Source organism: Cryptomeria japonica, chromosome 5, assembly GCF_030272615.1.
Source record: "Cryptomeria japonica chromosome 5, Sugi_1.0, whole genome shotgun sequence".
NCBI classification, from domain to species: domain Eukaryota; kingdom Viridiplantae; phylum Streptophyta; class Pinopsida; order Cupressales; family Cupressaceae; genus Cryptomeria; species Cryptomeria japonica.
In genome coordinates, this window is record NC_081409.1 from 399,463,111 (window position 1) to 399,535,199 (window position 72,089).

The window sequence follows — 72,089 nt, forward strand, 5'->3', positions numbered from 1 at the left end:
GATATCTAAAAAGAATTGGTATATTTTCTCAAAAGATCTAATGTGTGAATTGCTTATTACATGGTTTAAATTTAATAAAAAAATTTATATATATGCATCTCTAGTATTAATCTATGTTCTTAAAATATTGTTTTCTTACAAGAAGTGGAATGGTGTTACTAGGATTATGATTGGATTGATTTAAATTTAAATTTTGAACCTAGAGGCTATATCACTATATTATCCAACTATGTGGCCTATGCTTATAGATCTCCTTTGGAGAGTGTATGTTTTGCATGGTCCTTATCTTCTACATAAGTTGTGTCTACACTTCTAATCTTGAAATCTTTGTGTCCTCAAGGTGAGTTATCATGAGAGTTGTAAGAATTGTCTTGTTGTATAGAACTCTTGGGAGATCATATAAGTCTGGTAGAGATAAACAATTGATGAAGCATGCATATTGGTTCTTACTTTTATCATTATTGTACAATGGACATTGGTATATGGGTTATGGATGGTCCATTTGCTTTAGCTAGATCATCACCTTTGTTTCACCTAAGTGGGTGGCAATCAACGAGAGAATGTCTGGGGATTGGACCCTAGAAAGGGTTGCATACCCACTCTCATACCATCATCTTAGATGGGTTTTAAATTGTTTTATGAACTACAAAGTCTCCATGCCTTCACGTAGGGAAGACCATCTATGATGAGCCCCCGAGACATTAGGTCTGGCCCTTAGGTCTTGCTCTTTGAGTTTGAATGATCTTGCCACACCTTCTTATTAATATGCATGCCTTATTCGTCTTTATAAGATCAATAGTCATCTATTGTATGATTGATTTAGCTAAAGTAATGATATGATTTATTATGATGATCATGTATCTAATAATCCTTGACCATGTGTTGAACATCTAGACAAGTAGACAACTTGCAGGTGCAAGTTTGAGAAGAAAGGCAAATACATAACAATGGAATTGTAAGAGCAACTTGAGTATAGAGAAGGTACATTTAGTCGTATCCAAAAGAAGCTTTATGTTATTGTTTAACATTTAACATTGCTTGGAAAGGTTACATGCCATATTCTACTACTGCTTGTAGTTTTACAAATGCATTATGTTGAGCTTTATAAAAAAACATTATTCCAAAATTCAGGAGTTTGGAGTGTTGTAATTAGGTTGTGTAATATCAGTTCACTGGCCATATGAAAGGATATTACACAAAATGGGGGCCTGCACATGTAGGAAGGCACACTGCTCATCACAAAAGAGTCTCACTGATTACAAGCTTCTGTTGAAATGAAACAGTAATAATGAACTCACAAAATGCATCTGCTATGCCAAAAAGAGTTCCAATTATAGTTCTGCTCTGTATCGATTCATAAAACCTGAACACTTCTACCGGTATCTCTTCTCCTCCAAGAATGATTTCCAAACTATCTACAGATCATTGCATGATATAACATTCACATACAAATGATCTACATACATATACTTCACATCATACGGTTATGCTATAATTCTCCTATGTTACTCTATTCAAAATGACCTAGCAGACTGACCTATATACCCTTACAAATAATAAGCCTTATGTCAGCTTACAATGTATTACAAAAGATATACAATGTCGACTTTATACAATAATTATAAAATGATTTTACAAATAAAACTTCCTTCGGGTCCAAGCCTGATGTCAACTTCACTGAAGTGCTGGATGTCAGTGCCGGTGTAACCCTGGATACTCCAATGTCGGTGTCTACCGGTGAATGCCTCCTAGTGCCGGTGTATGCCGGTGTAAGCTTCCTTATGAATTTTGTTGCCAAGTAACCATGTTGCCATCAATGACAACATATGAATCCAATGAGTGTCAATTGCCAACAATCTCCCCCTTTGGCATTGATGGCAACACTCATGTGAAAAATGGATTCCCTGTTAGTTCAACCTGAAGTATGCTCCCCTTGAGCAATACACTCCTTCCTGATATCCTTCCCATATTTTTGTCTGATATTTTTTACATTATATACACTCCCCCTTTGGCATCAATACCAAAGGTCAGTGAAAGAATTGAAAGAATGAATAAATACAAATTTCTTTATCGGGGCTTGACCAGTTTCAAAATTTCCGGGTAAGCCTTGTCCAACAACTGTAAATATGTATCCCAACCGGTTCTGAAGGTTTCAGATATGGATACAAGTCCACTAAGTAAGTGTGCAAATGTTTCCTTCTCTTTGACTTCTGTCAGTGTGGGCTTAACAATGATATGAATACATTCCCTCTTATGTACACCAAGTGAATCCAATCTAGGACTCACCAATCCTCTAAGACTCCTTGCTCTCTGAATGATCTTGTCTCTTTCCTTTTCAAAAAAAAAAAATTGGTTCTCTTAAGACAAAATTTGTCCATCAACAGATGCTGTTAGTGAGGTTAATCCATCAAAAGAATTTGCAATATTTGCAACCTTATCATGTAACTCCTTTAATCTTCTATCTACATTTGTTGTAAGAGTTTCTATGTTACAACAAACCTTGTAGATATGTATACACTGTTTTAAACAATTCTCAATAAGAATCAATTTTCCTTCAATTTTCTTCTCTCTGTTTCAATAATTTGATCAAAAGCGGCTCTCTTAGCCATAGTAAATATCTCAAGTGTCTTCTTGTCTAAAATTTGCTGCAAAGATTGAAAGTTGTTAGATATATGCTTAGTTAATGCATTAAGCTTGCCAGAAGGGATTGCTTCATTTTCAATCTGACAATCAGGAATTAATCTGTGCAAAAATGTGATTGAGTGATCTATTATTCCTTTATCTATCGATCCCTCTTTTATTAGTTTCTGAGTAGCCATCATCATTAACTCAGTGGGACTCATCTTAGTGATTGATTTCTTCTCAACTTGAGAAGTGTCAATTGCCAAAACCTTTGTCGGGGAATCAATATTAATTGCCGGTATAGTCTCAGTTCCCTTTGCCTTATCCTCCTTAGCATTGGTGGCTTTGCCACTTGGTGCAGTATCTATTATTGTTGGTGGAGTATTATCCATAATATTGTCAGTAACCTATATATTGCCTTGTTCAAAAGTTGTCTCTGCAGGTATTGAGTGTACACTCTCCTTTACTATCAGTGGTGTCTGAATACTTATAATTACTGCCGGTTTATTCAAAATTGGAGCTGAACCATCCAAAATACCTTTCCCTTTAGATCTGTTCGGGATGGTGGAAGTTATTGCTTTTACAAATTCTTCTTGGGAGGTGAGAAAATCAGGATTCTTTTGGAAGAATTTGGTCCAACCATCTTTGGTCTCATTTACTACCTCATTTACCCTTCCCATCATTAGGCTTATTTGTCGGGGTTTGCTACTAAAAACTGTTCTATTTGCAACATCAATGCATCGTTTCATTTCCTCATTGTTTATTGAACCACACATACCCAAAAGTTCTACTTCCTTAATTTCTCTATCCCTCTTGACTGCATCAAGTCTTCTAGCATCTAATTTATTGTACAGTGATAGAGGAATTTCCTTCAAAATTTCTACTAAGGCTTTCTTATATATATCTATATGTAACAAAATTGCCTCTTCAATCTCATTCTGCTCATTATCCTCTAAGGTGCAGTGAATATATGCCCTTACATCTTCAATATACATCACTTCATCGGGAACCCTAGAGAATGCGCCTGCAAAGTCTTCTTTCTTAGCTATCTGGGGAGCTTCCTTGAAACGGGTCTCAGCTTATCCTTAACTTCAACAATGGTGGGATTTGCAATGAAAGTAGGAGCAGATGATCCAGATGCCATTTTGAAGAAATACCTGAAAATGATCGCTGGTGTGAAGATTTGATTGTTTCTCTGATGATTGCTGGAAATCCTCTCAGAATGCCTTTTCTCGCTCTTAATTGCTTGTAATTTGCCTTTGCTTCGCTCTGGATTGCTTGAATGCTGGGTGAGTGAAAACGAATTCACTTTCTCCTTTTATCAGCAAGTAAACCATAATCCTTCACTGTCATAAATGCTTCGCGATGTACCCTACCGGATGTCGGTTTCACAGTCTTATGACAGGTAAACCTTCATCAATGATTAAGACAACTCTCCAGATCTCTTTCGGATCTCCTCTAGGGAATATGCAAGATTTGCAATAGATTTGCCAACCCCTAAGGCGTATGCCTTAGTTACTATTGGAATTTCCTACTGGTGCAAGAATGCTCTACTCTATCAGTGGAGTTACCGGTGTAGATCCATCTTCACTTGGTTCTTCAGACTTTCTAACCCATCTCTTGGTGTGATATTGTTGTATTTCATCTACCTTATGCTTTCCTTTCTCATTTGCTTTATCATTGCTAATCGGTTGAGTCTTGCTTCTGTAGTACTTAGCAATATGACCTATTTTGTTGCATGCAGAACATGTAACATTGTTCTTTTGAATTGCTTTAACATATCCGGTGTCATTCCTTGACCTACATTTATTAGCCAAATGACCAAACTTTCCACATGCATGCCATTTGACATTCATTATGCAATCTTCTGATCTATGGCCATATTTCTTGCAATTTGTGCATTGACCGGGAACAGAATTGTAGTTTTGATTTGCTCTATTTCTACATTGTTTATCCATATGCCCAAATTTATTACAAACAAAGCATCAACCATTGAATTTATAAGCATTATATTGCCTTACCAGTTTCCTCTGGTCTGATGAGTTCTGCATACTGGTTGTCTGATCTTTATTTGCAGTACCAGAGCTTTTACCTTGTACAAATCCAAGTCCTCTAGTATCATCATTTTGCCTTTGTCTTTTCAATAAGCCATCCAACTGTGCAACACTAATCCTAAATTTTTCTTTATACTCACTTGCAGTAGTCAGATCATCTCTCAGAGTAGTTATTTGTCTTTCAAGCTCTTGTTAATTGTTCCAGGAGTGTGCCAAATCAATTCTTAACAGATTATTCTCATGAGTCAATCTGCCACATTCATCAAATTTGTTCTTCAGAGATATAACAAGATTATACTCCTTCTTCTTTATGTCCTCAATATCTTTTTATAACCTCGTAGTCAAGTCTTGCATTTCATTCTTCATGAGCATGTTTGCTTGACTCACTTTTTGACATTGTTCCTTAAGTGCATTTTTCTCCTCATCATCCGGGTTTTGCAAAAGTTCCTTTCTCTTGGCTTGGGCTGATGATAACCTTTCTTGCAAGACAAGAATGAATTCATTAGCAGAATTCAATTCATCTTGCAATTTTAAATTCTTCATCCTTTCAGCATCATAATCCTCAAGAGCCATCTCAAGTTGCTTCTCCATAGCCATGTTCAATGATTCCGGTTTCAGGATCTTCCTCAAGTTGTTAAACCTTTTTCCGAAGAACTAGGCTCTGATACCAATTGTTGGGATCCAAGAACACTGAGAGGGGGGGGGGGGGGGGTGAATCAATGTTTAGCTGGTAAGATATGATTTTACCCTTTTATAACATGCACATATAAACTGGTAAATGAAGAAACATATAAGTTGAAGCAAATAAACCATCCACATAAATGAACACCATAACACACAAAATTTATATGTGGAAAACCTCAAAGAGGAAAAACCACGGTGGGATTTGTGACCCACAATATCAGTTCACTAGCCATATGAAAGGATATTACATAAAATGGGGGCCTACACATGCAGGAAGACATATTGCTCATCACAAAAGAGTCTCATTGACTACAAGCTTCTACTGAAATGAAACAGTAATAATGAACTCACAAAATGCATCTGCTATGCCAACAAGAGTTTTGGTTATAGTTCTGCACTGTACCGGTTCATAAACCCTGAACACTTCTATCGATATCTCTTCTCCTCCAAGAATGCTTTCCAAACTATCTACAGATCATTGCATGATATAACATTCACATACAAATGATCTACATACATATACTTCGCATCATACGGTTATGCTATAATTCTCCTATGTTACTCTATTAAAAATGACCTAGCAGACTAACCTATATACCCTTACAAACAATAAGCCTTATGTCGGCTTACAATGTATTACAAAAGATATACAATGTCGGCTTTATACAATAATTACAAAATAATTTTACAAATAAAACTTCCTTCGGGTCCAAGCCTGATGTCAGCTTCACTGAAGTGTTGGATGCCAGTGTCGGTGCCAGTGCCGATGTAACCCTAGATACTCCAATGCCGGTGTCTACTGGTGAATGCCTCCTAGTGTCGGTGTAAGCTTTCTTATGAATCTTGTTGCCAAGTAACCATGTTGCCATGTTGCCATCAATGACAACATATGAATCTGATGAGTGTCAATTGCAAACAAACATAAGGCATTCATGTTTATGTTTGGGAATGGTATTTAAGTCAGTTCAGTTAGGTTATTTTGGATATACATACAGAGAGAAGGAATATATAGTGGTGTGATATTGTGCGAGTAATATTGATCGACTAAATGCGAATATAATATTTTTTAGTCGGTCTTGGTTATTGGTTTAGAGGTTTGGGATGCGAAGTAAGTTACCGATAAAGGAGGACACAGTGAAAAATGGTACAAACAGTGCTTGAACCAAAACTCATCCAGCATAGAAGATGCATTCTTCGAGTTTATAATTTTGTTTGTAAACCAATATTTGGTGTTTGTAGTCAGCGAGGCTCCTTTTATGATGAGTAGTGTGCTCTAGGTTGTTGGCCTTCCTGCATGTGCATGCCCCTATTGTAATATGTAATGCCTCGCCAGGAAACCCCAAAGGGATAAGCTAAAACACAAGAATAGAGTGCAATAATGTTTTTTTTTTAAAGATAAACACAACATTAGGATACAACGAGATATCAAAATTCATCTCGTTCAGATTACATAGCGGAAGACATCATCTAACACCTAAAGAGTTTCCCAACGTGATTACTTAATTAGACATTTAACTTAACTCACACTATTAATCCAATAAGCTGATTATCTTAAAAACGAGATAATTCTTAAACAAGGATAATTTCTTTCAGAAGATGAAAATATAAATCACATGCTAATGTTTATCCATTATGATTCGTTCATACCTTACATTCAATCTTTTCACTAAAATATAAGCCATGCATCTAATATTCTAACACACAAGAATTTCATCACAAACTTATGAGATCTTTCCATGCATACTTAATTTCCTTAATAACAACGGAATATATTTCATTACTCTAAGCTACATTCTTTCATGATACAATTTACCGCATTCAAGAGAGGACTACATACATGCATTTAAGATTAATTTCTTCTAACCCACTTATACATTCTATCAAAATGCCATTCATACATGCTAAAACTGAAAAGGGAATCATAGGAGCAAAAGCATCACATAACACCAAGATGATCTCGGAGTTCACCCCTAAAGGGCTACATCTCTGGGTCTGCTCAACTATAAGACCCCTCTAATAATTAATAAAGTTAAGAATACATGAGGTTCTCATAATTTACCATCGTGCCATCAAGGCGAAACATAACCAATATACAAATGACCACATTGGTCAATAAATACATAAACGATCCTTGAAAAGGAAAGGATCCAGCTGAACATAATCGAGCAAATACAAAGGTCCACTGGAGCATCAACAAAACTAAGTCATCACCACCCAAGTCTAACATGAAACTGGTACTCACAAGGGCATAAACAATAGGACGACCCACAAACGTGCTCCTATCAAGACAATACAACCACACACTAGCGAACGTAGGGACAAGTGTCATCACACAACCTGGTATGGCTACCATGGCAGGTCTTCATAGGTTTCGGCCCCATACACTGGGTTACCCTGGCAACCTAATCCGAACCTCTGACCCATCCAAGCCTCATGTGGACCCACACATCTTTTCGTGAAGACAAGGATGATGGTTTGCCATTTCAGGCCTTCTCAAAGCATGTCGAGTCTGTGTTAGCACTCGTCCCATGTGTGAGGCACAATTATCTTACTTAGAGATCAACATTCTAATCTACAGTTAGGTTATCACTTATTAGACTCACTTTCGATGGGTTACCCAACAGCCACTTTGGGCGCGACCCCCAATTGAAAGCCACTTTCCCATACGACACTAGACTATACTCAAGCGACCTCAGAAACCAAGGAACACACATGGTCAAGCAAACGGAGTTCAAAAAGGAGGGAACATCCATCTGGTCAAACACGACTCAAAAGAGGTACACTTACTGATAGTACTCTAACTAGAGACTTGACCAACTATGGCCAACCACAAATCATCATTCGACACCCACATAAAGGATATGACCAATACAACACCACAACAAAATAACAGTCAACTTGAGACCAAGGATAGAAACAGGTACCCAAATCAACCATACAACAGGGTCCAATCAAACAAAGCAAGGCTTGCCATTACTTAAGCAAAAGCGAATACAAAAATTAAACTCGCATAGGCAATAACCAGAAAAGGCAATCTTCTTTCCTATTGATTTAATCAATAAAAGTCGATCAAGTTTTCTAAATGATCTAAGTTTCCAAAATAATAATATTTGAACAAAATCACCATTACATAGTAATTTCAATGCCAAAAATTGCCTTTATAAGACCGTGTCTCTATTCCAATACATAAAAACAAAACATTAATAAATGCATTTCCTCATCTAATATCCACATTTCATTAAGAGAGGCTGTCGTGAAATTTCAACTATATCTATCAATCTTCCAATTCCCAAATCGACATATTATTTTAATCTCACAAATTTTCTACTAACATATGGGTTAATTTCCAAGAATTAACAATTAATATAATATTTGATTTTATTCTTTTTCAATTTCCAAATACTATATTATTTCCTTGCAAAAATGCAAATTAACCAATAATATATATATATAAATTACTCATTAATTAATTATATACATTAATTAATAATTTAATAAATAAAATTTAACATTAAAACTTTATTAAACATTATCATTTAAATAATATTAATTTAATAAATTTTTTTTGACATATAAATTTTTTTTTTTAAAAAAACAATTAAAAAAAGGGGCGGCGAGGGCAGCCGGGCCCACCTCCCTCACGCGGGGGTTGGGCGGTCATGCCCTAGCCGCGGAGCGGTGCCACCGCAGTGGATGCAGGTCTTGCTGTGCCCACGCAGCCACCGCGGGGGTTGCAGCTAGCTGCGGCTGCCGCTGGTCGTATACCCGCGCAGGGGGAGGAGGCAGCTGGTTGAGCCTCCACTCGTCGCTCCTCCAATCCCCAAAATAATATATATCTTTTTTTTCCAAACAAATATAAAATTTTGATTTTGAAATAAAAATCGATTTTGTTAGGAAATTTATTTTTGTTTTGCATTTTTCTTTCTTAAAAGAAAAACCCCCATTTAAAAAAAAAAACAGTCTCATAATGAGACTTAAAAATAAAAATTTCCAGCATGATAGAGGTTTTCAAAATTGGAAGAATTTGTTGAATAACCATCCAAATAAATTATCTTTTTGGGCATAAGAAAGCTCATTTTTCATGCAAGGATTCAAACAATAAGCCAATATTAACTAATTTCCACAATAATTCATAACCTTGAGGGCAATCAATGGAGAAATTAGAACCAAAACAACATGAAGCACATCAAAGCCCAATTTTTTTTTTAATTTTTTTTAATTTATTTATTTAAACAATTAACCAAATTGATAAACAAAATTCCTACCTCAATAAGCATTCCTAGAAAAGATCTGATGGAGAGCCCCAACCTGTAGCTCAAGAAATCCTTCTCCTTCTAAAACCCCCAAATTTTCCATCCAAAAATATTTTCCAAAAAAAATCAATCTCTATATTTTTCCAAAAGTCTAGGTTAAATGGGAGAAGTTTGACCAAAAATTTATTTTTGGAATTAAAAATATTTTATTTAAAATAAATCTCAAAAATCATTCTTTTAAACTATATCAATAAATTAAATTTGCTTTTCAATCTAAAAATTGATTTTCTCAAATAACTAAAATTTAACCTTTCTATTTCAAAAAGCCAACAAGATTAAATTGATTCTATTTCAATCAAACTTAAATCTTTCTTTTCCAACAACGTAAACATAATAAATTTAACATTAAAATTAACCATTTTATTGAACTTGCTACCAAACTGAATCGAGCAATTCAATTAATGATAAAAGGGAGCCTATTTAATTTAGTCCCCAAAATACTAATTCGAAAAACACACATTATATCAAATTTAAAGATTAAAGATTAATTACTCAATTTAACCATACACAAAAAACACGCAACCCAAGAAGCCAAACAGACAGATGACCCGCATACCCAACCAAAGGGAATACTGACGACGCTCACTTCAGTACGACTATGGTCAAACGAGGGTATCACAATCACCTAATCCAACTCTAAGGATTAAAGAGGTACACTCAAACCTGCAAAATCAGGTGGAGACGAACCTCGCACCCATGCAGTACTGTACCTGAAATCTCCTGCAACCAAGAGTTATACATGCATACATATATAAATTTAATGAAAGTGTTAGCCCGAGATTAATAACGCGAAAAAGGAGAAATAATAACTTGCATACAAATTGGTGTGAAAACCACATTAACAGGTATGCACTAAAATCAAAACACCTGACTATAATCATTATATTATGATAAACCAAGGTCAATCCGAGATTAGAAATTGATTAGGACAGGGGTACTACATTCTTCCCCCTAGGTTCCGACTTACTCCTGGAAGTCGTAAGGCTAGATGGAGAACATGTCGCACGCATAAGCCCTGAAACTCATTCAACAAATATTAAATTGCACATAGGAATCTTTCCATAAATAAATGAAACATTATTGCTAAATCCTCTACGAATGCCATTACCCATTGGCAAGATACATCTAAAACCATACATTCCTTAAAATATTCTAGGAATTATCAATAATCATAGTATAGACACAAGAACTTTCTTTCTTTCATTACACCCAATGAAATCATTAAAAGAGGTAAGAAACAATTACCATACTCATCTACCAAAGATGACAAGAAGACATGCCATCATGATCAATTTCCTTTTACCAATCCATCTTTTTCACAAAATTTTATCACATAGAACAACTAGCTTCAAAATTCAATTTCTACAACCAAGTTAACTTCCAAGAAATAAGAGCAACATAGATAACTCAATTGTTTACACTTTCTAGGCACACAAAAACCTTTCCAAAGACTATGTCCCATAACATAGTGACATGTTAACACAATTTACTCCATGATACACATAATAACCATCCACATAACTGGAATGTACAACTCAAAAGGCCACATGTGAGCATGTCTAATGCTTGGTCAAAGATAACATGCACGATCAACATCTCTATGTCTGATTTCAGAACAATAATATGATCATAAATATCCAATATCTCACTCAAGGCTCGATGGTGCTAGGCACACCATAGCGGTGCTACCTTCTATACAAGGCCTTCGTGAACATCCCTTGTTGAGTAAGGTGGTTAGCCTCCAAGAGATAGTCACCACACATAGGTAGGTAGTGGATCCTAGCTGCATCATAGCCTCACATACCCCCATCCTCAAGGTTCCTTACGTCTACTTCCTCGTACACACTCTACCAAGACCGTCTCATACGTCCTTGGAGAGGAATTTCACATTTCAACACAAGACCAACATATGAAAACAATAAGGATAAACCAGTTTAGCCACCAAAGTACAGATGAATAAAGATAATAAATTATCAATTTCAACAGTAAGGCAAGAAAATAATCTGGAATTTGCAACACTAAATCAAGAATGCAAAAGATCACAAGATCATGGCTAAACCTTCAAAGTCAAAGTAAAATAAATTGCTGGTCCCCAAAGAAATATAAAGAATATCACAACTGCACATAACATCACTATGTGACTAGCATCTAGCCACCAACGAGGAAGGAAGGAACAATCGTCTAGCTATCATAGTAGCTCATCATGTGGTGCGACATAGTCACACTACCCACATGGCATGGCGGTGTGCACCTCAACATCACCCCGCATCACGTCGTCACGCGGCATGGCAATACCCCAAGCGGAGAAGACACGCAATGGACGTATCCTGCATGGTAGTGTGCCTCGTGGAAACAAGCACGCGCAGGTCATGTCCCACATAGCGACGTATGTACAAGGATACTCGCCGTAAGCCAGAGGTATACATGGATAAGGTCCACCCACATGCCCACCAACACATACTAACTGGAAGCTCATGTGGATAAACCTACCTTTCATGAAGACAAGGCAAAGGATCCTCCAAAATACACCAACACTATGCTCAAGAAATGCCATCAAAATGCTCAAATAAAGGAAAGGAATAGGCTGCCACACATAAACCTATAAATAGATTCATCAAAAGGGAAAGTATTGAGTACACCTTTGATATAGTTTTATAGTATACCTATATCATTCCTTGAAATAGAGAAGCTAAAGTTGCTTCGCGCTGACATTACTCGTACACCGATCCATACTATTCAAGGAATGGTGACTTCAAATACTACCCCTTAACATACTGAATTACCTACAACCCGAGGTTTTGGTACTTAGTAGGGAAACAAATCAGCAACATCACATGAACAGTATGGTTTCTCATACTCATAAGCAACATATCCTCCATGGTTGATTACTTCACCAATCCATGGGCACATACAATAAGTACTAGTTTCTTACAATACACATGAATACACCAGTACGGGTTTAGTCACATTGACGGGGAGTACTTTCAGTACACTATCATCTACTCAAGGAAGATTTTAATTATGCTTCCCACATGAATAACCGAATTGAGTTTACTCTAGATACAAGTACTGAAATCATTAACACTTCACAATTACATAAGGAATAAAATCATTCCTATATCTTTCTCGAATTTCACTAAGCACTCGTAGCTAAATTACTAACTATGCAAATTTATTTATGAAGCTTAAGACTTTCATCTTTCCATAAGAAGTCCAAAAGCAAACATACAATTTCATATGTGTTATAAACATTCTATTTAAATCAATGCATTCTTCGTAGCATCTCTAAAAATCTTATGGTTAAGGCAAAAAGAAGGGAAAGAGAGTTTGATAATCAAACTATTTCCTACAAAGACACAAGATCAACAAGATCACACTATAATATAAAATTTCTCACTATAAGCCATCATTTTAAATGCATGGTTTTCATTTCACTACCGTTTTAGAAGAATGCCAATTGGACTACATGACATCTCCAATTATTATGGTTGCAACAGAATGTTCTAGTTTTTTTTCAAACAACAGAGATCAAAACAGGCAATCTTTTCGATAATACAAGACCTCTTGAGAACACTCACTATTTTAATACACTACAGACACATGTCACAATTTGCAACCTATCATTGAAAATCAAATTACAATAAGAAGGTAAGTGAGGATCTATCAACAAAATAACACATATTAATGCATACACATCAAACAAGCTTTTCATTTGCACTTTCTAAACCTAATAATGTAATTACATATATCCAAAAGCAAGTTCAGTGGAGCATTGCTAAAATAGATCCTCAATCAAATTGGTTTATTTTAACACCTAAAACAATCTTTCACGGAACACATTAATACACTCTCGAAGCTACTATAACATGTTCCCTTTAATACTTCTTTTGCAAACAAAGTAGTTTCACATAACAACTATTCGCATACTGATGCATCTTACTTAAGATATAATTTAATTATGTTACTTCTACGAAACACATGGAGAATTCTCAATTTAAAACATACAGTTTTCTCCCAATAGCCAATATTAAATTTCAAACCCAAAGCCCATTTATTATCTAAAACCACATAAGCGTCATAAGGCTCACACAAGGGTTCAAGAAGTCACACCCTTTTCTCTCGCAAAGAGAAAACTCAAGTCAGAGATAATTACACATATCCCAAACATTTTAATTTCCAGAAAGAGAGAGAGAGGAGGAAGGGTTATAACCATTCAATTTGCTACAAAATAAGCATTCAACATTTACCATACTAGTCCTTCAAGTTGACAACATTAAGATAGATCATAATCTTAAACAAGCACAATTCGCACCTTCAGATTCAAGACAAGCACAGACCAACCCAAATGGATTAGTCCAAAGAGTACAACACTCAATAAGGAAGGTACATACGATTCTCCTTCATAATATGAGTAATCGTAGACCAAGATATCAATAAGCAACAAAGAACATATAATCACTCAAAAGCACCAACATCAAGAAGGTGAAAACAAGGCGTGAGCACACGCGTTACACACAAGTTAAGGTCTACTCAATCACTCACATACAAAAGGGAGGAAAAGCATGCACATAAGGTCGATACACCTCACACCAACTAAGGGCACAAGCGAAACCAGAGATCCCAGTGTTTGCAACATGGGCTCTGATACCAAATGTAATGCCCCGCTAGGAAACCCCGAAGGGATAAGCTAAAACACAAGAATAGAGTGCAATAATCTTTTTTTTAAAAGATAAACACAACTTTAGGATACAACGAGATATCAAAATTCAAATTACATAGCGGAAGACATCATCTAACACCTAAAGAGTTTCTCAACATGATTACTTAATTACACATTTAACTTAACTCATACTATTAATCCAATAAGCTGATTATCTTAAAAACGAGATAATTCTTAAACAAGGATAATTTCTTTCAGAAGATGAAAATATAAATCACATGCTAATGTTTATCCATTATGATTCGTTCATACCTTACATTCAATCTTTTCATTAAAATATAAGCCATGCATCCAAGCCTATTTTTTATTTATTTAAACAATTAACCAAATTGATAAACAAAATTCCTACCTCAATAAGCATTCCTAGAAAAGATCTGATGGAGAGGCCCAACTTGCAGCCCAAGAAATCCTTCTCTTTCCAAAACCCCCAAATTTTCCATCCAAAAATATTTTCCAAAAAAATAAATATTTTTCCAAAAAAAATCTATCTCTATATTTTTCCAAAAGTCTAGGTTAAATGGGAGAAGTTTGACCAAAAATTTATTTTTGGAATTAAAAATATTTTATTTAAAATAAATCTCAAAAATCATTCTTTTAAACTATATCAATAAATTAAATTTGCTTTTCAATCTAAAAATTGATTTTCTCAAATAACTGAAATTTAACCTTTCTATTTCAAAAAGCCAACAAGATTAAATTGATTCTATTTCAATCAAACTTAAATCTTTCTTTCCCAACAACGTAAACATAATAAATTTAACATTAAAATTAACCATTTTATTGAACTTGCTACCAAACTGAATCGAGCAATTCAATTAATGATAAAAGGGAGCCTATTTAATTTAGTCCCCAAAATACTAACGCAAAAAACACACATTATATCAAATTTAAAGATTAAGGATTAATTACTCAATTTAACCATACACAAAAAACACGCAACCCAAGAAGCCAAACAGACAGATGACCCGCATACCCAACCAAAGGGAATACTGACGACGCTCACTTCAGTACGACTATGGTCAAACGAGGGTATCACAATCACCTAATCCAACTCTAAGGATTAAAGAGGTACACTCAAACCTGCAAAATCAGGTGGAGACGAACCTCGCACCCATGCAGTACTGTACCTGAAATCTCCTGCAACCAAGAGTCATACATGCATACATATATAAATTTAATGAAAGTGTTAGCCTGAGATTAATAACGTGAAAAAGGATAATTAATAACTTGCATACAAATTGGTGTGAAAACCACATTAACAGGTATGCACTAAAATCAAAACACCCGACTATAATCATTATATTATGATAAACTAACCAAGGTCAAACCGAGATTAGAAATTGATTAGGGCAGGGGTACTACATAATATTTATTCATTTGGCTAGTGGATGGATAGTGTGGGTCACCAATCCCACCATGTTTTTTCCTCTTTGAGGTTTCCCACGTATAAATCTCTGTGTTATGGTGTATGTTCTTGTGGTGGCATCATTTCTACTTACTGTTATATTCTTTTATGGTTACTAGTTACTGAATTACTTTGTTAATAAGGTTACAATTGATTTCATTGGTAGAACACTGATTCACTCCCCCCTCTCAGTGTTCTTGGATTCCAACAATTGGTATCAGAGCCTGGTACCTTGGATTAATTCTAACAACTTAAGGAAGATTTTGAATCTGGAATCCATGGAGATGAGTTTTGAGAAACAACTTGAAATAGCACTTGAAGATTATAATGTTGAAAGGATGAAGAACTTGAAGTTGCAAGATGAGTTGAACTCTGCAAAGGAATTCATTCTTATCCTAGAGGAGAGGTTGTCATCTTCTCAAGTTAGAAGAAAGGAACTTTTACAAAATCAGGATGATGAAGAAAAGAATGCCCTTAAAGAACAATGTCAAAAGCTGTGTCAGGAGAATACTATCATGAAGAATGAAACGCAAGCCCTAACCATGAGGATGTCCAAGGATATTGAAGACCGAAAGAAGAATGCAGAAAATATTGGAAAATCTCTGAAAGACAGATCTGAGGAATGCATTAGGTTGGCACATGAGAATGATATGTTGAGAACTAAGCTGGTGCAAACCCAGAATAATGAGCAAGAGTTGGAAAGATTGATAACAATCCTAAGGGGAGATCTGGATACTGCAAATGAATACAAAGACAAGTTTAAGGACAATTCTACAAAGCTTGATGAACTATTGAAGGGTCAAAGGCGCAAGGGAGACACTAGAGGTCTTGGATTTGAGCATGGAGAAAGCTCTGGTACTGCAAATGAAGTTGAAGAAACCGATCAGAAGGAAAACCCACCTATCAACAGGAACTAGAAATCACTGGTAAGGCAACCCAATGCACATAAATTCAATGGTAGATATTTTGTTTGCAATAAATTTGGTCATATGGCAAGCCATTGCAGAAATAGAGCAAATCAGGACAATAATGCAGTTCTCGACCAGTGTTCAAATTGTAAGAAATATGGTCATAAGATAGAAGATTGTAGAATGAATGCGAAATATCATGCATGTGGAAAGTTTGGACATATGGCTAATCAATGCAGGTCAAAGAATGATCGAGAATATAGTAAAGAAATTCAGAAAAATAATGTCACTTTCTATGCATGCAACAAAATACGACATATTGCTGAATTCTGCAAAAGTAAGAACAATCCGGTAGGAAATGATGAGAAAGGAAAATAGAAGGTTGATGATATCCAGAAGGAGCATGAGAGGAAATGGGTTAGGAAATTTGAAGATCAATCGACAAAGACAAACAACCCGGTTACTCAACTGGCAGAGCAGAATGTTCTTGCACTGACAGGAAACTCATCTGGTAACTAAGGCATTAGCCTTAGGGGGAGGAACATTAATGACAGATATTGCATTACCCCTGGTAGCGGTTTGAAAGCTTTTTTCAGATCTTGGAGAAGTTAGTCTGAAGGTTATCCTATACTGAGCTTATGGATTTTGAATCTGGTATGATAAGCCGACACACATTTATGTCAATGTGAAATTAGGTTTTAGCAAGAAGAAGAGGGAAGAAAAAAATCAAGAAAGTTAGAGAATCTGTGGAGAAGATGTCCTTTGAAATCAAACAAATCATTGGACTAGCAGAAGGGTAATCTTCGGCAACAATTTAGACTCCACCGACAACAACAACCGGCAAGGGTGTATTGAAGAGGAAGAAACCAGAAACTTATATTACCCCAATTGAATCCAGTTCTGATACTGGTGTTGTGCTCTCAGAGATTCCCAAGACTTACATTAGGATACCGAGGAAGAAGCCTAAGGAAGGAAAGAAACAAAAAGTGAAGGTCACTCCTCTGGCAGCCTCAAAGAAAATTTTGAAGTAGAGGAAACCTACAGAGAAGAAGAAATCGGTTAAAGAGTCTACTTCTACCTCTAACAAGAAGAAATCAGATATAGATACGACTCGAATCCGATAAGAGTATTTAAGTCATTCCTCCTCTCTCAGTTGCTGAATTGGTAGATCAAATAACTAAAGATGGAATTTTGAGTAACATCCAACATTACTATGTACATATGGATGATAAGGAACAAATGGAGATTGAGAAAGTAGTTTTGTTATATATATATAAGAAGGAAGGCATTACTTGAGATTGAAAATCAAATACCGAGAGATTTGTACAATAAGCTATATGCTAGGAGATTGTCTGCAGTTGAAGAGGATAAAAATATAAAGATGTAAGAGCTATTGATTGTTTGTGGTGCAATTACTGATGAGGAGCTACAACAATGTCTGGAATATGCAAATAAAACAATTTTCTGGAGCAGACACTGACATGTGAGTCTAATGGTAGGTAGAGTAAATGAAATAGTTAAGGAGACCCACGAGGCATGGGTAAAATTCTTTGTAGATAAGCCTGATTTCTTTACTCCACCGGTATTCCCTCCTAAGTCTGGTATTCAAGACACATCAGTTGATGGTAAAGGGAAAGGTATATTAGGTTTGGATTCACCGGTTTTGGAACAGAAACTAATAGAGGATATTCCTTCGACAATATCACCACTAGTACAAAAACAACAATATATGACTAAAAACTACCAAAAATTATAGATAAATGACTAAATTTGATCACGCGATCATTGGTAGTTTATTGCCAGTCATAAATCATTTTGGTAACATGACCATTGGTTGTTTTGATTGATCAATTTGGTCATCGATTTGGTCATTGATTTAGTCACTAATTTAGTCATATATTTAGTCACTAATTTAGTCATATATTTAATCACTAATTTAGTCATTGATTGTTATTATCTAGTCATTTATTTAGTCATGATAGTCACTAATTTAGTTATATATTTAGTCACTAATTTAGTCACATATTGAATCATTAATTTAGTCATTGATTGTTGTTATCAGGTCATTTATTTAGTCATTGTAATCATTAATTATTGTCAATTGGTAGTATATTTAGCCATTTTTATTCATTGATTTTCGTCCATTGATAGTATATTTAGTCATTTTTTTACTGGTTTCCATTAATTGGTAGTAAATATAGTTATGATATGAATAATTTATTAATTACAATAAATTTTATAATGCAAAAATAACATAATATTAAACTTAAACTAAAACATAAAAGTAAATAAAAATATTACCTATACTAACAAGCTACAACATGCTAGAATTAAAAGATTGATTCAACATCATGATTATATACCACTTTCAATGAATTATATAAGTGCAACAATATGATCATCATTTGATTGCTATTTGATTGCAGTGCCGCAATGTGATCATCATTTGATTACCCTGTTGAACTCACAAAACTACAATTGACTTGTCAATCTTATTCTTGCTTTTTGCATTTTTGCTATATTTCTTCTTGTAGGATATCGAACCATCACCTCCACTAGAAATAGTGTCAGAGCTCTTCTCAACTATACACTTGCTTGGCACTTGCAACATGTTACTCTCACCAACTAGATTAACAAAATTTCAACTATCTGGTGAAATAATCTGCTCTATTTTATCAAAAATAGATGATTGAGAACCAAAAGATTTTTTCTCTACAACATACTATTTTGTCTTCTCACGGGATTGAGCTTGTTTTGGAAATTCAGGCTGATAATATATGCATGACTTTGTATAAGAAGCAAGCAAAAGAATAACTGTCAACCCACAACACTGTGATGATGAAGAGAATAAGCCTGAAATAAAATTAAAGGTCATATCCCTGTTCAGCTACATAAGCAAACTTATAAAAACATTTCCCACCCTACAAGTAAATTACCCTCAAGCTGTATGACAAGCTATTCTCAACATAACTTCTTCAATAAGGGAAGAACTTCTAAATATCATTTAACAAAATTGCTAAGAAAAATGCTAAATAATTCCAAGGTGTAGGTGCAAGCAACTATCATTTCAAACTGCAAGTTATAAAGTATCAAAAATTCATAATTACAAGTTGGTCAAGTTCTCATTTTCTCACTTTGGAACAATCTCCACATTTGGGTCTAGTCCACGATTTTCCAACCTGTATAATATGACACAGAATACTAAGTATGATTAATTATGTTAAAATGCCTACTACATCCACAAGGGTAGATAATACACACATCACATTTGCCTGGCCTTACAAGGAAGATGCATGATCAAACATATCATTTACATCTACCTATAGGTATTCACAACTAAGAAATGATACCTCTAACTTGGTAGATTTAATGGTTTTGGCCCTTTGGGACTTTCCCCAAAACAGTCATACCACTCCTACGTGCAGAGACCCCCCTACACAAAAACCAATCAAATACAAACATTAGCTCATCTACAAAAAAAAAATTCTTATGAAAGCCAAAAGAAAGATTGAGAAAATCTTATTCCGTCTGCAAAAGACAAATTAAAATATTTGTCTATTAGTTTTTCATACTTAGCTTACAGGATTCAAATGTAACATCCACCCCATAATCACTAATAACCTATGGTAATTAATGAGTAAGGCATATGTAATCCGAAGTCAAAGGAATTATTTACTGGCTAATTTTTATTTAATTCAAAGCCATACCCAAAACAATTCTCTAAACATTACAATTTTACATATCATTGCTGCACTTGGCATAACTATAAGAATCAAATATTTTTATGTTACTAATACTCTCACATATATTATCATGAATTACACATCAACCTGCAAGAGAACAATATGTAATCTATAAGAGTCTTTTAGTCTATCAATTAATAGTTCTCATGATAGGAAAATATATTAACACTTACATTACAAACCCTCCTACGTTCCCTTTCCTGCAAGTCCATTTACCATATTTGACATAATTTTAAATTACAACATTTATGTTATAGGTACAACAACACACTTCATGAAGACATACTCAGAATTTGCAAGAGAGAAATAACAATCCATAAGAGTTATATGCTAAGTCTATCAGCAAGTCACAAGATGGATAATTACATTAGCACTTGCATCACTAAACATCTTCCAACTCGCCACATGAATACCTACAAGCTAGCATATCTACATTCTCAAGCATCATGTATCTAATGTGCATGTTAATTGATAACAAAATATGGAAGAGAATGCAAATCAAACCAAGCTAAGTACTTATGAGTAGTGTAAATCAAGGTTAAACAATGCTAATAACATATATTGTCATGATCACATCACTATGATCAGGTTAAATAAAAATATAGTTTCCAAAGACAGACCTATACTGGAATTAGTTCGAATAACAAAGTTCTAAGGCAATGACATTTAATCACTCGTAATTCCCAATCGATCCACATATTTTCATTATTTATTCATCTATCCTTTTTTTGTTCCCAGTCTGCTGACTGTAGTCAAAATGAACAACATTTAGATAGTCATAACTTTTGCATTTCAAAGCCAAATTTAAAAACTCAATATGTTCTGGAAAGGGGAGACAACAAACAAAATAACCTAGAAAGCATTTTGTTAGATTCCTGACTATATGAGAGCATATTTTTTCTGCAAATTAGCTCACTAGCCTTCTACCTGGAATTGCAATTAAAGTAACATCCATTTCTCTAAGATTTCAAAACAGTTTAAAACTCCACTTTTCACATGGTGGTAAATTTTTTATCTTATGTTTCAAAGTTCTTGGAACATAAAATAAGGCTATCTATGAAATAGTATTCAAGATAGACAAATGATGAGGAGTTATTATCGATGGGTTATCAGTAATTGCATACACTCAAGACTAATGCACATAAGAGATATCACTTATTTAGGTCTTTCGTCCTAAATAGTTTCCATGGAGAATGGTTATACTTAATGTGTTTGTTAATACAGTTATACTCGAAAAACATGGAGAATGGTTGTAATTAATATAATAAACTTGTCATTACAAATATGGTTGCAAAATGCAATTTTACATGAAGCAAGAAATATGGTACTTTTCCTATCAGAGAAATGTAAATGATTATTTATTGAATGTTAAGGGTGAATGGAATTTTACATGAGAAAGATTCAGCAGGAGACTTTGATGTTATATCATTCATTTTGCACAACTTAGAAGATAAATAATTTATTCCTCCCAAATTTGTTGAATTGTCTTTACGGATGGTGATTGGGAATTTAATCTAATGTATTATTACATAATTATATTTTCTGAATTTCTTTAATATATATTAAACATCTCCTAAATTTTAGCAAGGTACCACAACATTTATGTTCTTGAATCAATGGATATGAATTGTTGGTGTAGTTTTTAAATAAAAATTGGATTTTGAGCATGTTGAACTTGTGAAGAGTGAGAAATATTGTCTATTGATTGGAAACAACATCAGTACAATTGGAGTATGTTATGTTTAGCTGAAGAATCGCAATGGAGCAGTGATAAAAATTTCCCTAAGTGGCTGATCCAGGTGGATTTTCACCGAAAAGACTAAATGTTCCATACGCTCTAAAAATATGGCACCCATGTGGTTTCTCAAGATGCATTGGCGGATTTTGTGTTGGCTATTTAAATTTGGCAAAAGAGGGATTTGAACCCCTAACCTCTGCTCTCCTATTTTCACTCTTCTCCACTAAGCTGCAAAATTAACATTGCTATAAAGGGCAATGATTTTATTTTAAGTTTATAAATCCCTGTTGGGGATCGGGTGGTTTGAATAGTTCATCTTTGTGCATTGGGAGCTTGAATTCAAGCTTGTTGCACATGGGAGAAGGACTTTGTAATTCATTATCATCCAAGGAGACATAAGGAGTCTTTGTAACCATTGAGGTGCTTTGTAACCATTTTTTGGAGCTGAATCAAGGATCGGTCACTCCATTGGAGGGACTTGGAGATGTAGCCAATTGGCGAACTCCGTTATCAACTTGTGTTTTGTCTTCTCTCTTCTTTCTCTCTTTTGTTCAATCTATCGTTATTTGATCATTATGTTTATTTAAACAATTTGATTGTAATTTTAAGACCTTCATTTAATCGTTGCAAAAGTTAACATCTGACGTGCAACAGTCATAGATCCTAACATCAGATCAGTGGCATTGAAAAACTTAAGGAAAACTGGTTTAATAAATTTCTAAATCAATTTGAAAGAGGTGTTGAGTATGTGGTAATGTGAAGACATCAGTGTTTAGTTCATACAACATAAGGATGAATTGATAAATCTAATGAAGAGAACAAACACACTTAAGTACAATATTATTAGTTATAAACTGAGTGCCTATACTAAAAGACTTTGTAGAAGGTAAAACAGAATTTGAAAATAAATCAGCGAAAACAAAGGTGTATAAGATTGTTCTAGATTTATAATACACAATCAACAATTTACAACATAGGAGAAATGGAAGTTATGGCTTGTAGAAATATGAAATCATGTAGCATAGGCAATACATGCAAATGGAAAAAAATGCCAACGTAATTGTTGTCCTTATGTGGAATTAAATCAAGACACCCCAAAAGGGTTATATCTCATCTTGTGTCTATGCAATGCTGAAATTCATAACCTTAAACGGTGTCCTTTCATCAAGTTTCCCGCATTAAGAGATTATAGAGGAATAGCTACTGCTTACTTTGCTAAAACAACATGCACTATATGGCATCAATCCCGCAAAATTATATCAAATGACAGACAACCCTTCTACGGACAACAGAAATGTTGTTTTGTTATTTTATCATTTAATCAGACAGGAACCTTCTAAACTATGCTCTTTCAAACACTCACCAATATCAACTAATTTCTTTGGTTCTTTATTAAACTAGAGATTTTTCAATAATATAATAAAAATTAAGTTGAAAAGATGCATCCTCATATGCTGTGAAAAATATGGATAAAACATGATGCATCTCTGTTCAACTGTTCACCAGTATAACCAAAGTGTAGGCACATACAAGATAGAAGAATGTTTTTTGTCCACGTACAAAAGCCAAGCATTGAACACCAAAATCAGATTGCATCGAAGAATTATTTTGTTTACCTTGTCAGCCACATGGTCCAAGAAAGCTCCAAATGCAGAGCATGATCCCATCTGTTATCCACGACAGTTGCTAATTCAGGCCAAATTATACCTCAAGAAACTGGATAGGGCCATTCCCAGTACCTTTGCACCACCTATTAAACGATATATATATAACAATTTTCTTACAGATAAGAAATAACACCAGGATACTTCAAATCTAGATTCTATATTATTGAGCCTTAAATAAAAATCCAATGCATATTTTTTGAAGGAAGTGCTACCATATTTTGTGAGCAATATAACCACCCAGCCAATCTGTAATGGCTGATGCAATGAGATACTTCTTGTTGTCATTTTTGCCCACCGATGCTCCATATAGAAAACTGATCCAATTACATTCTAGTAGTCAGGTTAAAGATTCTCCAATGCAATTTTATTCATATCATAGATTTTAAATAATTGCAATTTGATGTGAATTTCTTTCTCCATACATGCACTCTAAAAAACTAGAAAAAAATCTTGAGTTTCTAAACATTTCTGGGTCTCAAATTCAAGAGACCAAAGACATCTCAACGAATACCAATCTGTATCACATAAACGAAGATAATGTAACAAATAAGACAGAGACAAAATGCATTCAATAACGATTGTGTATTTTTTCCATACAAAATATGAAATCAATAAAGAAAAACCTAGGCAAAAAATACAAGAGAGTGTCATGCCTAAAGAGCTATATAGGATTGTAGCTTGAAAATATTACAAGCCTAGGTGAAGGTTGTCTTGTGTAAAATCGTGTCAGTAACTTGTGAACACCCAACATAGATAAAATTATTAAAGAATTTTTTGGCATCATGGCATTCAGAAGTATGGTGTCAATATATTTCATTCAAAAAACATACTACTCATGAGAATTTCTATCTTTAAACTAGAGACCAAACTGGCTATCTTTAAACTAGAGACCAAACTGGCATCATGGCATTCAGAAGAAGTATGGTGTCAATATATTTCATTCAAAAAACATACTACTCATGAGAATTTCTATCTTTAAACTAGAGACCAAACTTCACACTCCATAGTGGAAAACCCTTGACATCGTTTTCTTAACTAAAAAAGATTGTCAAAAGCTTGATTTGAGGCCCAAATAAAATAAATTTAGCCTGTTTAAGTTTATGAAAATGATTAGCACGAAGGCCAAGCTTACTAAGATGAGGGAATGAAAAGCCATATTCTATTTATTACAACACCACAATTGTTGGGATGCACAGTATGGAAACAGATCTATCAATTTGAAAATTTTAAAGGAAGTGTGATTATAAATTTTCTCTAACCCAAGAAATAACTAAGTTACTAGAGTACAACCTATTTCAATGTATTGTCCAAGCCCTATTGTTGGAATTATTGGATGATAAGGCTTATCCAAATCTAGCTAAGTTGTGCACTAATCACTAATTCAAGTTTGGAAGAAAAACCATGGTCCAACATGAGAGGAGAATACCCGAATAAAGAGCTTTAACTTATCCGAATTTTTTGATGAACAGATGACAGATGCAATGAATACAGGATCAATCTTACCAAAAAGAGGAGAACTCATAACTAATATAGTGTAAGGGATTAACCAATATTTAAGAAGCAAGAATAACATGGGATTAACCAATATTTAATAGCAACATTAAGTACATTGTAATCCAAATAGCAGTCACAACTGTAGAGGTAGCTCACAGTCATAGCAGCCATGGCAAACAAGAAATTTCTACCTCATGAACAATAAACTACAAAGATGATCACATAATAGAGCCCTTAAAGGACAAAGAACAAAAATCAGAGATAAAAAGAAACTGTAACAGAAAAGGATTTGTAGAAGCCATGGATGACAGAGCATGTAGCATTCAATGTGTGTTTATAGAATATTATAACTTGATAATCATAAAATACATAATGCAGTGATAGTGCAATAAAGGATGACAGTTATACACTCCAAGGAAGGCCCTAATCAAATTTGTTGACCAAAGAGGGCACTACTAAAAAGATTAGATAAATAAATCAGACCTTTAGATCACTATCAAAGATACTCATTACAAATTTTATAGTTATTTGCTCAAAAGAATGATGGTATTTAGTTGATAGTCCATCCTTTTAAATATAATCCCAATTAATCATGCACAGAGAAACATTTTCAAATTTGGGAGAAACCCCTAATGACAGTAATTTTCAGATTTGAAAGCCTCTTAAAAACAATGATTTTCATATTTAAGAGCAGCATAAAAATAAATGATTTTTAGATTTGAAAAGCCATTTGTAACAGTCCCAAACTTGATGGAAATTTCACAAAGTTTGAAGCATTTTGGAGCTTAAAGTATGAGAATGTAGCAAGCCATAGTTTAGAGGAAAAATGAACAAGATGAATATTATAGAAGGAAAAGAATGTCATTTTCAGATTTTTATGAAGAAAATAAAAGTCGTTTTCAGATTTTTATTAAGAAAAGAGATGGTAAGAATCATTTTCAGATTTAAAAAAAAAGAAGAGACAATATCAAGGAGCATCAAAGGAAATCATTTTCAGATTAAAGAAGCACATATCACTGTCATTTGCAGCAACATCTATATATGGATGTATGGAAAATTATGAAGGGCATGTCATTAGCAAGATATTGTCATCAATAACAGTAAGCTCTAGATCATATTCAATAATAAGGACTTGTGTGCTTCAGTTTTCAATGTAGTGAGCTTATGGGAAAGCAAAAATAAATATGAACATGCAATAATTGATTTTCCTACACCTAATAAAGACTTGGTTGACATTACACTTCAAAAAACTTATCCTTTATACCATGCAATCCATTCAAGAATGAGTTAAAAAGGTAGTAGGTGGAATTTTAATTCACGAGTAGTTGTGACCCAGAAAAAAGGGGATTTGAGGTAGTTTGGAGTAGTTCATATACAGTTACTCTACATAGGTAGTGCATGGGTCAAGGAAAGTTTTCCAGCATTCAACCTAAAATTTGCACTAAATTTGAGTCTTATTTTGCATGATATCCTCTCAAATTTGACCAAAAAAAGAAAGTTCTTGCAAAATAAAGATAAAAAAAGGGATTTATGAGGAAATATAACAATTTTATATTAGTTAAAGCTTCGACATGCATACACCACGAATCAAGGAGCTTTTTTGGCCCACAAATAGTCAGTTCGAAGCAATTTTGTATGACTTTCTGCATGCATTTTCTCTAAATTCAACATCACATTTTCTCTAAATTCAACATCAGGATACTTTACATGTAGATTTTGAAGATGAAGACTAAATAAAGAACTCAACTATCTTTAGTGTTCAAAGGCACGATAGCTCAAACAAGATGCAAATCTGAAACAAGATGTAAACAACAGAACTAACTCTAATAAAAATTAGAACTGAATATATTCATCTCAAAATTTGAGGAAAATATTGTAAGGGGGTAGTTCCTTACAGAGTTATTGTGGCAAGGATCCTATGACCACTAGCTTTTTATTCTAGGTGATGGAAGGGGGGTCTGCGAACCGCGCCCCCCCCCCCTATATATATATTTTTTATTTTCAATTTAAAATTTTAAAATAAATATTAAAAAATGTGGACCAAATAAAATATGAAAATAATTCCACAGAAAATAATTTATTATTATTATAATTCTACAGAAAATAATTTATTATTATTATTATCTTTGAAAAATTCGTACCATATACTAGAATAGGCGAAATTGTTTCTTTCACCAAATATGGTCGAGTTTATACTCAAAATTCGTGGAAACGGCCTTCCAAAATCAACCATGATGTCCAAATCATTGTAGGACCCCTCACCCCCCCAAACAAAAAAATGCAGATCCCAAATCCGAAATTGAAGCCTCCAAAATGTCTCCAAAAGACTAATCAATGAAGCCCTTTAGGCTCTGATACTATGTGAGATTTTTCCAAGATCAAGAGCTCAATGAAAAGTACAATAGAGAGACAAAATAGATGATAGGAATAAATTGTATTCTATCAAGATGAAAATACTGATCAACTGGATCATCAATAGTTACATACAATGTAGGTGAGCCTGCTTATAAAGACAAGGCTAAGAGACAAGAGAGCACACAATGATGACATCTGGCTCAATGAGATGCAAGGGTAGGTAGGAGAAATAGTAAAATATTCCACCTTCGGTGGATCACCCACCGAAGGTGGAATTATCACTTGACAATAAGTGGATATGATAAGTAAAAACAAGATCACACCATAAAAGGTGGAAATTCTTCTACATACACACTCCCAATGAATGCACATCTCCCTAAGTGTCTCATATGCAAACTACTATGATATGCATGTACCTAAGTAAACTTAAGTAAAGTGTTATTATATCCAAGATGAATAAATAATTACACCAACACAATCAATATTGGAGGATGCATGGATCAAATATGAAAATAAATGGATGAGAACAAATGAGAAGACTTGATTGAGCTAATTATGTAGATAAATGATCACATTGTAGAGAGAATTGAATGCATAATTTTAGAAGTGGCTTTATTGATTAGAAGACTAGAAGTGAGTGGCAATTAAGTGAGGAAGATTGAGATATATTTAGGATTAAATAATTAAAAGTTATTTAATCATGTGCATGAGAAAATATAATAAATAAAATAAAAAATGAATTAAATAATTAAAATTATTTAATTAGTATGTAAAATAAGAAAAGAATAATTTAATTAAATAATAATAAATTTTTTATTATTGTGCAAGGATAAATTAATTAAATAATAAAAATTGCTTTTAATTAACATTAGAATAAAATAGGATGATGGAAGGAAATTTGAATCTGAATTTGAAAAGGAACAATAATGTTGATTTGATTAAATAATAAATTTATTTAATTAAATTAGGGGGATAATTAGTGAAAATGATGCAAGTATGCAATGGTCAATTTCCACTGTCTACACTTTCAAGCTTCAATGAGTGTTATGCAATTCATGATTGATAAAGCAAGGTGGGGATTGTTTGGAAGATTGGAAGAAAATAATGAGAACTTGATGGCCTAATAGACTTCTCTAAGTTACTTTTTAGTGTGTGAAAGGCGAATTCTATGTATAAAAGCATAAATAATCAACACATTCTTTTCAATATATTCACTTTCAAATATCACTTGTATTCAATGGATAGAAATTTAAGTGTTTCAAAATATGTAGGAATAGAATAGCTAATAAATGATTCTCTAAAATATTGGAGCCACTACATTTTAAGGAGAAAATTTTGCAGCTAGTAATTGACACTAGAGAGTTTCATAGAGCCCCTGAGATTTATGAGTATGACATTCTTTTTTCAGTTCTATGAAAATTGTGGTATAATTGGAAATATATTTTTCCACCCTACAACTTATAACCACTAATTTATTTAATTAGTATATCCAAGAAACCTTGTCCTTTTACTACATGGTACCATTTCCATGATTACGCGATAGAGCCATCATTATCCCACCAAAATGAATATATTATTACAATTTAACAAAAACTAAATTGGTTATATGAGGAATTGCCAATGCTCTTGGTCATTTTTTTATCAATTGATAGAAGTTATGAAATGTTAGAAATGTTTCATTTTTTTTTAGATTTTGTGTGTGGTTTGATTAAGGTAAACACTTTGGACTAGAGCTATGAACCAAAAATGGGTTTTAAAAAGCTCCCAAAACCTTAAAACAACAAAAGGAACAACAAGGAGCAAGGAACAATCAACAAGGGGGCGTGTTAGCACATATTTTTGCAAAATATTTTGTGCTATCTATTGATGTTTTATATGTATATTTTCATCATAAGAGCATTTACTGTTGGATTGCATGTGCAGGAGATATGTTGCTATGTCAGAGAAATCCAATTGTAGCCTGAATCTATATGAACAAGTATCACCTGGGCATATTAAGGGATGGCATTAAGTATGGTGACATTTTGATAACCTTCATCATGACAGTCTTTGCATTGCAAGAGCACATTTTAGGGTTCATCACAGAAGTAGGGTCATGATTGCATTCAAAGATGTTTTCAGTGCCTTAGAAGTCCATTAGCATGGTTGTGGAAGTTACATTTGTGAAAGAAAGCCTTCTCTTCATAAAACATAAAATTATGTTTATCAGCGTAAGTCACCTCGATAAGAATGCCTAAGGAGAAAAGGGTGTGTGTCGATCGACAAAACTCACACTGATGAGTTCGATGGCGTTTTCTCAAGGTGCGATTGATAGGAAGAAGTTTGGCGAGTTTGTAATCTATCGGGAAGAGCTAAACCAATAGCATAACAAGGAGGCAGAGTCATCGGCATAGCGTTCACTATCAGAGGCACAAAGAAAAAGTTACCCTGATACCTGATGAGGTTATCAACATAACTTATGTCAATGTCAGATGGAATGGAACACTTGTTGGCAATGTCATCGGGTCATCAAAAAGTGTCATCTTACACTACCCCGATACCCGATGGACTAGGTAGCAAAGGCAGTGTTATTGGCTCGACCTACTCTGTTGAGGTGATACTTAAGGAGGAGAATACTGAGTCATCGGGGTAACTTAAGCCATTGGGGAGAGGTGTTTCAGGTCATGCCGATACTCGATGAGGAAGACACGACAGACACAAAGAAGGAGACATGATCGGGATAAGTTACACCGATCGAAGTCAGAGTCATCAGGGTATCATCGGCTCATCAGGAGGAGACATTTTTGTTATACCGATACTCGATGAGAAAGCAAAGATGGGTGCTAGAAAGGAGATCTCATCGGGGAAACGTATGCCGATAGACCAGAGAAGTAAAAAGATACACAAGTATGAGGTCGATGTCATCGGGTCATCGGAGAAACATAATTTGAGTTGTTCCGATACCTAATAAGGTGACCCGATGTAACAAACAAGATGCAGACTACGAAGGAGGACTCATTGGAATAACTTCTAACCATCAGAGGAACATATTTGGAGCTATGCTGATACCGGACAGGCAGAATGCCATGGAGGAATAGAAGGAGGGTACATCGGAATGGCCTACGCCAATGTAACATAAAGGTGAAAGTAAAACCTAGCCAGAAGACAGAGCCATCGGGGAAGCTATAAACTTCAGAATTAGGGAAAATGAGCTATGTCGATGCCTGATGGAGTGATTGGGGAGACCTATGCTGATAAAAAAGATGGGTAGCGCCAAGTGATTGAATCATCGGGAGGAGTTGTGTCGACTAGCCATTGCAAAATTTGATTTTAATGAATCCACCTGCCATTATTAAATGCAGGCAACAGAGAGGTTTGTCTTTGCACGAGGCAAATCATAGCATGATTTCAATTGAGTAAATGATCCTAATATATTAAATCTATATATGGAAGTTTGTATAAGGAATTTGCATAACAGATTGAAGCGAACAAAGAGATTGAAGCGAAACTAAACTGTAGAAAATTGAATTTTAGAAAGCTTGAAGGATTCAAATATGGAGGGTTCTAGTTCCAAAGGCAAGAGGAAGGTCACTGAAGTTTCTCGTAGTTCCTCAAAGAAGTCTAAAGGTGGAGAAAGTGCGCAGAAGCAGAAGTTAAATCAGGACATGATTGACTAGATGAGCTCACCGGGAGCCAAGTTCTGAAGGTCTAGGTCAATTTGCCTATCCGTGACTAGCTAGAGGATGATTTTTAGGAAATTGGTGATGTTTGGACTAGGGTTAGAGGCCACAAATTGTTCTTATATCATTACTCATGAAGGAGAAAGCCGACCCAAGTCTCAAACCCATGGACGACTGGATTGGGTAAGCTAGTGGTCCCTAATGTCTTTGTAAATATTCAATTGTTGAAAACCCTGGCTAGGGCTTATAATTCAACGAAAAGATGTATCCAATTACCAAATGGCGATGCATTCATCTGTCTTTCAGTAGCTGCCATTCATGAGGTTTTTGGTCTTGGTTTTGAATCCAATGTACCTCTATCTTTTGAGAAGCTAGAAGAAGAATATACAAAGATGGATACTATATACAACAGGTGGAACTTGGCCATCCATAAGGCTGAGAAAGGGAAGTTGACAGATGAGGACGTGCCCCCGTTCGACATCAACATTTTCAAATAGTATTTGCAATATACATACATGACATGTGGTCAAGTGGGAGGAGTTGAGGTTCCAAATATGGCTCGAATAGGACCTTTAGTACTTGCTGCAAATACACAAATGCATGAGCCAAGACAATTTCATTATGCTGCCTACATTGTGGAAAAAATGCACAAGGGTTTCTTAAATCTTGAAAATAACCTTGATAAATCTTTTAAATTTTATTCATTATTGATTCATATTATCTTGTTTTACAAACAACCCAGGGGGTTGTGGCCTAAAGAATTAAAATTAAATGTTCATGGTAAAGATGGGCAAGAGCAACCAATACAATTGTGGGTATCACTGTGGGGTTCTCGATTCATGAGATCCCATTATGTCAAATTTGAAGAGTTTTTTGTTCAACCACTATACAGAGCTTTTGGGGTTTCTTGTGATGGATCGTTCTCAGAAGAAATTAAAAGATTTCTTAGACCCCATGAGCATGGAGATACAAGGGTGAATCATAATTGGGGTGATTGGTACGTATGCCAAGATTTCACATATTTTAGGGTTTTTGGATTCAAAGGTGCTCCCTATATGCTACCAAAGCCTCTGCCAGACCAAATTGCTTACTTGGAGATTGTGAGACAAATGAGTGTCTCTAATGCACATCAATTTGGGGGTGCCCACAAGCAAGTCGTTTTACCTGGAACTCTACATTTTGGTGATTTCACCATTGTATCAACAAAGGCTTATGAAGTTATTGAAAAAAAGTTAATCGAGGATTATAATTTGTATGAGCACACATGCAGGAAAAATTATGACCTGGAGGGCTATATACACCTGTGCATAAAAAAGTAGAATCTTGGTGATTACTTGCACGAGCATATTTAAGCTTTGGATATCTTCAGAAACAATGAGTCTAAAGAAGCTATACAAATTTTTTAGGATTTGAATAATAAATTAGAAGAAAAAATACAAAGACTACAGGAAATGGAGGAAGAAGAAGAAGTTGAAAGAGAAAATGCAAAACATAAGGGCAGACACAACATGTGTCTTATTGTCAAAAAGATTTGAAAAGATAAGTGGATTTCTTGAAGACTTCTGGACAGTTTACTAGAAGAATATAGATAATAGTATGTCACATAGAAGAATCTTTGATAGATTACATATGCTCTTACAAGATAAGAAGGCTCGTCAGGAAGACAGTGCAATTATTGAGAAAATCTAGAGACTGATAAAGAAGCATGAGAAGTTTGATGCAGACTTAAAGGTTGAATATGATGATTGTTAGTGAATTATGCGACATGGTATTCCATAAGTGGTAGATGAGACAGGGCAGATTAAGGACATGAATGTGTGGATTACAAAATGTCAATCATTACTTAATGCTTCCTTATATATTGCACGGGCTGACACCTTGGATATGGTAAAGACAATGGACCAGTTGGAAAACTTTGTAACTATAGAGATGGCAGTGCGGGATATCATCTTCAACGCTAGCACTTACAAGGATGAGGCTTACGTGCGACATGTTTAGAAATGTGGCCTGGTCCTGGATGGCTAGAGTTAATTTGTGTCAATTGTAATATGTTTTGTAATATTGTTAGTTGTTATAGCAGTTAGGGAGTTATTAGTTAGGGTTTTGTCAGTTTTTAGTTTGTACTAATGAAAGGGTGTGTCCTTTCATTTGTGTCTTTTGAGTCTCATATGTATAGGGAGTCATTTTTGTATACAAGTAGGGGAGTTCAGAATTTACAAACCGCTATCTTTCAGATTGTTTGTAGGGACTAGTAGTGTTATGTTAAAGCAATAATATAGAAATGAAAAGTCATTTTTGTGCAAGCAAGATTATCATGAAGTACCTATGAGTATGTATCTTATGTATATCTTTTTATTCCAAAATTAATATATAAGATTCACTATTTTTATATTCAGATCATTTTATGTTACATGGTGTTGATGAATCAAGTTCTTTGGATAAATCAAATTAAGATTTGTTGCAATGTGTCAGCACATGTTGTTGTGTAGGAAACACAATTATTTTTGTTATTCTTGCAACACATAATGAAACCATTGCATTGATAGTCTTGCATATTTGTGAGTTTTTCAAACTTTCTCCAAAGTTGATTACAAATATTCGTCCACTAAGTAACATATAAATTGTCAGATAAGGCACTAGTCTATTGTTAGTTTTCTGTGAATAAATTTGGTGTGCATAAGGTCTTCATTCTGGGAAATATACTTCTTATTCTTGTCAGTATTATTTTTTCATAATTACTTAAGGTTCCAACAACATTCTTTAATAAGAATTCATTCACTATTAATTACATTCAAGTTTTCATATTAAAGCAAGTTAAAAGCACATAATAAAGCACAGTTGCAAGAAACATTTTTCCATTCTTGCAAACAACTAATTTGACAAGTTTAAATTCACTGTAAAGAATTATATTTGTGCTTTGAAGATTAAGGTATACCCACCTAGGTCTAGTGGAGCCTGAAGTGCAGAGGAATTTGGTCTTTGACCATTCCTATTCGTTAGCCAAGGCTGATTGAGAAATCAGTAGGAGATTTGGCAAAGCTCTAGGATTTCCAATATGTGGTTTTGGGAACCAATAGATTGGTGACCCTACTGGGGAGTTGTCATAGGAAGTGTTCAGAATCTTTGGTGGTTTGTTTCGGACTGTACTGGAGGAAGGAGCATAGAAGATTAATAAAAAAAATATTGTTCCTCTTAGGAGGTGGCAACTCTATGTCCAGTACATGAATAATGACTGGTATTTTGAGAAAGTAAGGGAAACCCCTAGGAATTTATCAATAATATTAATGCAGGGGAGAAGGTATCTACACAAGGGACAAGATAATCTTGATCAGTTGAGTCCAAAGAAAAGGTACAAAGAAAAGAAATCAACACCAAGTATGGCATTTGGGGGTTATAAGAATTTTCCTAGTAGAGAGGATGGTTCTTCATCTGGTGATAAATTTGAAAATATGGAGGAGAATCCTTTCTATACATTAAAAGAAAAAGATAATAATGATGCCCATGAAGAAACCCCGACTGCTGAGGAACAGGAGGAGAGGCAGTGGGATGCAATCATACTTAAAATGGCTGACTTAAATGGAGATGAATCCAAAGTGGCAAAGGCTCTTAAGAGACAACCAGATTGGGTATTGCAGAAGCTTGGATTAGAAAGAGATACTATTCAAAGCTTTAAGTCAAACAGGGTTGAAGAAGAAAAAGGAAGAGGTGAGGGAAATAGACTAACAACCCCTAGGTATAGTCCCCCTCACATGAGAAACATGGAACAACCATTTAGGATCTTTAATAATCCATTGTCTGATGTTTTGGATAATAATTATGAAAAAAGGGATAAATGGAAAAATATACCCTACAATGAGAATAAAAGCCAACATAATAATAGACAATGCAATAATCATAATGGTGAAAGAAGAACTAGCAGTGGGGGAATTACTAGTGACTGGAATAATAGAGATGGGACCAACAATACAAGTAATAATAGAGGTAACAATGGTAATAATGGAAATTATGGCAACAATGGTAATAGAAATAATGGAAATGGAAATAACAATAATCAAAATGGTGGTGGAGGCAACAATGGAAACGACAGTAATAATGGAGGAAATGGAAACTATCAAAATAACAACTATGGTTGCAGACTACCTATGACTATTGAAAGGTATAAACAGTTGGATTTGAGTGGGATAGTTGGATATTCGAATCGGATTTCAAATGATTTAAGGTCAGCCATCCCTAAGTTCACATGGAATGGAACTGATTCTGCAGAACAACATGTAATAAATGTAAAAATACCATTGAAGAATTTGAAGTCCCTTATGAAGATGTTTTTATGAAACTATTTGTTCAGTCTCTAACAGAGGATGCAGGAGAATGGTACATAAATCTTCCCGACGGGTGCATTGGTAGTTGGCAGGAGTTTGTGACACAATTCTTAGAAGAGTTTGGAGACCATAATGATACTTCATTTGCATCTCATGAGTTGACAAGCATAAAGAAGAAACAAAATGAACCAGTCTCTAAATTTAATAAGAGATTTAATAAAGTGCTTAATATAATACCAAGGGATATTAGACCTGTTGATTCATTTTTGATTGACTTTTATTTGAGTGCTTTTGACAACAAGACTCACTATGAGATTCTATCTCATAAGCCTACCACCTTGCAACAAGCATTTAAGACAACCACTACCATTGAAAATAACAGAAAAGTTGTTGTGAGAATTGGCAAGAGAGATGATCCAAAATTATTAATCCTAGAGCAATAAAAAAAGGACGAGTTTAGCCAAATCATGGACATGCTAAAAGATATGAGGGGTAAGTAAAATCACAATGAGAAGCCACCCCCATATAGAAGCAACAAGCCAATAAATTACAATAGGCCAAGATTTCACGACATGCCATATAACACAAACTGGAAAGATGGTAATCCAGTGAATGCCAATCTAAAAAAAGAAACTCCCGATCTATTGAAGAAAGTAAACAATTTTGTGGAGGAATATCCATGGTGTGAAGTCTACAATTTACCCCATGTTGCGGAACAATGTATGATTGCTCAAATTTTTGTAGAAGAAAAGGACCATGAGGATGAGTACGAGTCCACAATGAATGTACTTTCATCAGATCCATTTTGGGGTAGGGATGAGGATTCATTCGAGGATGAGCAGTCATTAGATGTACAATGGAGGAGAGAGAGCCAGCAGTACAACATACAACAAGTTTTCATTGATGATGATGTGGACACCCCAGCCTTGAGGAGATTGTTCCATGATGAAGAGCCAGTGCATTCCTTGAGAAAATTAACAGGTGAAGAAAAGAAAGATTATACTGTGGCAATAGTAGCACAGGCAAAAAGCAATTATCAGCTAAGGAACAAAACAGTGAACCCAGAGCAAGGTAAGCCATCCGGGATATTTGCAAAGGTTCCTAAAGATAATGGAAACAAAGACACCATCGCCAACGAGGAAAAGGAAGGTGCATCATAAAAAGTAAAAAAAATAGAACCTCCTAAATTGACAAAGCCAATTGAAAGGAAACAAATTAGTAAGCCACTTTCAAATTGTGGATCATTTATGTCTCAGGCATCACAAGTGAAAATATCTTTGCCCTTGCTTGAAGTAATGAAATTTCTTGATTACAAAAAATGAAACAATCAAGATTTTGTCTAATGTTGGTGAAGTTAATAAAGAGGATCATAGGCCAAGCACTAAAGATCCACCTATTGTTTATTTGAGAACTTCTATCACTAAGAATCTTACTCAGGTTGATCCTTTTTATCTGACCTTGTTGATTAACAATAAAATTGTTAAGAATTGTATGATAGATTCAAGTGCAGCCGTGAACATAATGCCAAAAGATGTCATGAAGGAACTTGGGATGCATGTAGACACTCCCTATGGGAAATGTTATGCTATGGATAATAGATCAATCCCAGTTGTTGGAATTATGAAGAATGTAGAGTTTCGATTTCCAGCATGCCCAGATGCCTCATATAAAACAGACATCATAGTTGTTCAAGTACCTCCAAATTATGGGATGTTACTATCAAGGCAATGGTCAAATTTGGTAGGGGGACATGTTCAGTTAGTTCTGTCATATGCAACCATCTCGGTAAAAGGGGCAAATGTAAGGATTGATAGAGAGTTGAGATCATTCTACCTGATAGAAGAAGTTGATCCAAACGAGACAACATGTTTTCTCCAATCAGATATAGATAATTTTTAGGTAAGTATTTCTAAACCCATTCAATGCAAAACTAATAAGCTTGAAGATACTATTGAAGCACATGGGGATAAAATTTGCAAAATATACTTTGATGGTGCTTGCAATAAAGAAGGAAATGGAGCTGGTGTGGGCTTTATTTCTCCTAATGGGAAATCATTCAAATATTCTTTCTTGTTATCCTTTGAATGTACAAACAATGTCGTTGAGTATAAAGCACTCTTGTTAGGTCTTAGAATAGCAAATAAATATGGTAGCAAGCTACTAATAGTTTATGGCGATTCAAAGTTGGTTGTATCTCAAGTAAGGGATAAGTTTGCTAGTAAAAATGCAAGGCTTCGAAATTATAGAAATGAGGTGTGAGATTGTTGAATTTTTTGATGCATTTTCTATAACATGGATTGAAAGATCTAACAATATTTTAGCTGATTTTATGGCTAACCTAGCATTTAAACATAATGATATTCCTCTTGATGACATTACCCAAGTTGAAATAAAAACTAGACCTGCAGTACCAGATAACATAAAGAACTGGCAGATATTTGATGATGACATGGATCTTTTGAAGTTATTATTTTGTGAAGATCAGTATGAGGGCTAACATGTGGATTGGAATGCATATGTGGAAGAGGAAAATGGTAAGGAGTCTCTATTTGGAAAAAAAAAATTGCAACTTAAAACAAACAAGATTCCAAAAGGGTTGGTGGAACTAGAGAGGATGTTTGACAATAAGGATATGGCAAATTTCAAGTCCAACACTGGAAGCTATGAAGAAGTGGAGAAAATAAACTTGGGAAGTGAAAACAATCCTAGAGAGGTCTACATTGGGAAGAAGCTTACACCAAAAATTAGAATTGAATTGGTCAATCTGTTAAGAAAATACGGACATGTTTTCGCTTGGTCATATGATGACCTTAAGGCATAAAGAGAGGATTTGTTCCAGTATGAAATCCCATTCAAGACATATGCAAAACCATTTAGGTAGAAGAAAAGGCCTATAAATACCACATTGGCTCCCAAAATGAAGGAAGAGTTGATGAAGATGGGGAATGAATGGATTATAGAGCCTATAAGGCATTCCACATGGGTGTCAAACTTGGTGCCTGTTAGAAAGAACAATGATATCAGATTATGTGTAGAGTTTAGAAATTTAAATATATCATCTTTAAAAGATAATTATTCTATGCCTAACATGGAAGCTTTGTTGCAGAAAGTAACAAGGAATGAGCTACTTTCTATGATGGATGGGTTCTCTAGTTACAACCAAGTGAAGCTCAAGGAATCAGAAAATAACAAAACAACTTTCACTACACCATGGGGCACATATGTGTATGCTAGGATGCCGTTTGGACTTACCAATGTTGGAGATAATTTTCAAAGGGCCATGGATGTAGCTTTTTAAGGCCTCATTGATTACATTCTAGTTGTATACCAGGATGATTTGACAACATACTCCAAGAAAGCAGAGAACTACTGTGATGATCTAGAAAAGATTTTCATCAGAGCACTAGAATATGGTATTTCTCTAAATCCAAAAAAATGTCACTTTGGAGTCACTGAAGGTAAATTGATGGGTCATATTGTATCTAAAGATGGAGTGAGGATTGACCCTGAGAGAATTGCAGCCATTGATAAAATTCAGATTCCTAAAACAGCCAAAGCTATTCAATCGTTCTTTGGACAAATTAATTTTGTGAGAAGATTTGTGTCAAATTTTTCTAAGATTGTAAAACCTATTGCAAAGATGTTGGAAAAGGGTGCAAAGATAAAATGGACTAATGAAGCAATTGAGTCCTTTGTGAACATTAAAAGGGCCATCAAGGAAGCACCTATACTTAAATCTCCTGATTTCTCTAAACCTTTTGAAGTATTTTCTTTTGCTTCATTTCATACTGTTGTTGCAGTTATGTTACAAAAGAATAATGAAGGTCATGAACAACCAGTGGCATTTTTTAGCAAAACACTACAATCTTCTGAGTTAAATTATGATATAAATGAGAAACAAGCATATGCCCTAGTAAAAGCTGTAAAATCTTTTAGACCATATTTAGTGGGAGCTATTGTCATTGCCTATGTTCCTAATGCAATAGTCAAGGATATTTTCAGGCAGACTGAAACTACTGGAAGAAGATGCAGATGGATCAATCAAATCCAGGAGTTCAACATTGACATCCAGATTACTAAATTGGTAAGAGGTCAAGGTTTGGCTAAACTGATGACAGGATCAAATTTAGAAGCAACACAGATAAATTAGGTAGAATTAGAGGAGGCTCAAATAAGCATTGAAATGTGTCCTTGGTACAAGAATATTGTCTATTATTTAAAACACATGAAGTGTCCAGAGGATTTAAATGATCGTCAGAAAAGAAAACTTAAGCTTCAAGCATCTAGGTATGTATTGCTTAAAGGTGATTTATATTGGAAAAATAGGGATGACATCCTTTTATTTTGTTTGGATGTTTATCAAGCACAATCAGTTTTAAAGGAATTGCAGGAGGGTGTATGCGGGGGATACTTTTCAACGAAAACCACTGCCCATAAAATACTTAATGCCAGTTACTATTGGCCACAAGTCTTTAAGGAGTGTCATACTTATATTAGAAAATGTGAGGCTTGCCAAATTTTTTTAGGAAAGCTTAAATATGATGGAGCTCTTCCACTTAGACCCGTGTTGACTGAAGAACCTTTTCAGATGTGGGGTATTGATTTCATAGGAGAAACTGCAAATAAATCCATTGGAGGACACAAATAGATTTTGGTAGCTACTGATTACTTTACCAAATGGGAAGAGGCAATTCCTACAAGGCGGGCTACAAGTAAGGTAGTGACAAAGTTTCTTTTGGAGAATATTCTGACAAGATTTGGGGTACCCCACAAGATTGTTGTAGATAATGGGATGTATTTTAGATCCAAAGGATTTGTTGATTTTTGTGAAAGTTATGGAATCACTTTGTTATATTCATCACCTTATCATCCCCAAGGGAATGGGCAAGTAGAATCTAGTAACAAAAACTTGTTGAAGATCATTAAAAGGATGTTAGGTGACAACAAAAGGGCATGGGACTCAAAGTTGAATCTGGCAGTGTGGGAAGATAGGGTAACAATCAAGAAGTCCACATGGTTTTCTCCTTATCAGCTAGTTTATGGTAAAGAAGCAAGGTTGCCTCTGAACAACCTGCTCCCAGTGTATAAATTTGTTTTAGAGGAATATTTAGAAGAATTTGATTTCATGGTAGACAGGCTGGTCCAGTTGGCTGAATTGGATGAATACAAAAGAGAGGCTCAGGAACAAAATATACAGAGGCAAAAAATGGTAAAGACATTGCATGACAAGAAATCCTGTGATAGAACTTTTAAAGAAGGAGAGTGGGTGCTCAAGTGGAATGCAAAAGACCAGGACAAGGGCAAGCACAAAAAGTTTGAAGCACTTTGGATAGGACCATACATCATCTTGGAAAAGGGAGGAGAAAATTCATATTTCTTGTAGAACATTGATGGTGAAATTCAGGAGTTTCCAGTACATGCTCGGTATCTCAAGCATTTTTTCTCTTAGGGAGCAGGGAGTATTCTTGTACTATATAAGTGTAGTTTTCCTTTGTTTTTTTTGTTTTTGCTTATTTATGGTTTGCTTTCCAGAGATAGCTGAGATCTTGCTATGTCCCTAAAAAGGACATACATCCCCAGAAAGAGCCACTGTTAGCACAAATTTTTGCAAAATATTTTGTGCTATCTATTGATGTTTTATATGTATATTTTCATCATAAGAGAATTTACTGTTGGATTGCATGTGCAGGAGATATGTTGTTGTGTTAGAGAAATCCAATTGTAGCCTAAATCTATATGATCAAGTATCACCTGGGCATATTAAGGGATGGCATTGAGTATGGTGACATTTTGATAACGTTCATCATGACAGTCTTTGCATTGCAAGAGCACATTTTAGGGTTCATCACAAAAGCAGGGTCATGAATGCATTCAGAGATGTTTTCAGTGCCTTAGAAGTCCATTAGCATGGTTGTGGAAAGTTGCATTTGTGAAAGAAAGCCTTCTCTTCATAAAATATAAAATTATGTTTATCAGCGTAAGTCACCCTGATAAGATTGCCTAAGGATAAAAGGGTGTGTGTTGATCGGCAAAACTCACAACGACGAGTTCGATAGCGTTTTCTTAGGGTGTGATCGGAAGGAATAAGTTTGGCGAGTTAGTAATCCATCGGGAAGAGCTACACCGATAGCATAACAAGAAGGTGGAGTCATTGGCATAGCATTCACTATCAGAAGTAGGGAGAAAAAGTTACCCCGATACCTGATGAGGTTATTGGCAGAACTTATGCCGATGTTGGATGGTGTGAAACACATGTTGGCAATGTCATCGGGCCATCAAAAAGTGTCATCTTACGCTACCCTGATACCTGATGGACTAGGTGGCGAAGGCGGTGTTATCGGCCTGACCTACTCCGATGAGGCGATACCTAAGGAGGAGAATACTGAGTCATCGGGGTAACTTAAGCCATCGAGGAAAGGTGTTTCAGGTTATGTCGATACTCGATGAGGAAGACAAGCTGGACACAGAGAAGGAGACTTGATCAGAATAAGTTACACCGATTGAAGTTGAAGTCATCGAGATATCATCGACTCATTGGGAGGAGACATTTTTCGTTATACCGATACCTGATGAGAAAGAAGAGATGGGTGCGTGCAAGGAGATCTCATCGATGAAACGTATGCCGATAGACCGGATAAGTAAAAAGATACACAAGTATGAGGTCGATGTCATTGGGTCATCGGAGAAACATAATATGAGTTGTTCCGATAACTAATAAGGTGACCCGATGTAACAAATGAGGTGCGGACTACGAAGGAGGACTCATTGGAATAAATTCTAACCATCGGAGGAACATATTTGGAGCTATGTCGATACCCGATGATCAGAATGCCTCAGAGGAATTGAAGGAGGGTACATCGGAATGGCCTACGTTGATGTGACATAAAGGTGAAAGTAAAACCTAGCCAGAAGGCAGAGCCATCGGGGAAGCTATAACCATTGGAATGAGGGAAAATAAGCTACGTCGATGCTCGATGGAGTGATCGGGGAGACCTATGATGATCAAAAAGACAGGTGGTGCCAAGTGATTGAATCATCGAGAGGAGTTGTACCAACTAGCTGTTGCAAAATCTAATTTTAATGAATCCACCCGCCATTATCAAATGCAGGCAACAGATAGGTCTGTGTTTGCATGAGAAAAATCATAGCACGATTTCAATTGAGTAAATGCTCCTAATATATTAAATCTATATATGGAAGTTTGTATAAGGAATTTGCATAACAGATTGAAGTGAACAAAGAGATTGAAGCGAAACTAAACTGTAGAAAATTGAATTTCAGAAAGCTTGAAGGATTCAAATATGGAGGGTTCTAGTTCCAAAGGCAAGAGGAAGGTCACTGAAGTTTCGCGTAGTTCCTCAAAGAAGTATAAAGGTGGAGAAAGTGCGCAGAAGCGGAAGTTAAATCAGGACATGATTGACCAGATGAGCTCACCAGGAGCCAAGTCTCGAAGATCTAAGGTCAATTTGCCTATCCGCGACTAGCTAGAGGATGATTTTAAGGAAATTGGTGATGTCTGGACTAGGGTTACAAGCCATGAATTATTCTTATATCATTACTCATGAAGGAGCAAGCTGACCCCAGTCTCAAACCCATGGACGACTAGATTGGGTAAGCTAGTGGTCCCTAATGTCTTTGTAAATATTCAATTTAATGAAAACCTTGTCTAGGGCTTATAACTCAACGAAAAGATGTATCCAATTACCAAATGGCAATACATTCATCCATCTTTCAGTAGCTACCATTCTTGAGGGTTTTGGTCTTGGTTTTGAATCCAATGTGCCTATGTCTGTTGAGAAGCTGGAAGAAGAATATACAAAGATGGATACTATATACAACAGGTGGAACTTGGCCATCCATAAGACTGAGAAAGGAAGTTGATAGATGAGGACGGGCCCCCATTCGACATCAACATTTTCAGACAGTATTTGCAGTATACATACATGGCATGCGATCAAGTGGGAGGAGTTGAGGTTCCAGACATGGATCGAATAGGACCTTTAGTACTTGCTGCAGATACACAAATGCATGAGCCAAGACAATTTGATTATGTTGCCTACATTGTGGAAAAAATGCACGAGGGTTTCTTAAATATTCAAAATAGCCCTAATAAATCTTTTAAATTTTATTCATTATTGATGCATATTATCTTGTTTTACGGATGACCCAGGGGGTTGTGTCCTGAAGAATTAAAATTAAATGTTCGTGGTAAAGATGGGCAAGAGAAACCAATACAATTGTGGGTATCATTATGGGATTCTCGATTTGTGAGACCCGATTATGTCAAATTTGAAGAGTTTTTTGTTCAACCACTATACAAAGCTTTTGGGGTTTGTTGTGATGGATCGTTCTCAGAAGAAATTAAAAGATTTCTTAGACCCCACGAGAATGGAGATACAAGGGTGAATCATAATTGGGTGATTGGTATGCAAGCCAAGATTTCTCGTATGTTAGGGTTTTTGGATTCGAAGGTGCTCCCTATATGCTACCAAAGCCTCTACTAGACCGAATTGCTTACTTGGAGATTGTGAAACAAATGAGTGTCTCTAATGCACATCACTTTGGGGGTTCCCACAAGCTAGTATTCTTACTTGGAACTTTGCATTTTGGTGATTTCACCATTGTATCAATAAAGGCTTATGAAGTTATTGACAGAAAGTTAATAGATGATTATAATCTGTATGAGCACATAGGCAGGAAAAATTATGACCCGGAGGGCTATATACACCAATGTAGAAAAAAGAAGAATATTGGTGATTACTTGCATGAGCATACTAAAGCTTTGGATATCTTCAAAAATAAGGAGTCTGAAGAAGCTATGCAAATTGTTTAGGATTTGAATGAGAAATTAGAAGAAAAAAGACAAATTCTGTAGGAAATGGAGGAAGAAGAAGAAGTTGAAAGAGAAAATGCAGAACATAAGGGCAGACACAACATGTGTCTTATTGTCAAAAAGATTTGAAAAGATAAGTGGAGTTCTTGAAGACTTCTGGACAATTTACCAGAAGAATATGGATAATAGTATGTCACATAGGAGAATCTTTAACAGATTACATATGCTCTTACAAGATAAGAAGGCTAGTCAGGCAGACAGTGCAATTATTGAGAAAATCCAGAGACTGATAAAGAAGCATGAGAAGTTTGATGCAGACTTAAAGGTTAAATATGATGATTGTCAGGGAATTGTGTGGCATGGTATTCCAGAAGTGGTAGATGAGACATGGCAGATTAAGGACAGGAATGTGTGGATTACAAAATGTCAATCATTAATTAATGCTTCCCTAGATATTGCATGGGCTGACACCTTGGATATTGTAGAGATAGTGGACCAGTTGGAAAAATTTGTAATTATAGAGATGGCAGTGTGGGATATCATCTTCAACGCTAGCACTTACAAGGATGAGGCTCACTTGCGACATCTTCAGAAATGTGGCTTGGTCCTGGATGGCTAGAGTTAATTTGTGTCAATTGTAATATGTTTTGTAATATTGTTAGTTGTTATAGCAGTTAGGGAGTTATTCGTTAGGTTTTTGTCAGTTTTTATTCTGTACTAATGAAAGGGTGTGTCCTTTCATTTGTGTCTTTTGAGTCGCATAAGTATAAGGAGTCATTTTTGTATACAAGTAGGGGAGTTTAGAATTTACAAGCCCCTATCATTCAGATTGTTTGTTGGGACTAGTAGTCTTATGTTAAAGCAAGTCTATAGAAATGAAAAGTCATTTTTGTGCAAGCAAGGATATCATGAAGTATCTGTGAGTCTATAGCTTATGTATATCTTTTTATTCCAAAATTAATATATAAGATTCACTGTTTTTATCTTCAGATCATTTTATGTTACATGGTGTTGATGAATCAAGTTCTTTGGATAAATCTAATTAAGATTTTTTGCAGTGTGCCATCGTATGTTCTTGTGTAGGAAACATAATTGTTTTTGTTATTCTTGCAACGCATAATGAAACCATTGCATTGATAGTCTTGCATATTTGTGAGTTTTTCAAACTGTCTCCAAAGTTGATTACAAATATTCGTCTACTAGGTAACATATAAATTGTCAGATAAGGCACTGGTCTATTGTTAGTTTTTTGTGAGTAAATTTGGTGTGCATAAGGTCCTCATTAGGGAAACATACTTCTTATTCTTATCAGTATTATTTTTTCATAATTACGTAAGGTTCCAACAACATTCTTTTATAAGCATTCATTCACTATTAATTGCATTCAAGTTTTCAGATTAAAGCAAGTTAAAAGCACATAATAAAGCACAGTTGCAGGAAACATTTTGCCATTCTTGCAAACAACTATTTTGACAAGTTTAAATTCACTGTAAAGAAGTCTCTTTTTACTTTGGAGATTAAGGTATACCCGCCTAGGTCTAGTGGAGCCTAAAGTGCAGAGGAATTTGGTCTTTGACTATTCCTGTTTGTTGGCCAAGGCTGATTGAGAAATCAGTAGGAGTTTTGGCAAAGCTCTAGGATTTCGAATCTATGGTTTTGGGAACCAACATGATGGACCTAAAAAAGACCCCCAAAAATTGACAACAAGCTATATGGATGTAACAAATCAAGAATGTCAACCTTTTAATGGGCATGTCTAGATTTATCTAGATCCCAAGGAGAATTCTGGTGACCAATGGTTGAAGCTTGAAGTAGGTTGGGTGAAAGTCAACTTCGAAGGGGCCTCGAACGGAAACCCAAGACCTTTAGGAGAAGATTTTGTGGCAAGGGACTAGGATGAAAATGTTCTAGCCTTTGGTGCTAAAATGTTGAAGGAGGGAACGAATAATGAAGCCAAAATCCAAGCGACATTGTTAGCAATCAGGGTGACCAAGAAAATGTCAATGGCAAAATTGCATTAAGAATGTGATTCTGAAATTATTATCAATGCTATAATTAGGGGTGAATGTTCTCCTTGGAATTTAAATAAACTTGTAAAAATTATTAGAAATCTATTAATTTATTTTAAGGAATTCATAATTTCCCATGTGTTGAGAAATGGAAACAAGGTGGTGGACAAGTTGTCAAAGTGGGTGGTGTCATTAATAGAGGAAGACACAAATTTTTATTGAAAAGATTTAGGAGAGATCCCAATCAATCAAATATGATCGAGGTCATATGCTGCTAAAGTAGAAATGCTCATGGGGAGGTGTGCATGTTTAAAGTAGTGGGACAGGAGTTCATTTTAAATTTGGCATCAAGGCTTTATTTGATGCATGACCATTGTTAGTGGCGTAGAGTGGCATACAGTAGCTAGGGTGAAGTGAGACAAGATATAAGCGAACTTCACCCTACTTACTCGCAAGTAGCAACTTGCTTTCTTGGGTTTGATTTTAGAGAAGAGACTTTGCAGTGTGTTTAAATTTGATGACCCACTGCTTGTACAAATTTTGGACATGTTGTTTGGGGAAGAATTCATGCGAATTAAGCATAGATATCAAACACATATTAATTTGTCTCAATGTCGGTGGAATGGGGGTTGGAGTTGGGAAGCAAGGAAGACTTCCAATGGGTCCTCAAGGAACACGTGGAAGAATATTGGATATATGGGTTGAGGCCAATTTTGGAATGGTCTCGTCTAGTTAAAGGCCTTCTAGTTGCATAGGGAGACTGGCTTAAAATTGGTGATGAACACTCACAATTCCAACCTTTCATTTGATGGATTTTAGTGAGTAATGTGGATGAAAGGAAAGCAGAAGCCTACATTGGTTGGAAACCTCTGAAAGGCTATCTCTATGAGCAAGCCTAGATCGTGAGAAAGTCAGTGCGACAAAAGAGTAGAAGGGGAAGGACAATGTAAAATGGGAGCGCGAGGAGGATGGAACAACGAAGGAGTGGAAAGGAAAAGTTCGGGCAGAGCTCAAATTTGAAGATTATTGAATCAATGGCTTTAGGGCAAGTAAAAAATAGGTTTTGTTGATGAATAGGTTTTTTTTGGTTGTTTTTGTGAATTTGAAAGATTATTTTTTTGAATGTCTGTAATTTTGTCGATAGCTATAAATTTTGTATGGGAAGTCAAATGTAATTAGGGCTCTAAATTATAAATCATGTATATCTGTATAGGGGTTATGTGTATTGGGTGGCATTTTGTGAAAGAAAATATTATGTTGATCTATGTTGGATGGGTAGTTAGGGTTTTTATGGCTATTGCTATCTTGGACTATTAAAATATCAATATAATTAATATTTAAATATTAATTAAATTACTATATTACCATTAAATAAATAAATAATCAAGAATGTCGAACAAACATTCAAGGTGGTTTGAATACAAGCAGTATTAAGGGATCTAAATAGAAGCGTGATTGAGATGGAAAATCTTGCTAATTTTTGAAGGAGAAATTGCACTTAAAGAACTCTCAAACAAAGGTTCAAATTTTATTTTAACCTTACAAGATCCTCTATCCTCATCAGTGTGGCCCTTCTAATCAGTTTCCACCACAAGACCAAGGACACATCACAATTGGTGACATGTTTTGAGAGGAAGGTCCAGAGGAATCTAAAGCCAAACTACTACGCCTCATCCTAGAGAGTACCCTTTTTATGATGAAAGACTAGTGAAGAGGTCTCATAATGAATTTATTACACCCTAAAACCTAACTTGGAGCACAAGTTCATATTACTAAGCAAAACCTTATCAATTTTTACACAAAATTGAAATCTGACATAATAATTTTTTTTCAATATTTTGTAACATTGACAATGGCAACCCATTGACCAATAGAATTAGCTATACCTTGGATGATACTTTCATCCCTCAATTCTTGAGGGATCTCAGGTCGATGAACCCAAATAGTAGCCATGTTAACCTTGGTAGCATTAAATTCAATAGTCCATCTTTGTAAATGAAGGTAAATTAATACTCCCGGAAACCTAACTTGGAGCACAATTTGATATTAGTAAGCAAAACCCTATCAATTTTTACACAAACATGAAATTTGATATTTAATGAAAACTTTTTGGATATTTGGTAACATTGTCAATGGTAAACCATTGTCCAATAGCATTAGCTATATGTTGGATGATGCTTCCATCATAGAATTCTTCAAGGATCATAGGTAGATGAACCCAAATAACAACCATGCTAACCTTGGTAGCATCAAAGTCAGTAGTACATCTTTGTAAATGGAGGTAAGTCATGTACCAAAAAATAAAGGAGCTCCCTTTAGAACTCTAGAATTGTCTTGCATGGACTAAAAGGAGAATAAGATGTATTTGTTTAACAAAGCTGCAACATGAAGTTTACCTAAAATAGTCCAATATTTAGATGCCCAACTACAGATGACATCAATGTTTGGTTGATAACCAAAAAATATTTTGATAAGGGCATATTGCATACTAGCAAAGGCTCTATCCACCAATAGATCAAGAACCCTAAAGAAGGAACATGTTGGCAAGATCGAGTCTTGCCTCAGAGGATATGGAGTGGTAATATGGGGTGCCATAACAATGATGAAATCTCCTTTGTTGTAATCATATGTCGCACATAGGAGAGGATAAGGAACATAAAATAGGAAACCTTCTCTAGTGACCTAATCAATAGGGAGAGGAATTGGAGCCACCTCTTGAGGAGGGAATCCCTTGGCCAAGCCAACTTCAAAACAATGAGAATTCTTAGCAAGCATCACTCATGAACCATTTACAAGATGAAAAGGTCAGAGATCTAAGTTCTTCTAAAGGAAAGATGAAGTGATAAATAAATTATTTTGAACTTGGGGAGCAACAATGATACCCCTAAAACAAAATTCCAACAATCCCTCAATGTGCTAGGGAGGAGTTGCATGCAACAATAACCCTATCATGGCATCTACCAAACAAAAGTAAATCCCTAATGTGACCTTGAGAAGATAACACTAATGCTGGGGCTGCAACTTTAGGAAGGAATCCCTTATGTAGGATGAAATTTGAATATAAAGAAAACTCATCAAATACCAAAGCATGCATTGAAGTCACAAGAGAAATAAAATTAGTGCCCAATAACCTAGCCTCGAGCAGAATGTCTAGCACAGTTCATCCTCTTCAACAACATCTCAGAAAGCCTCCTCATCAACATCCTTAGAATCCTCTGCTTCATCGGTATCAATCCCTTCAAGTTTGAAACCATTGCCACCACTCCAATTCTAGCTCATCATTTAGTTTATTGGGGGTGATTTGTTAATGCCAATGAATTGATCTATATTTTGTTTGTGTGCTATATTGACAAAGTGTTATCAAATGCCATAAAATTGTGTTTTAAATTAGAAGTCTGGGAGCAAAGGAATCACTATGAGTCCTCCCCATAGGTTTTCCTCTTTGACATAAATTTGGGCACTTCTCCCATTTGTGCCGTGATTTCAAGAAAAAGAACCATATTTAGACAAGATTTATATTCCCTCTTCTGCTCAATTTGATAAAGGTGTTTCAAAGATCCAAACACAAACTATTATTCCCTCTCCTATTCACAAACAAAAGGGAATCAGATTGATGGCCTTTTATATATTATTGAACACCCTACTATAATGTTAGAAGGAAAGGAGTTGGAAAGCACTATGGTGGATCTCATAGAGTTCTCATGGGGGTATTCCATTATGGACATGAAGAAACTAGATATTGTATTGTAATGTCCTTTGGGTGAGCCTGGTTCTTCTTCTTAAAAAAAAAGACAGGTTGGTTTCCCTTACAGGCCAAGCGTTGGCTCCACTTCAGAGTATGTTGGTGAGGTTTGGAGTCAAGCCTCCTTGAGAACAGCTTTGGTTTTTCCTTTGCCATGAGTTGGTTGTTTATTTCTCAAAAGACCTAGTCAGGACTTGTTTCTTTATAAGTTTTGATTTCATGTTATTTAATCTCTTTTGCTGTTGAAGATTTCAGTTTCCTTTCAAAACCCGTTCTGATCATTTATTCTGATAAAAAAACATTGATTTAATAAAAAACATAATCAAATTGGCAGAAATTTTTTATTCAAACATTACTGTTTTTCCACCATTTTTTTTCTGTCTCATGGTGTGTGAAGATCAGTACTAAATTTGTATACATATTGAGATTGCGTGTAGATCATGGCTAATTGATCAAGGTAGATTGTACATCAAATTCCAGTGGCTGTTTGACCATCCATTTTTAAGTTGTTTGGGATGTTGCTTTATCAGTTTTAAAGAAACAATACTCTAGTTTTGTTGATAAGCTAGTTCATCTGCCACTGGTAGCCCACAGTCTATATATATAAACCAACAATAACATGGCTTTTATCTTGTTAATGATTAAGGGGAACCATTATCTAATGTTCAGAATTTAAGTCTTTTTTTTTTGACACTTGTATGTTTTCTTGGTTATTCAGAATACTTTCTAAGTTCAAAACGAACCAACCCAGTACTACTAGTCGTCTTATTAATCATATTTCTATAAAGTTGTAATTTAAAATAACTAGTTATGCGCAGATTGTCTGAATTCAGACATTATTCAGACATATGGAGATTTCTATAAAGTTGTAATTTATATTCTATGAGAGATATCTCTTTGTTTTCATATAGATTGAGATATCTTTTGTCTATATGAAATGAAACTAATGAATTAATATTAATTTTCAGAATTATAAATTAATATTAATTTTCATTTCAATTACATATGAATAAGGAATAAATTTGGTAGAAATATGCAATAGGTTTTCGAAAGGTCAAATGTTTGAATAATTTAATTATTTTTATTTTTTTCAATAAAAGTGGATTATTCCACTAAATTTTTTTATTAATATTTTTTTATTTTTTACATAGGATTCAAAGAGCATACCAGAGGAAAGAACCCTGGGAAGAAAACCTCTAGTCACAACTCATAAAATAAACGTATAGTATCTAACAGATATGTTTATACACCCAGCCCAAAACCACATACAAAATGCGGTCACAACACATATAATATCAGTTTTACATAGAGCCCTTATGTAAAAAACATCGGATAATTTTCAAATGTAGACTCCACAACTGCTATCAATGGAAGAAGACAAAATTTTCCAAAGCCCTGTGCCAAATCCCATGAGCCAAAAACCTTCCTGCCAAAAAAGAAAGTATCAAAAAACCATTGGAAAAACACTATTGTATCAAATCCCACGAGGTCAAACTCTCCTCCAGACAGCGAACATGGATACTTGAAATGAAAGGGGAAAGCAGGAATAATTATCATCATAAAATTTACATCAACATTAGTCAAGAAAATCACATAATTATTGCTACAAACCTTCCCATACCCTAGAAGGAATTTCCTCAAAACCCACCTCTCGCCGATTAGCATTGCTATCAATGGCTAAATTTGCCAAATAATCCGCAATCTTATTAACTTCTCTGTAACAATGGGATAACAAGAAAGATTACAATAATTCTATTTTTTGTAAAATGAGATCAAGTATATACTGGAAATTCCAACAATTCGATTTCTTGTTCATAACACATTGAATAATCACCATAGAATCACCTTCAATTATTAAGTCCTTAATTCCCAAAGAGATTGTCATATCCAATCCAAAAGACAAAGCATGAAATTCTGCATAATTGTTAGTTTTAAAACCAATAGCATGACACTTAGCTCGAATAAAATTTGCATTGTGATCATAAATTACCATGCCTACCCCAGTCGACCCAGGGTTACCACGAGAGGCCCCATCAAAATTCAGTTTAAAGTGCCCCTGCGGAGGAGGTATCCATCTAGCAGAGCATCGCTTACCTATTGCATCATTCTTTTTTAAAATTGAACCATGAGAGGGTAAAACCGATAGCATCTTCCAAACCCTATTAACTCTACTATCCCAGTGCGAAAAAGAAGTAAGATTTTCCAAAATCTTATAAATAAACGATAAAGCAACCTCACAGATTGAAGACTCAATTTTTAATAGAACCTCAAACACAGGAGAACTTGTTTTTTTAAATATCCCGTTGTTTCGCTCTAGCCAAACATTCCAAGTCACAATAGATGGAGATATGATCCAAAGGCATGCATAAAATGATGAAGCAAACATAAAGGGCCAAGATCTAAAATGGGAAATGAGATCCTTACCAATAAAAAATGATATATTTAACTTCTCAAACAACCACTGCTAACATTCATAAGCATAATTACAATGTAGGAACAGGTGTGAAGAAGATTCCAATTTTTTGTTACAAAGGACACAAGGGAAAACAACAATTATACCAATCCTATCCAGTCTCATACCTGTAAGGACTCTGTCCTGAACTGCCAACCAAGAAAAGGCTCCAGCTTTAGGAAGACAAGCTGAATGCCAAAACAACTTATAAGGCTAGGATGATAAATCTTTAGCAACCATAAGAGAGTTGTAACCATCTTTTACAATGTACTTACCAGAAATATTCTTTGTCCAAATAAGTTCATCCTCAGAATCAGAAAGAAATACAATTCTATCCCCCAAAATCTTCTCAAAATCTAATTTCATACTTTGATCAACATCTAAGAAATCAATCGACTTCCATCTAGCTAGCTTAAGGGGTCGACTACTCACAATTTCAAAATAATCTGCTACAAAAACACCCCAAAGGGAGCAAAGAATAGTGATTAGAGGAGACCAATCCCTAATATTCACCAGAGTTGTATGTCCATTCCATACTTCATCCCAGAATCTGACCTTTCTACCATTATGAACAATCCATGAGAGATGAGGCAAAATAACCGATCTACATTTACAAAGGAAACTCCAAATAGCAGAACCGGAAGGCAAATTTGAATCTTTAAAAATGTACTCTCTCGGTCCATTATTTAAATATTTGGCAAACATAATCTGTGCCCATAAGGAGCTAGGCTTGTCATATAATTTCCAAACCAACTTAGCACCTAAGGCTAAATTCTGATTCTCCAGACTCTGAATTCCTGTTCCCCCAAGTTGCTTAGGCAAACATACCTTATCCCATGCAACTAAAAGGAGTTTCTTCTTGCCATCTTTATTATTGTTCCAAAGAAAATCTTTAAGAGTATCTTGTAAACTAACAATAGCTGCTTTTGGAGACTTCAAAACAGACATGAGATATATGGGAACAACATTCAAAACAGATTTGATGAGAACAATTTTACCTCCCAAAGTTAACCATCTATGATTCCATGAGAGAATTCTTTTAGAAATGACCGAAATAATCTTATCTCAAAAACCAATCTTATCCCGTTTAACAAAGAAAGGAATCCCAAGGTAAGTACGTGGAAGATTTCTCGTCTCAAATCCCCAAAAGGATTGCAACCTATTCTGAACCAGTTCTGATGTATTAAGGAAGAAAATCTTTGATTTATCACCATTCACTTTCTGACTAGAAAACGATGCATAATTTTATATTATTCCTTTAATCACTTTTGCTTCAACTAACGAAGCATGTCCAAATATTAGAGTATCATCTACAAAGAGACAATGAGAAATACTTTGGGGAATATTTTGAATCCTTCTACCATTCCAAAGCCCCCCCACTTTAGCAGCCCTAATAGCCCAACTAAAGGTTTCAACTAGGAGAATAAACAAAAAGAGAAATGGGATCTCCCTGTCTCAAACCCCTAGAGGAAGAGAAAAAACCACAAGGAGAAGCATTAATTAAAACCAAGAATCTTGTAGAAGAAATACATGCACAAATCCATTTGATCCAGGCCTTGGAAAAACCTAGCTTCTCAAGAACAACACATAAAGCCCCCACTCTACTCTATCAAAAGCCTTCATCATGTCTAGTTTAAGTATCATGGACAAGGTTCTTTGGGTGGAAATAGAATGCAACACCTCATGTGCTACAATTGCACCCTTTGTCGTCTCCCTTCCAGGAACAAAACCACCTTGCTCCAATGAAATGATCCTAGGTAGAATTTTTGCCAACCTAAGGGAAATTGCCTTCGTAAATATCTTATACAAAGTGTTACATAAAGCAATGGGGTGGAAGTCAGCAAAAGTCTTAGTATCCTCTTTTTTAGGAATAATTGCAATCATTGTAGTATTAAGTTCTTTTAAAACATACCTATTTCTCCTAGCTTCCTCGAGAGCCAATAAAACATCATTTCCCACAAAATCCCAACATTTCTGAAAAAATAAAGGAGTAAAACCATCTGGTCCCGGAGCTTTATCCGGATTCATGGCAAAGACAACACTCTTAACTTCTTCTAAGGAAAAGGGAGACATCAACATCTTATTGTCTTCCAAATATACCAAAGGAGGAATATTAAATATAATATCATTGCTGAGATTTCCATTTTCCGAAGATAATAATGACTTAAAAATCCTGACTACCTCTAAAGCAATGTCCTCCGGGTCTGTCAATAAATTCTCATTCTGACACTGAATACAAAATATCGTATTCTTAAATCTTTTAATCTTAGTTGAAGAATGAAAAACTTTTGTGTTCCTGTCACCATCTGAAAGCCATAACTCTCTAGATTTTTGTCTCCAATAGATTTCCTCTCTAGCTAACACCTCCTCAAGCTATAATTTTAGTGACTTCAATTCATCAAAAACTTGTGGCACCATACCATGTTGAAGCACATGAGTATTAAGACACTCAATCATATCTTGAATCCTTTGTTTCTCTTGAAAGATGTTCAGATTAAAATGCGAGATATTCCATTACCTAATATTCAATTTCAAATAACCTAACTTCTTCACAATCTGAAACATACGGGACCCAGAACAAAAAGAAGCAAAATTCCACCATTTCATAAGCAGAGGCAAAAATGAAGAATCCCTAAACCACATGGGCTCAAATTTAAATGGAGACTTAAAAGAAACCCTATCCTCAATAAGTGAAAGGGAAATTGGAAAATGATTAGAACCCGAGACCAGTAGAATAGAGGAAAATAATTCAAAATCTGAATCAATCCAATTCTCAGATAACAAAAACTGATCTAATCTCTCAGCAATCTGAGAAAAATCCCTTCTCATGTTTGTCCATGTGAAAAACCCATTCTAAGACTTACAATAAAAAAGGCTCATATCAGAAATGAAATCCCCAAAGTCATCCGTAATCCTTTTATTAGGAAAAACACCTCCTCTTTTCTCATCTAAATCAGTGATAGCATTAAAATCACCCCTAAAGATAATAAAGGAACCATGTCTTAAGGGAGAAGAAATCCTCTTTAATTCACCCCATAACTTACTCTTCCCTTGAATTCCTGATGGAGCATAAATGTTAAAAAGCCAGAATAACTAAAGTCAACATCCAATTTGTAGCAGATGCCACTAACTGTACCTCAATATTATAATTATTCCAAAGCAGTGCCAAACCTCCTAAAGCACCACAAGCAGGAGAAGAAAGAAAATTCCACCTTCTCCAAGATGAAAAAACCAAATCAATAGACTCCTTTGACAAGTTTGTTTCTTGCAACATAAAAACATCACACTTAATTAAGTCCATCTGGGACTTAATTAAGCGTCTCTTGTTAGGGGGATTTAAACCCCTAACATTCCAAGAAATAATTCTCATTGTCCTCGAGGGGAGGCCGAAGCTCCCCTCTTCCCATTAATTGGAGAATTTTTGCTTTCCCCAAAGCAACCTTGCAAATTACGTTTCACAGCCCCTGATCTTGTCACAGGAGGACTAGTCACAGATCTTTTACTCCTCTTTCATTTTACACTTACAGGAGTTAGGCATGTTTTCTTAGGCCTACTAAGAGAGACCGAACACCTCCCTTTCCCACCAATAGGAGAAAGGGACAAAGTCTTTTGAATTCCAGCATCAATTTCCATTTGAGTCTTAAGATTATTTGGAGGCCTACCTCTCCCAAGAGAAACCATTGATGGTGAAAAAAACAGAGTTGTTTGAACAATTAGTAAACTCTTGCATGACTTTGGAGAAGCCAGGATAATTGGATTATCTTCAAAACCCAACTCTATTGTAGACAAAACCGCAAAAGGATTAGCAGATGCAGAAATTGGAAGGGTTGAGTTTATACCCCCCAAATCATTCTCAATTGAACAAACAACTCTATCAGTAATACCCTCATCCATCTGATGTGCATGATTGTTAAAAATATCATTTACTTGCTGAACCGGATTCTCATCTGGCATAATAATAGGGACGACCTCTGACGGATTACTATTCCCTAAGGAAGATTCATTAGCCATATTAATTTCAACATTCAGAGGGGAATTATTAGACACCAAATTCTTAATTTCCTGAACTAGAGAAGCATCATTAGGAAAACCTATGGCAGGTACCTATTTAATAGTTTTCATATCAACCATTGCATTTTTATCTAAATTCACTTTCTCTGAAGAATCCAAAACCTCCTTATGAGTGCATGAAGATAAATTGTCGTCCTTACCCTTTATGTGATTATTTGGCATCTTAGGGCAATCTATTGTCAATGGATGATCTACTCCATTTGTCGGGGGATTACTATCCATCACTATACCCCCATTATTAGAAAATGTCTTTAGTAAAGACGAAAGTGAGACCGAACCCAAAGTGTGATCATTTGGTTTCCCAGAACTACACAATGGATTATTTTCAAGATTAATGTGACCTGTTTCTACCAATTTATGTAAAGAGACATTTCCACATTCTTCAACCGAAGGTCCTGCCGACAAACTATCTTTATTAAGGGATTTAGGGACAAAGCCAACAACCTGCTGCTTTTTCTTAAAATCCATAAGTAACAAAGCATCCAAAAGTAAAGGAGACTTAAGAAGCTCCGTATCTAATTTCTCAATTGACTGGCTCCAAATACCATCATGAGACTTGATATTACAAGTATGAGGGCAAACATTGTTAGGGTTAATAAGAACACAAATTTTTACCAGAACCTCCCCCTCCACAAAGTCCATTTAGATGTTAAAAAAGTTCCAAAAGTATTTCCAATTTTCTCAAGAACATCCAGATCCATAAATTCAAAAGGAATTTTAGGTAAACCAAACCAGAAAGGAATAAGTTTCGAACTAGACCAAGTAGGAACAAAAAAAGGTTTCTAAGCCGCAATTGAAATTAAATGTTTTCCAAACCAATGATGCGAAGTTCTTAATACCTCATCTCTGAAAGAAGGAGAATCAAAGACAATAATAAAAGCATTCGCATACAATAATTGAAAATAATGCATATCCCCTCATCTTTTCTGCAATTTATGATAAAGCTTTAACAAACTAATTTGATCACCCCAAATTTCTCCAGAAATAGCATTCGTATGCAAACAATTCACTTTCTTATCGACATAGGAACCCAGAAGATCAATACAAGGGATAGGAGCCCAAACCTGTGATGAAGAAACCTTTGGCAGAATAGGATCAGTAGGTATTGTACTTACCTTTTCTGGACTAGCTTCCTTGAGGTTCACATTTACCTTATTTCCCACCTGTTGTGAAGAAACAAAAACCCTAGCCGCAGTCTCCTTATTTGCCAAGCCAACAACCCTAGCAAACGTTCGTTGATTGCCCAGACCCAAAGAGCATTTCCCCGAAAATCCCTTCAATTGCTTCTCAGAATTCCCTTGATTCACACCATTATTAAAATGCCCTTGAGTGAATCTCCTTCCATTGTTATTCTGCCTCCATGCCACATTGTGTCTGTTCCGAAAGAAGCCTTGAAAGTATTTTGAAACTGGTCGAAAAACCTTGTTATTTCCACTCTGGTTTACCTGTATCGCCATGTCCTTCCATCTACCATTCGTGTAGACTCGCACAGAACATGAGGCGGGTCTTCCCAGCCCACATCCACCCATGAACCCAAATGCCTTCTATCGGCCATTACTGTCTTTTAGATTTGCTTTACGGTGCTGCCGCTTTCGCCTTCTGTAAAACTCTAAATTGTCTGTCGTCTGCCCTGTCCTTAATTTGCAGAAATAGATTGCACCGGTGGCCGCTGAATCAATAACTGTGTTTCTCCAGGAATACATGAAGTCGCCCTAGAAGTTTGTGAACTTGTTTACTGATTGCTCGGAAGATTAAGTACAGACTGGTATGTTATGCTCAGCCAAATACTCACGACTTTGTCAAAAGCGAGTCCTTAAGCAGAACAGATGTGGACTTGTATTCCCTCGGGTATTGAAAGCTGAAGCAATCGCGCATGCTCAAGCAAGGGCACAAATTAGGGTTTTACCGTCGCGCAAAAATGTTTCTAAATAGGGTTTAACAATCGCGCACCTCTGAATGACTGGTTCGCTGATTGATTTTGGTTGATGATTGTCCTGAGCCTTGTGTCTTCCTTGCCCCTCGCTCCTTGCTTCTGATCCCTATAGCGACTTTTAAGTTTCCGCAATTTTATGTTTACGCTGTTCGGAAATTTCTCCTTTCAATTCAAAAAATTGAGACTAGGTATATTATCTATTATCATTGGTTATATTGCAATTTCCATATATTCAACAGTCTGCGTGGTAGCCAATGCCAGAGCCTCTTTTTTGAATAATTTAATTATTAATCATATAATAATTCTATGTTTCTCATAATTGATATACGATCATTTAATTTGATAGTATTGTTCTATTTCTTATATATACATATACATATGTACATTTTCCACATTTCTAGAAATATAGATTTTACTTTATATATTTATCTTCTTATCTTATTTTCTTAATTTGTTAAATCCTAACATTATCTTTTATTTTAATCTTTATTATTTAAAATACTCCAACAAACATATAGTAATTTAATTCAATTTTAAGCATTTTTTAGACACTATTTCATGAACCAAGAGAAGGTGTTTGCCACTTCATAATCCAAGCCTTATCTAACCACTCCCCAGAACATGTATTTGATACATCAAACTTCGATATACAATTAGCAAGTTGTTTGTACAAGTAAGTGAAACCATAAATGCCTTGAGGCCCCAAACGCCTTTTTGTCCCTATCCACTAGCTTCCCTATGTGCCCTTCTAGTGTAGCCGACACCCCTGCCTTAGGGAAGGGAAAGGTCGAATTAGCCATCTTCAATTCAAAATTGTACTCCTTCTAAGGCAATGGTTCCATAAGTCGTATTACCCGTTGTTATACATAGGTGTAGCAGAGTTGCTCCAGCTCCATTGATAGCAAATAACCGGATGTAGCCTGACTGACATAGAGTTATCCTTGCGTGGTGTTTACAATTTCTCTATGCCTATTGCACACAGATTAGGGGGATTCGAACCCACCCCTTGAAGGTCAAGATTCGAGATACCATAACCAATAGGAGGTAACCATACTAATCTACTCTCTTTGTTCCCCTCAGGTGGTAAAAGTTACATAATTAAATAAATAATTCAAGTAAATATTTTGTCATATATTCAAACACACTCACACTCACACTCCAAATGCAAAAACATAAATGGCATTAATGTCGAGTAGACCAATAAGCAAGGTTCCCACATCCAAAATTATAAGTTAAAATAAGCTGTAAGACCTAGCCTTATGTAATGACTCTTGTAGCATCTTGTAATGAGTGGTCGTGCATCCATGTGAGGTGAGGCCCATGTGAAGTCAATTGTGTAGGATGGTTGGTTCAAGTACACCCCATCCCAATGCCTCACACATGGTTGAGTACATCCCAGGAGAGAACTATAATGAAAAGTGAATAAGTACACTCCTTGTCCTTAGATATTACACATGTGAATCGTATAGAATTAATAGGGTTTGTGATAGGGTAAGAGGTTAAGTTAGAAGCATTGAATCACCATCTCATTTGGAAAGGAAAAATAACATGGTACTTATTTATAATCTCTCTCTTAGGCTTGGGAGTGGTATTTTTAATTATTCTTCTTATATTTTATTTTTTTTGGTAGGAATTTCTTGCATAATGGGAGGACTTGGTAGAGTGAATGTATAGTTTGGATTAGAGGAGGGCATGGAGGGAATATTATAGGAGAATCAATCTTTTCATCACTAATATTGTTATTAGAAGAGATAAATACTTATTCTTGCTTATCCCTACTTTTTATGTGTGACTGATATGGAAGTAAATGTGGATATATGATTTCTTATTATATGCTCCCAAAATGTGCATGTATATTGAATGACATGTAGGCCCTCATGTTGAGTATTGGTTTTTGTCAAAAATAGCTTCCTTGTGTCATGAAGCATGTGTGTGAATTCTTTGTTTATCTCCACCCGAATTTTACATATTTATTCAACTTTCTCAATTTCATGGGTTCTTGATGGTTCTACTAGCTTGGGTGATGGATAGAGCTTTATATGGCTAAATTACACCATATTGGTTGGGCGGAGAAGATTCTCTTGCCATTGGAATTGTTTTTAATTTTTTTTGGAGATATGCTAGCTTGGAGTGGAGGAATCATCATAACAAAATAATGAAATGACATGAAAATCATTATGGAAACCATGGTTTATAAATATTATGTCCTTTCTTATATAAAATATATATGCATGCTTAAGTATTGATGTTGTAGTGTTGTAGATTGTACTTCATTTATGAGTCTAATTTCACATTCTCCTTAGCATTCATTTTAGTTTTCTTATTCCTCTAAGAATTTTGGGACCTTTTCTTGCCTTGAATTAATACTCAACTCAAGAAAATTATTCCTATCCTATTTTTAAACTTCAACAGATTCCTATTTGGGTCCTTACTTTAAGTGTGTATGTTCTCCTATATAATTTTAAGTAGATATGGGTCCTATCTCATTTTTTATTTTAGGGCACATTTTCCCCCACTTAAATGTCATCAATCCTAATATAAATGATATGTCAAGGCCCTATTATCTCACTTCCTTTAAAATTTATACCTATTTTCTTGGGACTATTTGGCTTAGCCACATATTCCGACTCCTTTTGGCTGAAATTTTGAGAGAGTAATTTTCCAGCCTTGGAATTTCCATATCTATCCTCAAAGTTGGGGTACAACCGTTGTAAGTCGGCCTAAAAGTGAAATTACCTTGAGAACCCTATATAAGACATCATCCCTAATTACATTTCATCATCCTATCATTCCAATTTAAGAGAAATTATTATTCTTCAAGAGCATATATGAGTTTAAGGAGCATCAAGCTACAAGAAGAAAACTTCAATTATGTTTTCATGATGTATTTGTGATGATTAATTATGTTATTGCATCAACACACATGGAGGACTTGTACTAAGAGAATTACATCATCAATTGAAGGTATAATCATTTCAATTTAGCATTTCCATTCAATCACATATTTAGCCTTTTCCCTACAAGGGTAAGCTTTCTTTTCTATTGATTCATCATTATAGGGTTAATTTGAAACCTTGGGTTTGACCTAGTAACACCCCTATAAACCCAACACCATTTTTTCTCCTTTTTCCCATGTGTAGGTTCAAAAACAGGTTTAGGAATCAGTTTGAAGGTACATGAGGATAGAGCAAATAGAGACAGAATAAATCAAACACCAAAAAGGTCAAGGACTAGGGCGCCTAGTACATTTGATCCAGCTCTTGCATTTTCAACTTCTAATCTATCCAATCAATCAAAATCAAAATTGAGCAATCGATCATTATGCCCAAATCTCCCAAGGTTGTGTAGTTGGGTCTATTGGTTGTTCCCCAATGTAATTGGTGGGATTGGGTTTGATTTCTAGTTTACATGTTTAGGCTAGTGAATCTCATTTTCCTACAAATGTTACTTAATTTGTTCAAATTGGTATAAATTATGAGTTCTCTTAGGTTAGATTAATTATAAAAGTTTATGTCACTTGAAAGCTACATATTTTTTGTTGTTAGAGATTTGTTTCTTTAAAATTATTAAACTAGCACTTGCACCAAATGGAGGTGCAATGGTTACATTGATAGTAATATATATGGCTAAAAGTTTTGGAGTTCTAAATATGGTTGAGTGTAAATTTTTTTAGAACTATTAATAATACAAAATGTTTGTACAATGTAAGGAATGAATGACTATGTTCATGGAGTTGGGTAGATTAAATACATTTATTTTTGGATGTCGAAATATTACTAGTTGAATGCTCTTGTAGATGACTTTTCCATGCAAAACAAACATATGCTATAATAAGAAAAAAAAATAGATTAAGCTAGAATGGAGACTAAAGAAAACTAAGTTATGTATATGAATCATGGAAGAATTTAAGGTTCATTATAAAAGTGGAGAAAACAAGTAATTTAAGCCAACAAGTTTTCTATTATCTTATTCATATTTTATACTAATTAGTTTATATTATTATTGAAGATTTTTTTGGTAATGACAAAAGCATTCAAGAATTTTAAAATTTAATATAAATATTAGTAAATAGATAGATAATGACTTAATTTAGTTATAAATTTTTTATTTTTTATTTTTTTAATTTTTTTTTTTCAAATATTGATAGATTGTTATTTATTAGTAAAGTAGTGTTAACTAGGGCACTAACCCTTAACATAGTAAAAAACTATCAACTGAAAATAGCAACACCAAAAATGATGTTGGCAACAAAACAACAACCAAGAGGCATCAAGAACCAAACCTAGCCAGATAGGCAAAGGAAAACCTATCCAATCAGAAATAACTAAAACCCCCAATCAAGGGGGGGAAGAGCCACCCAAACCTCGAAAAGGGGGGGGGGGGGTTGGGGCAGGGGAGAAGACTTCCCCTTCTTCTCACGAGCAACCACAGTCCAGGCAATACTATCATTGGGACCATCAAAGGAGAGATAAATCGAAAGGGACCTAGGGTTACAATCGGAAGAGTCTATAGGGTGTTGCAACAGAACAACAGGAGGTTGTTGAAGAGAAACGACAGGTTGAGACGAAACAACACCAGAATCAGGTTCAACAACAAAAGGTGGTTGCAAAATAGGAGGAGTTGTAGTGTGGACCTCAAGAAATGAGGCCATAGAAGGAACCATGGGGGTAGTAGTAGCCGTGAGGGGAACGACCTCATCCTAAGAAAAATCATCCTCAGGGGATGAGTTAGCAAGAGCAGAGTCCGAAGCATTGACTGTTAGGTGATCGACAGTAGCATTCCTCCACCAAGTGGAAACACCTTTGTAGCATGAAATGGAGCAGCCTAAAGCAAGATGACTCGTAGAGAAGCATCTCTTGCATCGAAAGGGGAGGCCTTCAAAATCCAACAATTGTGTCCAAGGTCTATCTCCCACCATAAGAACAACATCTCCCAGGAGAGGAGAGGAGATGTAAATATCCACAAGGATGTGGGAAAAAGTAGTGTGGTTCATTGAGGATGTAGCTTCATTGACCTTCAAGAAACGACCAATAGAGTTTTCGATAGCCTCATAACAAGAGTGCTCCCAAAAGTGAAGAGGGATATTGATGAGGCGGACCCAAACTGGACACACACTAAGCGGTTCAATGAGAGGGTTAAAGGAGGAAAACCAAGGCTTAACAGAGAGGGAGTGCACTGTACAAGCCCACACCATACCCATAACCAAATCTCTATCAGTTGAAGATGTGACGGAAGCAATAAAAAATCCTTTGGCATAGGGGAAAAGCTCAATATTGTGAGCCACCAAAGGCCACCAAGAGTCACTAACCCAGCGACGCGAGTCCGGTAGAGAAGGCCAAAGCCCTAAGAATCTACACACAAGAGCACAACGTTGGTAGAACTCAATGTTGTCCACCATATCCTGTCCACAAACCACCACAGGGGAGGATTTGGCACAGGGAAGGGGACGAACCCCCTTCGAGGGCTGGGCAGTAATTATAGCCACACGATCAAAGCTACACAAACTAGCAGGTTTTGGAAAACCAGTAGCAGTAATAGTAGTTGGCTGAGAAGCATCACTAGAAGTCGGAGAGCCATCAGTAGAAGGACCCTACACAAGTGGTGGGAGGCACAAATTGGTGACACCCAACATAAGGAAGGCAAGTCCTCAGCAGAAGAGATCCCCTAGGGATCAGGCTCCGAGTGGGGAGCACCCTCAAGAAGGGTACAAGCTGCCCTAGCACTGGGGGGAGGGGCTGGAAAACAACAATATTGAAGGAGACCATTGCAGGAGCAGTCACAATGGAAGGCTTGCGCAAAGGAGGGTCGTTGGAAGAATTTAAAATCGCCTTGTGGGTAGGGGTTGTGGGAGCCATCTCTAACAAAGAAGGATATATTAATATTGTATTACATCTTAATTATATCAAAGAGATTTCTTGCATTTAGTGTACTTTTTATGAATTGTCTATTTTTCTTATAGTATATTATTAGTTACCATCTATAATGTTTATATGTTTGCTAGTTCTTTAAATGATGTACCCATTTGAAAGGGTAACTGAATTCTGATATCTTAATGTTTTCCAATCCTTCTTACAATTCACATGTACTACTCATTAATGTTTTTGTATTGTGGTCAATTGCATGTTGCACAAGGTAATCTACTATTTTATTCCCCTTTTATATCAATGTTTTATGATAAAATAAATTACAATGCATTAAACTTGACCCATACTATTTCCATAAAATTATTGGTTTTCTACTTTGTATTCAATCAATTGTTTACCTTTTTTAATTTGAGTTTCTAAAAACTTATAAACCCCACAATCTTGCAAACCTAGAATAAGTGCTTAGATTTCAACTTCACTATTTGTTGTAATAGGTAGTTCTTTTAGGTTGTAGTGGTTATTTTTCTTTCAATTTTTTTTTAATTACAAAATCTACACATGATAATCCTAAATTTCAATCAAGAGCTCCATCAAAATTTGTTTTTATTTTTTTTTGAAAAGGTGGAAACCGCTTTATGATTTTCTCTTTACTCTATCACCCTACAATTGAACTACATCTAATTAATTAGCCTGCTAGAATGACACAAATATCAAGAGAATCCCTCAAAAGGTATCGAGATGCCTTTAAATTGAGCATCTATCTATATCCACATGAACAACCATCAATAATTTTTTGTACTATTTTTCACAAAACCTATGAAAAAGATGAATAATATATATTTCTTAAAAACATATAAAATGTTTAAAATCGTTCTTTAATGTATCATCGAAATAAACAAAATTTCAACAATATTTTTGGTGGCAAAAAAAGTAAATATCCAAATTTACAAATTGATATTCAAAAAATAAAAATTGTTATTCAAATCCAAAGATAATAATTTAAGAAGGTTTTCAAAATTCTACTGCCTTCTAGAAATTAAAAAAAATCATAAAACCAACAAAACATAAAATTGCAAGTCATTTCCTCTGACCTTGACCTTGTTCAGTCTGCCTTGCCCACATTCTCTTCCCCTCTGTGGAACAGATTTGGTGGGCACCTGACATCTTCTCACCCAAACAGGTTCAATCTAACTCTACTCACAAATCCATCTTTCAAGCTCTTTCTCTTGGCTTGCAACGGGATTGTTCTCTTTCAGCTCATGGAGATGATGTGGAAGATGAGCTCATTTTCAATGTACCGTGCATTGAAACTTCTGCTGAAGCACACTTCTCCCAAGCCTGTCAACATTGACCTAAACAAAGTGAAGTTAATACAAATTCTTCTGCTCAGTCTCTCTCTCCACTTCTAAGCAACAAAATGGAAAATGAGGAAAATTCTAATTCTAATAAATGTTGTTTGTTCTCTTTCCAAGGGAGATCATGGTTGTTTTGCCTCCTTACAAGGCCTTTTAACTCCTTCAGGAAATATTCAATCTATTTTGTCTCTGCAAGTTCTTTGCCTCCTACAAGATGTGGTTGTCTTCGTATTTAGTGTTTTTGGCCTCCCACAAGATACAGTGTTGGTGGGAGTTCTCCACAATGATGCCAATTGCTCACTTCCAAGTTGTAAACTCTTGTATTTACTTGCACCAAGGTTGTAATTTTGTGTGTGTGTCTATATATATTTTTGTAAATGCTCTTGTTCCTTGATAAATGTTTCATCTGATATAGACAGTAAATTATATGGTGACAGAGATTTCAAAACCTTGACTTTTAGCTTTTGTTCTACATATGTCTCCATGCTGTTAGCATAGAGATCCATATGTCGAAGATATTATATGTCTTTGTTTTGATGATTTGGACATTCTTTTGCCTCAAATCTCATCAGTTTTAGTTTGTTCTTATATCACTTTTACCTTTTCTATAAATAGATATATATGGGGTTTGCCTCTTTATCTAAGAAAGAAAAAATCTTATGAAAATGAGAATTTTGAAACTAAATCATTGTGAAAAACTAAAGAATTTGTTTTGATGATTTGGGTGTTCTTTTGCTCCAAATCTCATTAGTTTTAATTTTCTCGTGTCCTTATTACCTTTCTATAAATAAATATATATGGGGCTTGCCGCTTTGTCTAAAAAAAATAAAATCTTATAAAAATGAGAATAATGAAACTAAATCATTGTGAAAAACTAAGGAATCTTAAGAAACCAAAATTGTTTTATAAAAAAAATTCTATATATAAAAAAATACAATATAAATTAGAAAATGATATTTTTGAATGTTTTAGGTTTCTTGACTTTTAACCTAGAATATTTGTTACATGATAGTATAATAATATCAATTATGAACTTATTCGCATATAATATAAGTTATAGAAATTTTGATGGCTTTTCTTGATTGATCAAACTTTGAGAGACACCTAAATTCTTGCATGTGTTACTACAAAATATGAGTATGTTCTAGAATGTTCTGTAATTTTTCACAATTAAGACCTTTAATCTTAATGCATCAAGCATTCGCTTTGTAATCAAACTACATTTTGTTTCTTCAATTTATACACATCATATTGAGCACGTGTGCTACAATATTTAAGAATTTTAATCAATATTTAATATGTTTGTTTGAAATAATTGAATTATTGTTTCATGTGAATGGTGTATTTCAAAATAACTAATTTTTTTTTTTTTATATATTGACAATTCCTAAATGGTACAACCCATTCCATAAAACATGGTCATAGATGGAATGATTGAATAGTTAAATTATTTTTAGTGCTTCCATAGTAACATAGAATACATGGTCATTTATTGAGCTTTTTTTATCATTAAATTTTTTAATTAAATAGTTCATAAGTTTTAGCCCAATCTTTAATAACCAAAGTGAATAGAGAAGTGTCAACTTAGTCATCAACAAAAGACGTTTCCATAAAATTATCTTTTTTAACTATGCATGATTGACAAACCTATCAACAACACATTTGGCCTCACGAAAGTAATGTTTAATTTTAAATTTATCAAAGGCGGATAGAGAATAATATGAATTAAAACATTTTTCCTTCCATGTGTACCCAAAAATGTAGCCACTATCGGGAATTTAACAAAACTAAATGGCATGACACTTTTGTCGAGAGAGCATGAGACACTTCCGGTGGGCAGAGCCCATGCAATAAAAGCCTATCGGCTAAAAACTTTACATGTTTCCTCTTATATAAAACCCTAAGTAGTTAAAATGGTTCATTCATCTAAGGGGGTTAAACAAAGACTTGATGAGGATGTAATTGCTCAATTACCTAGTTCATCCTGAATAAGCCAAAAAACTCGAGGGTTTGGGATCCTTTCAGATAACTTGACAGATTGAAATGCTGATTGTAGACATGCCATAATATTTCTCACTATAAGTTTCTTTCTATTTATGGATGTAACATGAAAAAATACATGGTCACTGTCTCAAATATTTGGAATTAAAACCTTTTAAAATCGGTCGATTCAATTTTTTTCATAAATATATACTTAGTCAGGGCAATTTTCAAGGCTTACAATCCTAATAAGGGTTCCCTCTTCAACAAACAAAGAAGATCTCTCATTAAGATAAACATGGAAATAATCTGTAAGACCATCAAGCTTAATTCTAAATTCATGTTTCCAATTGATTTTGGTGACTTGAAAAGATAGTTTGATAGATTGAGGAGGGTATAGAATGAATAGATTACCAAATTTTAGGCCTAAGAAGCTAAGAAAAGAAGAAAAGAAACTCACAAGTCAAATGCATGAGCCTCTATATTATGATTTTTTGAAGATTATTATGTTAACACATATTTTGCTCTCTGCCATGTTTTGGGAATTGATAATGAATATGGGATCCCCAACCACTTGCTTGTCCTTATATTTGATGTACAATCTTATGATCAAAACACAAATTTTGATTATGGCGACTATATTGCAAAAAATGCATAAATCTTTGATTGAAATAAGGAAGGATCCCAATAGAGTACACTTCAAGTGGTTATCTCTTTTGTTGCATATCATCCTCTACACCATTTTAAATATTTGGAAGGCATAGTGTAATGCCCCGCCAGGAAACCCCGAAGGAATAAAGCTAAAACACAAGAATATAGTGTAATTTTTTTTTTAAAAGTTAAAATCGAATAATGATACATTGAATTATCATTAAGTTCAGATTACACAACGAAAGACTTAAATAACACCTAAAGAGTTTCCCAATGTGATTACTTGATTCAACATTGAATTCAACTCACGATAATAAATCCAATTAAATTGATTAACTTAAGGACATGATAATACTTACCAAAGGATAAATTCGTTCTGTAGGTTAAAAATATAGATAACATGATTAAGTTCATCCATTAAAATTTAACCATACAATTCGACCAATCTTACATTAAAACATATGCCATGCATCTATTTTCCATGCATACTTTAATTGCATTATCAACAAATGAATACATTCCATTATTCAAATCTACATTCTTCATGATCCAAATTATTGCATTTAATATGATAACTACATACATGCATCTAAGATTAACATCATCTAATCCACATTATACATATTAACCATAATGTCATCCATACATGCTAAATAAAGAGGAAATGGACGAACACAAACACCACATAACACCAAATTGATATCGGAGTTCACCCCTAGTGGGCTACATCTCCGGGTCTGCTCAACTGCAAGACCCCTCTAATAAAATAATAGGGTGAAGAATACATAAGGTTCACATCTTGTACATCCTGCCATCAAGGCATACATAAACCAATAATACATACGACCACATCGGTCCAATAGATACATGAATGATCCCAGAATAGGAAAAGGATCCAACTGAACATGATAAGAAGCAATTACAAAAGATCAACTGGAGCACCCTCGAGACTAGGTCTTCGCAACCCATCATAAGCAGCCCATGGTCTAACATGAATATCAGGTTCTCACAAGGGCATAAACAACAAGATACGACTCCACAACAGTGCTCCTATCAAAGAAAACACAAGCAACACACTAGCGAACATAAGGGACAAGTGTCATCACATAACTTGGTATGGCTACCATGGCAAGCCTCCATAGGTTTTGGCCCCATCTACTGGGTTACCTTGGCAACCTATCCCGAACCTCCGGCCCATCCAAGTCTCATGTGGACCCAACACATCCTTTTGTGAAGACAAGGTTGTTGGTTTGCCATTTCAGGCCTTCTCACTACATGCCGAGTGTGTACTAACACTCATCCCATGTGTGAGGCACAATTATCTTACTTAGTGTTTTCATTAACTAAACTCTCTAATATGCTATTAAGTTATCACTTATTTAGACACACTTTCAATGGGTTACCCTGCAACCACTTTGGGCGCGACCCCCACTCGAAAGCCACTTTCCCATATGACACTAGACCATAATCCAATGAAACTCCTCAACCAAGGAATACACAAGGACAAGTTTATGGAGTTCAATACAGTAGGAATACCCACTTGGCCGAACAAGTCTTCATACTAGGTGCATTGATTGACGGTACTCTAACTAGAGACATGACCAACTATGGTCAATCACATCCCAACATTTCAACACTCGCATAAAGGACATGACCAGATACAAAACCATCACATGAAAGCAGTAATTACTCAAAATCAAGGACATAAGCAGGTACCCAAATCAACATACGACAATATTCAACACTCACAATCAAGGACTTGCCATTTCTTAATCAAATACGAATACAGAAAATTAAACATGCATAGGCATAAATTGGAAAATGACAATCTTTTTCCATATTGTTTAAACATTTCAATCGATCCAGTTTTCTAATAGATCTAAGTTTGATTGCAATCTATCTACCTTGTCTAGGTACATGTCGCTCATGGTTTACTAACTCACTATAGTCCATTTTGCATCATAAAATAATATAACTACTTCATCATGAGTTTCCAAACCAAAATCACATTAAAGTAATTATAATATATGCAGAACACATAATGATATAAAATCAATTATTCATTAATCAACTAAAAATATGATATTCATTTTTCAAAATAAAACATCATTCCATACTGGTTCGAAAACAATAATCTAATCTCATCTCTTGCAACACAAATATATACTTTCCAAAAATGGAAATATACATTTAAAAGAAAATAAAATTCGATGATCATTTTCCAAATAAAATGATACTTCCTTGCATACATATTAAAAAAAATACAAATTAAATATGTATATATATATATATATATATAAAATTAATAAAATATATACTAATTAATAATTAATAATAAAATTACAAATTAAATATTAATTAATATATATTAATCCACAATTAATAAAATATATACTAATTAATAATTAATAATTAAAATCTATTTAAAACTTTTTAATAAAATATATTAAAAACTTTTAAATAAAATAAAATTAATAAACTTCGATAAATATTTTTTTTTAATTTAAAATAAAAAAACCAAACCATAGGGCCCACATCCCATTCACGGGAGTGGAACTTGCCCTCACCACGGAGGCTGTGGCCACAATGTGGACGCAGACCGTGACATCCACACTATGGACGCAGTTGCATCCACAATGTGGGTGCAAGCCTCTACGGCCACATTGTGGTCGCAGGCCTCTGCGGCCACACTGTGGTTGCAGATCTCCAATGACTGTGAACCAAGGGAGGGGGCGCGGGTCGAGCCTTGGCTCCCTCGCCCTCCAAAACCTAAATCCGCCCAATAAAATTTCTTTTTATACATTTATTTTTAACTTTTAAAAAGGGGAAAAACCCCATTTTTTAATTCACAGTCTCAACTAAGACTAAAACAAATTTTCTAGAATACCCAAGGTATTCAAAATATTAAAATTTTCAGAATAACCAGACCCAGAATAGGTAAATTTGGGCAAATCTCTCCATCCAAATACCATATTTGGGTAAATAGCATCGGTTTACACACAATTTATTCAACCAATCTGTCAAACCCCAAACTAATTTCCAATAAAAAGCTTAAATCTGAGAACATTCAATGGAGTTTTAAACAAAATTTTATTAGGAACAACCAACCCCAATTTTTTGTCTTAAAAACAATTTGAGGAACCAAAATCTAATCTGGAGGTTGAGAAAGAAGGCAAGGAGGGTTTGAATTTGAGATTAAACTACCACTCTTCCATTTTTCCCCAAATAAATGAGATTATCAATAAACACAACCAGAAACCTTCAAAATCAATACAATCTCTATTTAGCAAAGAAACCAAAGAGATAAACAAGAAACCTACCTCATTTAGCAATCCTAGGAAAGATTTGATGAAGAGCCCAACCTGCAAGCTCAAGAAAATCCTTCCTCCCCAAATGCCCAAAATTTGCATCCCAAATCATTCTCTGAAAAAATATTTCCAAAAATAACTCTCCAAAAATAATCCTCCAAAAATATTTTCCAAACCTAGGTTAAATGGAAAATGTTTGACCAAATTTTT